Source organism: Lithobates pipiens, unplaced genomic scaffold, assembly GCF_037356315.1.
Source record: "Lithobates pipiens isolate NorthernLeopardFrog02 unplaced genomic scaffold, aLitPip1_a1.2 Scaffold_8, whole genome shotgun sequence".
NCBI lineage: Eukaryota > Metazoa > Chordata > Amphibia > Anura > Ranidae > Lithobates > Lithobates pipiens.
This window is the reverse complement of record NW_027507903.1, coordinates 627,557,887-627,629,975: the sequence shown is the minus strand read 5'-3', so window position 1 is coordinate 627,629,975 and position 72,089 is coordinate 627,557,887. Positions and strand designations below refer to the sequence as shown.

The 72,089-nt window shown below is 44.1% G+C and overlaps 1 protein-coding gene across 1 annotated transcript; it reads left to right on the top strand.

The window, feature by feature from the left end:
- The first annotated feature begins 15,292 nt into the window (after positions 1-15,292).
- LOC143963997 (olfactory receptor 5P52-like) lies at positions 15,293-31,375 on the top strand. Its single transcript, XM_077473721.1, has 2 exons — positions 15,293-15,423; positions 29,584-31,375. Exons 1-2 carry the CDS (start codon positions 15,352-15,354, stop codon positions 30,505-30,507), a joined length of 996 nt encoding a protein of 331 aa, XP_077329847.1. The 5' UTR covers positions 15,293-15,351; the 3' UTR covers positions 30,508-31,375.
- The last annotated feature ends 40,714 nt before the right edge of the window (positions 31,376-72,089 follow it).

The following is a 72,089-nucleotide window of genomic DNA, read 5'->3' as shown; positions in this document are numbered from 1 at the left end:
CACATTTGTAGGCCTGGGCCAAGAAGTAACGGCTTCCAATTACTTAGGATCTGTTGCTACTCCCTCTTCAGACACAATGGATTTACAATCAGATTTACAAAAGTTTTGCGCCATGAGTTGCGGCGCATGCCTACGCGCAATGGCCGTTTTCATATTCACAAAGCATTTGCGCCTGTAACACAGAGCAATTCCCCATTTACTATAAACATGCCGGCCCACGGGTGGCTGCGATCGGTGCACAGCTATAGACCTGGTGCACGGCACGTTCAATTCAGAATTAAAAGAAGCTGAAAGTGCCAATATTATAGGGGTGATGTGAGGAAGTATAGATATAACTGTCCAAGTAACAAATATGCCCAAAATAAAACTGAAAAGTAACTTTCTCTGAGCAAGCTTGCCGCTCCTGCAAATACACTCGTAACTGCGCTAGGTCAATTTATGCACTGCGCATGTGCAAGCGGCATTTGCGCCCGTTCAAGTGCTCTGGTTCACTGCGTCGGCAAAATCTTAGTAAATGTCAAGCTGCATAGGTTAATTTGCATAAGTGGAACAGGCGCACCTCTCAATTCGACTTTTTTTTTGCGCTGGTTTACTTCTATGTTTTTTTTTTAAGGCTATTTGCACCAGGTCATGTTAGCATTAAGAAAAAAGAAAAAAAATAAGAAAAAAAATGTGTGGGGGTCCCCCTCAAAATCTATACCAGGCCCTTCAGGTCTAGCATGGATTTTAAGGGGAACCCCGTGCCAAAATAAAAATGGCGTGGGGTCTCCCTCAAAATACATACCAGACCCTTATCTGAGCACGCAACCTGGCAGGTGGCAGGAAAAGAGGGGGGATGAGAGAGCGCCCCCCCTCCTGAACCGTACCAGGCTACATGCCCCCCAAAGCACCTTGTCCCCATGTTGATGAGGACAAGGCTCTCATCCCCACAACCCTGGCCGGTGGTTGTGGCGGTCTGCGGTCGGGGGGCTTATCAGAATCTGGAATCCCCCTTTAACAAGGGGACCCCCAGATCCTGGCCTCCCCCCGTGTGAAATGGTAAGGGGGTACAAAAGTACCCCTACCATTTCACCAAAAAAATGACAAAAGTGTTAAAAATGACAAGAGACAGTTTTTGACAATTCCTTTATTAAAGACTTCTTCTTTCATCTTCATTCTTCTAGTCTTCTTCCTTCTTCTTTCCTTAATCCTTCGGTTTCTTCCTCATCTTCTTCTTCCTCCATCTTCTTCTTCCTCCCATCCTCTGCTTCTTGCTCCGGTGTTCTTGCCCAGCATCTTCCTCCACGGCGTCTCTTCTTCGTTCTCGAGCCGCTCCGCGTAATGGGAGGCTCCCGCTTTATAACGCTTCTCTTCTTCTGACAGTTCTGATATAATGGAATCGTGAATTGGAGGGGGCGGGGTCACTGGGGGCCCCCGCCATCCGTTATATAAGACCTGTCAGAAGAAGAGAAGCGTCACACATCGGGAGCCTCCCATTGCGCGGAGCGGCCTGAGAACGAAGAAGAGACGCCGTGACCCCCACACCATTTTTTTGGGCGCGGGGTTCCCCTTAATATCCATACCAGACCTGAAGGGTCGGTGCACTCAAGTCGTGTCCAAGTTGCCTCCCAAAGTCGTGCTGGAAGTCGTGTTGCCCCTGTGTGAATGGACTGTTAATGATACAGCGTGCGCTATTATCTATTGCGCCGGCATATTATGTGTTGCGCTTATGCGTGCACCGGTTCATACGCTCACTTAATAATTTATCTGGCACACAAATTGAGGTATGAACCTGCGCAGCGCATTCATCTTAGTAAATCAGCCCCAATGTGTCCTAGGTAGTTCACTGGAAGTTGGTAAAATTGGCATTTTTCCATGAAGAGCTTCAGGCTTCATCATGAAACCTCTTCAGGACTTTCTCCAGGTGCTCTTCGTGCTCTTCTAACGTTCTCCCAAACACTATTATATCCTCCAGGTATACCAGCACTTCAGTCAGGTTCATGTCGCCCACTGTCTTCTCCATTAGTCTCTGGAAGGTTGCCGGAGCTCCAGACAGGCCTTGTGGCATCCTGTTGAATTTGAAGAAACCCACAGGAATGATAAAAGTGGTCTTCTCCCTATCTTCAGGACACATGGGGATCTGGTACCCACTTTTTAGGTCCAGCACACTGAACCATTTCTCCCCCAACAGGCACTGCAGGGCATCTTCTATTAGAGGTGTGGTGTACTGATCAGGAATGGTCCTCCAGTTCAGTGTCCTATAATAAATTCACACCTGTAGGGACCTGTTCTTCTTCCTTACTATCACTATTGGAGAGGCATCGGGACTCTCTAATAATGCCCGTCCTTTTGAGTTCAGCCAGCTGTTCCCTCAAGTCTTCGAGATCCCTCAGTGGGATTCGTCTGACTCTCTCCTGAAAGGGCTTGTCTTCTTCCAGATGAATCCGGTAGGTCGCACCCTTTACTAGCCCCACATCAAACTCACTTGTAGAGAAAGTTGACTTCCATCTCAGGAGTTGGGCTTTAGCTCTCTCCATCCAGGCAGGGGTAAGAGGTGTGTTCTTCAGGAGAATTTTTCTTGGGGAGTCTCTCTGGCTTGTTCTCCCACGGAGCCACACGGCGAGACTGGATTTGCTGGGCTGGCCTGTCCCAACAATCTTCTGGATGGCACCCTCACTGGCACAGCTGCTGTTTTGCGGACACTGACTGAAATCTTGCCGTGATTCCTCTTCAATGCCTTGGTTGGCAATACTTCAGGGATAAGTTCTAACCCCCTGTGTTCTTCCTGGTTTGAAGTGTCAAAAACAATGAAAGGGCCCAGTCTTTTCCAGTTTAACGTGATGAAAGCTCTCTGGCAGACTACTTCACCTGGCTGAACCTGTCTCTCTTTCCTGTCTAGAAGCCAGATTTTTCCCACTCCCTCTTCTAGGGCCTTCTCTTCATGTTTTAGGTCACGTTATACCTGGGCTAGCATTGGGTGTATTTTTGTGAGGAGAGTCCTTTCCTGCTGTACAAGTGATGCAAGTAGTCTTCTCACCAAGTCAGTGTTTGTTCCAATAATGAGGGAACTTTTGTCAGCTCCTGGAGGGTGATGGCACACCATGGTCAAGGCGTCAAAGGTTTCTGCCTTCCCTGCTGTACTCTGGTCAAAAGTGAGCTTGAACGGCAGGTAACCATCATATGGGAAGTTCTGGGTCCCTAACCCCCATATCTCCAGCTCCTCCAGCGTCCGTAACAGCAGGTGCTTGAGATGCTTGTCATAGAAGTCCCTGTAGAGCAATGTCATCTGTGCTCCAGTGTCCAGCAGGGCTTTGGTGTATATTCCCTCTATCTGGATGGGGACAATTGGAGAGGGCCCCACTAACTTGGGAGGAAGTCCATGGGAAGTGGAACTTTTGGTCTGCTTAGTGGCTTGTACCTTTACAGTTGGCTTTTGTAGCCTCTCCTTCTTCCATCTTGACTTGACTGCAGTCTCAGGGGTCTGGTGCATACGGGTTGGCTTGGAGTTTTATTCTATAACTGGGCACCCAGTTGACTCCTTCACTGGGGCCCTTTGAAGTTTAAAGCTGGCTTTTGGGCTTTTGTCCCCTTTCTTTGGCTTGGGCACACTCGCCTGAGATATCCAACTCCTCCACAGTTGAAACAGGTCATGGGTTCTTCTACCACTGCTGGGAGATTTGTCAGTTCTTTGGGTGCTTGAACTCCCCTATTGGGGAGGTGGTGTTCCAGGCAGTCAACAGAGCCATCATTTCCATCAACTGTGCCACCTGTGTGTGAAGAAGTTCTATTTGAGGGTCGCCACTGGTGGCACCAGCTGCCCTGATTTCAACCACTGATTTTGGCCCTTGGATTTTTTCCTCTTTCCGCTCAAGAATGGCCTCCTCTTCCTGCACAGTCCAGATCAGATCTGGGTACTTTAGAATGCCACCATCTTTATGGACCCTTAATTGGAGCATGATGGGATCTAATGGTTGGGCACCCTTCAGGACTTACTTTGCCCTTGTTTCATCCACTTCCCTGGGATCTAGTCCTTTCTTCAACAAGATCTGATGCAGGACTTTGTCCAACCCTCCTATGTAATCTGACAGCTTTTCTCCCGCTTGTTGATAGGTGTGCTCCAATTGGTAAATTAGGTCGGAGACCTTCTCTGTCCATCCGAACACATCCTGTAGGATATCTAAGTAGTCCTGAGTCACGCAGTTCTGCTTGTTGAGCTTGAGATTTCGGATAGCTTCTAAAGCAGACCCTCTTAGGCTCTCTGCAATCCTTGTTTTTTGTGTTTGTCAGTCATCCAGGGCTTGTGTGGTCTGCTCCAACCATTCCTTAAAGTTACTTTCCTCCGGGGGTATGGGTTGCCTTCCTGAGAAAACACTGAGTTTCTAGTAGGAATTTCCCTTCTGACACTTTGCCACAAAGTCTCCTAGGGCTGTTAGAAACTCTAGCTCCGGATCTTTGGAACTTCGTACATCCCTTTTCGCAGACGACATCCTCATTTTCACATCAAGCCCTGCTACTGACATCTTACACATTAAAAATATATTCGATAACTTCAGGGTATGTTCAGGACTCCACATCAATTATTCCAAAAGCAAAATCCTCCATATTGGTACCCACCCCTCACCCCCTTGGATGCATCACTCTCTCTTCCAGGTGGCTCTGGCACATATCACCTACTTGGGAATAAAGATAGGGAAACTGCCCTCCTCACTTTTCCACCTTAACTTCCCCCCTCTTTTCACTAAACTTAATCAGGAGTTGTCAAACTGTCACTCATGGGAAGGTGTCACCTTGTTAAAATGATTAGCTTTGCCAGACTGCTGTACCCTCTGCAAACTATTCCTTTATTGCTAAAACATAAAGATGTTTCGGCCCTTTACTCGCAAATCTACAAATTCCTATGGCAAGGCAAAAAGCCCCGTATAGCATTACAGAAATCGCACCTTCCTATGAGTGAAGGGGGTATTAGCTTACCTCATATTAGAATGTATAACCTTGCTTGTCTGCTAAGGACCAGTCTGGATTGGATAACTCAACAATCACGTCACTCGAACTTTTCTATGGAATCTGTCATGGCCCACCCTTATTCTTTAGTGGCCCTCCTCCACTGCAAATGGAAAGCTGTCCCTCCCCCGCTTCAACACAATCTTCTGCTGCGGGACACGGCACTAGCCCGGAGAGAGGTCAGAAAAATCCTCAAGCTCCCGACTTTCATCTCGTCTCATCTGCCGATCCAAGGAAATCATGCATTCCTTCCTGGTCTCCACTACAAATCCTACGAAATATGGGAGCAACGTGGCCTCTCCAAATTTTCCACACTTTGCAATTCCTCATCTGGGAAACCGCTACCCTTCTCGACCGTATCATCCTTGTTCTCCCTACCTACCTCTCACGCTTTCTACTATAAACAATGCATCAGCTTTCTCTCCAGCAATGTAAAGCGGAATCTCTGAGATTCAAATCAAGCTTCCTGGACCGTCTGCTTCAAATTGGCCAATACTCCATTTCGGATATATACAAACCTCTCCTATGGGATTCCTCTCCACCGCTCTTGTCATTGTCTGTAGCCAACTGGCATAAAGACTTCCCAGACCCTGACCTAGTCGAAAAACTCCTCCATGGCCTCCGGGAGGTTCTCCGCCTAACACCAAAGGAAACTTGGAGAGAAACTCAGCTAAAAATAGCTCACCGGGCGTATGTCCCGTTCCTCTCCCCCAAATCCAACAAAGATGGAGCCCTCTGCCCTCTATGCTTGGCCCCCAGACCCTTTCTATCACACCATTTTTGGTCATGCTCCTTCATCTCCTCATTCTGGGACCAGGTTATAACCTTCATTTTAGAGATCATCTTATTGAAATTACCCAAGGACCCCCTCCTACTGATTTTTGGCTACTTGGACCCCATTCTGCTACCCTGGTCTCTATCTTCCAAGGCCTCTACCCCTACAAGACTGGCCGTCCATCCTTCCTCCAGAGACTGGATCCTGACTTGCCTACTCGTCGCTAGACGACTTATCCTCAGGAACTGGATTTCTCCTCAAAGCCCATCCATCTCCCAGCTCAAGCAAGAAACTCTTACCCTCCTATACAGAGAACGTCTCCTCACAGACTTCAAGGATCCCAAATCTAGATCTCGTTTTCTTCTCCGATGGCAAGCTTTAATTTCCTCAGCCCTCTCTTCGGATGACCAACAGGCCATACATACTCTCTCCTTCTCCTTTGATGAGCCGATCCCAGAGCAATAGCAACCCTACATCTCACCCTCTACCCATCATCGTCTCTGGTTGTTTCAATACCCATCACATATCCTCGGGACTACCTCATCAGGTCTCATTCACTTGGCAGCCCACAACCCCCCCCCCCCCCCCTTCCTTCCCTGTCTTTCCAGTTATAACCTCTTCCATCATATCAACAGTACGCAGATCCATCCAGTTTCCTTGTATTATTTATTTGTCTAGCTACTGTATTCTAGTATTTGTTTTTTCCACAAGAAAATTATCATAGTCTCACTAAATGAGACCTCTTATGCTACACAGGCTGTTCATTCTCCCACGTTGTTAGTTGTTCTGGCTTGTATACCTGTCATGCTAATTGTTATTATGTGCTCTGTTCAGATGATACCCGTTGTTCTTTCCTTTGTCTCATTTATTCCATTGCCGTACTTCCCGGAAAATGACTGATGATAACCTGTACAAATGTCTTTTGGTTAATTCTTCAATAAAAACATGTTGAAAAAAAAAAGAAAATCTAGCTCAATCGTGGTAGGGTGTGACCGGGAGGGAACTTTTGCTTTGATTGACTTCTCCTGGTTGGAGCTGACAGGACCTTCACCTTGCCTCTGGGTGTGTCAGGCAGAATTTGGTTCTGTCAGACAGTTTCACGCTGGTACCTTGGAAGTTCTTAGGCCGCGTACACACGGGCGGACTGTTCGCCCAACTTTGTCCGCTGAACAGTGTTTGGGCGGACAGTCCGCTCGTGTGTGGGCTTTCAGCGGACAGTTTCAGCGGACAGTTTGACGGACAAGGTTTTTCGGAATTTCCGAAAAACTGTCCGCTGAAACCTTGTTTCAGCGAACAGTCCGCTCGTGTGTAGGCTTGTTCGTCAAACAAAGTTGCGCGCATGCTCAGAAAGGATTTTCACGCCGAAAGCTATAATGCAGTGTATAGGACACTGTGAGGGGGTTCATGCTGGCACTAAGGGGGTGGGCTTGTTTTCAGAGTGACAGGATCCCGGATGACGCCCCCATGTGTAGCACTGACCTCCGAAGCAGCAGCTGATTTTATTGGGCTTACCATTACCTTCTTCGCCTGGTACGCGTCTAGGGGTTTCCAGAGGTAGATGACCCAAGAACTGCAGAGACTGAGGACAGATCCACTTAAAGGGATTTTTATTTGCGAAAATTAGTTAACAACACAGTCTCTCAATGTAGGGTTAGAGGGTTTAGGTAGAAAAGTACAGGTACGCTTATCTATAAATTCAATAGGAAAAGTCTCTCACCAGTAGAAAATCCAGAGAACAGCCATTCACAACTGGATCCTCACCATTATTGGATAGTCCTTCTCTCCCCAGGCCCAGCAGCCAACAAGGTGCTTAAATCAAGAACAAGTCTCTGCCACAGACTTTGATGAAGAACACTTGAGTAAAACTGAAAACTTGTAGAGCCCTCGTATGGTACCAGTATCTTGCAGCCGGTCCGGCGATACCACACGAGATTGGATTCACTTGGATCCTTCAACTTGTCCAGGCTCTTGTTGAGAAGCCAACCCTTGCGTGGCCCTCTCCCAAAGAGATCTCCCCTGGATAACTTCACAGTTGCTGGGCCTCTCCACCAACCGAGGCGGCACCGGACCACCTCCGTATCCTTCCCTCAGTTTCCTTGCCTTGGGATATCCAGCCCTCGAGACGTGTGATCGGGTGGATCCACACCCCAGGCCATGGGAGTCCTGGGGGCTGGTCGGGAGGACCAGGACCAAGCAGTCAGAATATACTTCTGGACCGGAATCTTGGTATAGTAACTTTGGTCCGGCAATTGCAGCTTGCTTCTGCATCAGCCAGCTCCGTCACTCCGTCCCATTTCGACAGGTAGACCTGGTCTTCCGATGCTCAAACAAGTGTCTCTGGATCCTCTCAATCTGATCTCTGAGTTGCTGGCACTTCTGGTCACTCACACAACCGAGCAGGGTTGTGCTCCGCACAGGCAATAGGTCACTTCCTCAGGGAGGCTTCTGCACAAGTCCTCACAGGCAGGCCATGCGTTCCCAAGAGACCTAAAATGGCCGTTCAGGGTTCTTTTATCTCCTACCCAGCATGCAATGCAAGGGAGGGTGTCCATGGGTAGGTCACTCAGCATCCTGGGTAAAGGGGTCAACTCTCCAATGTAAATAACAGTCACTTTCTGTAAATAGTTCAATGCTTGAAAGCCAAATATCATTTAAGTTCACTTCCAGTATTTGGCCACTAGGTGGCGGCAAACACTAAGCTATAGAACCATCCATATACTTTCATTATAATGTTAATACACATCAGAAGACAAGGATATCAGCGCTACACATTAAAACCGCAAGCAGTTATAAATTACTTTTTTTCCGTTAGAAATATCATTTCGTGCAGAGACTGTTCTAAACACGGGAAACATGTGTCGCTTCACAGGCATACTATAGACACCCCCAGGCACGATATTTAAAGGAATATTTCACTTTTTTTTCACTTTAAGCGTCATTAAAATCAGTGCTCCCAAAAAACTTTAGTTTTTAAAACTTTTTTTTGCAATGATACATGTCCCCTGGGGCAGGAGCTGGGTCCCCAAATCCTTTTTTAGGACAATAACTTGCATATTAGCCTTTAAAATTAGCACTTTTGATTTTGAACGTTCAAGTCCCATAGACTTTAATGGGGTTCTAAAGTTTGCGCAAATTTCTAAAGTTCTAAAGTTTACGCGAACCGAACCAGGAGGTGTTCGGCTCATCCCTAGTGACCAGTATGAGAGAGTGAGAGTGATAACACCAAATGTAACACACCTGCTCCCCATTTACACCTGAGACCTTGTAACTAGTGATGGACGAACTTCCGACGGGACGTTTCGCGAACGCGGACCGCAAACGCGGCCGATAGTTCGCGAACCGTAATGTTCGCGGTGGGCCCCATTGACTTCAATGGGAGGCGAACTTTGCAAACCTACAGGTCAAATTTGCAGCCACAAAATAATTACTAGCTGTGCAAACATAGTCCCACCACATGGCCAATGACATAACACATGTATGAGGTGAATCTGGGATCGACAACTACAAGCATTCTTTTTTTATATGTGAAATTGTTGTGACAATTCAGGACTGTGGAGCGCATGAAGGCAATGGAGGAGAGGGAAGGTCAGGGTAGGCAAAGAAGAGGGTGCAGGAGATGATCACCAGCAGCGTGACATACAGCAATGACACCTGCACCGTGATAGAGTGATCTGACACCAGCACCGTGATAGAGAGCACTGACATCAGCAGCGTGACATAAAGCACTCACACCAGCACCGTGATATACAGCACTGACACCAGCACCGTGATATACAGCACTGACACCAGCACCGTGATATACAGCACTGACATCAGCAGTGTGACATACAGCAATGACACCTGCACCGTGATAGAGTGATCTGACACCAGCAGCGTGATAGAGAGCACTGACATCAGCAGCGTGACATAAAGCACTCACACCAGCACCGTGATATACAGCACTGACACCTGCACCGTAAGCAGCCCCAGGAGGAAGTCAGCATAGCACAGGGATGGTGGGAGCCCCTCATGATGAGCATAGCACAGGGATAGTGGGAGCCCCTCATAATATGCACAGCAGAGATACAGGCCCAGGAGGAAGTCAGCACAGCACAGGGATGGTGGGAGCCCCTCATAATAAGCAGCCCCAGGAGGATGTCAGCATAGCACAGGGATGGTGGGAGCCCCTCATAATAAGCAGCCCCAGGAGGAAGTCAGCACAGCACAGGGATGGTGAGAGCCCCTCATAATGAGCATAGCACAGGGATGGTGGGAGCCCCTCATAATATGCACAGCAGAGGTACAGCCCCAGGAGGAAGTCAGCACAGCACAGGGATGGTGGGAGCCCCTCATAATATGCACAGCAGAGGTACAGCCCCAGGAGGAAGTCAGCACAGCACAGGGATGGTGGGAGCCCTCATAATAAGCAGCCTCAGGAGGAAGTCAGCATAGCACAGGGATGGTGGGAGCCCCTCATAATGAGCATAGCACAGGGATGGTGGGAGCCCCTCATAATAAGCAGCCCCAGGAGGAAGTCAGCACAGCACAGGGATGGTGGGAGCCCCTCATAATATGCACAGCAGAGGTACAGCCCCAGGAGGAAGTCAGCACAGCACAGGGATGGTGAACTTTACAAACCTACAGGTCATATTTGCAGCCACAAAATAATTACTAGCTGTGCACACATAGTCCCACCACATGGCCAATGACATAACACATGTATGAGGTGAATCGGGGATCGACAACTACAAGCATTCTTTTTTTATATGTGAAATTCTGACAATTCAGGACTCTTGAGACAATGGAGGCGAGGGAAGGTCAGGGTAGGCAAAGAAGAGGGTGCAGGAGATGATCACCAGCACCAGCACCGTGATATACAGCACTGACACCTGCACCGTGATAGAGTGCACTGATACCTGCACCGTCCGTGATAGAGTGCATTGACACCAGCACCGAGATAGAGAGCACTAACAGCAGCACTGATACCAGCAACTTGCTGCTGGGCCCCAAAAATATGACACCGCTCAACCTCCAAACAGGAGGGTACGGGCATATAGTACGGTGTACTTTTTAGGTTGTGATTAGCAGACTGTACCTCACTCAACCCTATATACTGTAGTACACTATACCTTACCGGTCCTTATAAGGACCTTTGTGGAACTAGTAGGTTGTGATTAGCAAACTGTACCTCAGTCCCTATACTGATAAAGGACTGCTGCAGAATTGGGCAGCAGTCAGCAGTAGTGCACCTCAACCCTATATATTGTGGACCTATACCAGTCCTTAAGGAATAGCAGACTGTACCTCACTCAACCCTATGTACTGTAGTACCCTATACCTTACCAGTCCTTATAAGGACCTTTGTGGAACTAGTAGGTTGTGAATGATTAGCAGACTGTACCGCTGTCCCTATACTGATAAAGAACTACTGCAGCAGAAGGGCAGCAGTCAAGTATAATATTCTTTCTATATTTGGAAGAAAGAATTTTATACGTGTACAAGCCTATTACCATACCAGTCCTGAAAAGAACCTTTGTGGACCTAATAGTAACAGCTACTGATTAAACTGACTGTCCCTCACTGCCTCATACACAGCTTCCTGCCTGTCCCTATTTAAACTGACAAAACACAGGCTGCTGGAACAATAACTTGATAAGCTCTTTTGTGGACCTAATAGTAACAGCTAATGATTAAACTGACTGTCCCTGCAGCACACAGCATCCTGTCCCTCTCTCTACACTGACAAGAGACAGGCTGCTGCAACAATCAGTAGCACAGCAGTGCCTCAAACCTATATCCTGAACTACACCTAACACCTATACCAGTCCTTAAAAGAACTTTTGTTGACCAAATAGCTAGCGATTTGGGTCACTGCAGTCTCTCCCTGCTCCACACAGCAACCTCTCCCTATAGTGACAGAAGAAAGAATGTAAAATGGCCGCCGGATCGGGTCTATTTATAAGTTAGGGGGAATGTCCAAGTGTCCATGTGCCGTAATGTCTCAATTGGCTGTCCTGTACCCCATGATGGATGTGTCATCATAGGTCAAAGTTCTTTTACACAGTAAACACGGAAGTCCGCCGGGGCGAACGGCGGCAATAGTCCGCCGATCGGGCGGACCGCGAACAGCCGAAATTTGCCGCGAAACGACCGCCGAGCGAACCGTTCGGCCATCCCTACTTGTAACACTAATGAGTCACATGATACCGGGGAGGGAAAATGTCTAATTGGGCCCAATTTGGACATTTCCACTTAGCAAATGTTGCCAGCAGTTTAGATATTAATGGCTGTGTGTTGAGTTATTATGAGGGGACAGCAAATTCACACTGTTATACAAGCTGTACACTCACTACTGTACATTGTATCAATGTGTAATTTCTTCAGTGTTGTCACATTAAAAGATATATGTATATGTAGATAGATAGATAGATAGATAGATAGATAGATAGATAGATAGATAGATAGATAGATAGATAGATAGATAGATAGATAGATAGTGTTTAGGGGTTCTACGTATTTTTGTAACAAAAAAGTAGATTTTTACATGTAGGATGTAAGTGTCAAAATTGGCCCGATACAAAGTGGTTAATACAACAACATACCAAATAAAAGTTTTGTTCACCATATGGCCAACATGTTGTGGACACCTGACCCTCACATATACCTGTATGACCAAAACAATATTGACATCTCTCCACATGTGTAGGACACTTTTAATTCTACAGCAAACAAAGACATTTTAGACCACTGGTAACTTCTATTCTTGTGGCAATTTTGGGACCTTTTCTGTTCTAATACAACTTTTTCCCTGTTCACAAAGTCAGCTTTATAAGGACATGGTTGATTTGTTGGTATGGAGCAACTCAGGTGGCTTATGTAGCTTCAACCCAAAAGAACAACTTTGGTGTGGATTGGGATGCCAATCGTGAGCCACATGATCCCCTCCAACAAAAGTACCTGATCTTAAAATTGTATTTTTGGTCATATGGGCACAAATTCCAATAGACACACTCTAAAATCTTGAGGGAATATATTAAATGCGAGTGGAGGCTGTTACGTTTACAAAGTAGGGCCAAATCCAAATTAGTGCTAATGGTGTCCAACAAGCTTATATAGGTGTGATATCCACAACAAGTAGGTCATGTAGAGTTCATTTCCATTAGGAAAATCATCATTGAAGAGGTGATTTTGTTTTTCTGAAAAAAGCTCTCTCTCTAGCTAAACCAGTGCGGTTGTTGTGATGTCAGCACTGCCTGGACTAAAGAAGGGTATTAAAGTGACACAGTGACTGTTTACCTCTACAGAAGTCAACTTCCTGTATGAGTACCAAGACTGCATGAAATAGTAGATTATAGACTACAAGGGAAAATTGAACAAGAATGAACTCGACCAGGTGTTCCTTACCACCAAGCCTTGGTGTGCTGCCAGACTCAAGTCTTCCTCCCTTTGGATGTCCAGCCAGCTAAAGATCCCCTAACCTCCCTGTCAGCTACTATAGTGCCCCTGAAACTCCCATAGTGGCCTATAGTGCCCCTCAACCTTCTATAGTGCTCAGGTCCCCTTGAGATGCCCCAACACCCACTGTTCTCCTCAACAATCCACAGTACCATCCAGCAACCTTTAGTACCCCCTAGCCTTCTGCAGGGTCTTCAGTCTCCCCATAGTGCCCCCATCCTCCAACAGTGTACCTCCAGCCCCTGCAGGCTACATTCTACCACAGTGCCCCTGCAAAGCCCCTAGCCTCCTGGAGAGACCCCATCCCCCACACTTTCTTCCAGTTCTTTCCAGAAACCACATTCCCTAAAGAGCCACTATGTTTTCTACAGAGTCTACAGAGTCCCCTACCTCCCTACAGAACCCTAATCTCCCAACAGTGACACCCAGCCCATCCACAGTATTCCAATATTTCAATACATATTTTGTATTCCCATACTTCTATTAGAAAACGTGTTTTTCTTTTTTTACTATTGGGGTATAGTATGTTTTGGTAGAATATACCAGACCACAATCTCAATAAGATTGAGAACTACTGCACTAGAGGACCTCTCCTTTGGGAAGGGAAATCTAAATTATATCATATTGCATGGATAGAGTTCATCTTTAAAGGAGTTGTAAAGTCAGAAGGTTTTTTTATCATTCTATGCCCCCTCCCCCCCCCAGCACCCCCTAATACTTTCCTGAGCCCCTCTCTGTCCAGCGATGTCCATGAATCTCTCAGTTGTCTGGGACTCTCCCTCCTGATTGGCTGAGACACAGAAGCTGTGCCATTGGCTCCCACTGCTGTCAATTAAAGTTAGCCATTAAGGAGAGAGAGGGAGCTGGGCTGAACCGCGGCTCCATGTCTGAATGGACACCATGTCTGAATGGGCCAGCATTTTTCTGCTCCCCACATTGCAAATATTTTGTTTTTATGTATCGCATGATTTTTATTGACTACTAGTCCTGTTTTAATTTGAATATTTTCAATAAACCATCATTGGTTGTATTTCACCATGTGAGGCGTTTTTTATGCTTTGTCCCCCATATGGTGAATCCTTATGAGATTTCTGACATCAAGTCCTACAGCGATTCACGGTTCGGAAACTTCACCCACCTTTTCCATCTGGAAATCGCAAGGAATCCCGAGGGGAAAACATAATTTGGCCGGTATGTTGGGGTGTGTGACTGGAGCCCCCTCATAAGCTCGTATGACACACTACTATAAGGTGGATGTGTCCAACCCATCTGGTAAGAGTACCTACCTTATTTAATCTGCTTATAATCCACTCTCAAGAGGTTCTGAGGTCTGAGAAGGTTGTGAGTTATTCTGCCATGAATGCCAACTTCAAAAAGTCCCAGAGTCACCACTTTGAGATCCACAGAGATTATTTTTTTTTTCATTACCACCTGTTTGTTTTCTTTAAATGCATATTTAGGTGCCTTTAAGCGCTGCACTTATTTATATATGGATAGAGTTCATCCTTAAAGGAGTTGTAAAGTCAGAAGGTTTTTTATCATTCTATGCCCCCCTCCCAGCACCCCCTAATACTTTCCTGAGCCCCTCTCTGTCCAGCGATGTCCAAGAATCTCTCAGTCATCTGGGACTCTCCCTCCTGATTGCCTGAGACACAGAAGCTGTGCCATTGGCTCCCGCTGCTGTCAATTAAAGTTAGCCATTAAGGAGAGAGAGGGAGCTGGGCTGAACCGTGGCTCCATGTCTGAATGGACACAAGGAGCTGCAGCTCAGCTCCAGTGCCCCCATAGCAAGCTGGTTACTGTGGGGGCACTCAGGACGGAGGGGCCAGGAGCACCGAAAAGGGACTCCCAGAAGAGGAGGATCCGGGCTACTCAATGCAATACCAACTGCATAAAGCAGGTAGGTATAACATTTTTGTTATTTTTATTTTTTTAAACGAGACTTTACAATCCCTTTTAAGTATTAGTTTATTTAATAATGTGTGTCAAGAGAGATGCAATTCCTGAAAGAATTCCCTACACTTTAATTAGCAATGTAGAAAACAGCACACCAGAGCAGCAAATGTATAAAAAGGCTTCAAATCGACACATTAAATCACTCAACCTATTGATTTTATGGTATATCATTTTTTACTTGTATACATATTTTGACTGATCTGACAATGCTTGTCTGGGATAATCAAAGTAAGCTATTACATCCAGACATCATATCTGAACAGATACGTGGAATTGAGGTATGCAACAATTGTTTAGAGATATGTAAAAAAAAATAGAGCTATTGGCATAGACATAGCATAATATATATTTCACAACCTCTCTCTCACCATCCAATTTCCCAGGCCATTCCTTACCATTTTTCTGCAATTTCCATCTCAGCTGTTCCATTAATTCAGAAATTAAGCAAATTATAATATTATTCTTCACATTTTGCTCCAGTAATATGATTACCTACAACTGTTTCTAAGCAAGAACACGTCTGTGTAATTTTCCTGTCTATTTACTGCATTTTCTTTCATATTTTCTTACTACGGTAAAACCTTGGTTTGAGAGTAACTTGGTTTGAGAGGGTTTTGCAAGACCAGCTAATTTTTTTTTTAATACATTTTGACTTTATATACAAGCAATGTCTTGATATACAAGCAGCGTCATGACATATCATAAATGGAAAATTGCGTCACCGGCGCAAATATTAATCAAAGATAATGATAATAAAATTGAAATATTCACACACGTGGGCATGTTGGTCCCACTTTCGCACCACAACCAAATTTAAACTACTAACAAACCAATCCCTGATGAACCAAACACCCTAAATCATTTGCATGCCTTAACGACCCTGTTCGCTAGTCATGAAGCTTGAGAGGATGACCCTCCCTCCCCTACACAAGGGGAGATTGAGGGAGGACCGTACACGACCTTATAAGCCAACACCCTAACCAACCCAGCCCTAGTGCCTTAACCGTTCCCACAATAGCGGAGACTGCGAGGCAACTTAATATTCCCTTTCCCTTCCCTTGGTCCCATCCCGCACTCCCCCTCCCCCCACTACCCCATCCCCCCCATTCCTTACCCCTCCTTTGCCCTTTTCTTTTTTTCTCCTCTTCTCTTTTTTTCCCCTTCTTTTCACCTCCCCCTCTTGGGTTTACAACCCAATCCTCTTGATATATCCACTAAGATTCCAGCTCACCCATTATTGAGTTATCACCGACTTCGACCCTGTAGTTGTTAAAAGGACCTACTCACTCAGAGCTGGAAATTTTCCCACGAACAAGCAAACACCCGATTTCAGAGACGCAAAACACGCAAGTCGATATTAGCTCCAAGTAGAAGATCTGACAAGGGGTTAAACACGACCATTTAGCGAAATAACCATGACCGAACCTCATGTCTTCCTCATACCACACTCTGTTTAAACTGTAACATTTTCACTGCAACTACTGTTACCAATTATTGCTGTTCACCACTGTTGTTTAAAACCTTACATTGGATATTACTGCTGTTGGCATTGAGTTATAAATACAATGTAAACCAGATTTTTACTTTTCAATAAAAATTTATGGAACAAAAATTTTTTTAATATGATCTGCTGCAGCTTAAAAAGTCCTATACCATAGATTAAGGAAACATTGTATATATGAAATGTAACTGCGCTGATCCAAAAGTGCTAGTGTAATATTACCACTAAAATGGTGTCTGTACCGTGTATGCAAACCTTAAAACCAAAAAAACTATAAAACTATGAAGTGCAACGTGCCAAAAGATAAACATATAATACAACTTATCAAGTGCAAAATATCAAAACCCCAAAACATAAGTGTTTTGCAATAGTCCCCAAAGCTCACTTCTGTTTATCTTGTAAATTCCATGTGCATATTGTGCACTGATTCACATCCATGCTACAAATAAAATACAACTACATAAAAATATAATATCGTTAAACGTATCACTGGTAGCAGTACTCAGACAGGAAGTTCCGGTTGAGAGGGTTGCTGGTTGTACTGTCATCCTGTCCTACTGTCTGAAGACGTACAGTTGGAGTCACGGAAATACGGCATCTAGTGTGAACATCAGGCTGTTGTGAGTGCACATTTTATATATTCTGGATGTTATTTTATTGGTTAAAATAAATGTAATATAAGCATGTTGCACAATGATGTATGTTTACTTCCTATGAGATACCAAGGCTGGCATAGAGATATGATGAGGAGTAACTGGTGGCAACCTAGTTGGAGGAACGCCAGGAAAGTGGAGTGATTATCCCAATATAAATCTAGGTTCTGGTGAGTGCCCATTTCAGAAGGTGGTGGTGGCCCACGCATTGGTGAAAAGTTCTTTTTTATAGAGCATTAATATGAATCAGTGCACAATAGGCACATGGAATTTCCAAGATAAACAGAAGTGAACTTTGGGGACTATTGCAAAAAACACTTATGTTTTGGGGTTTTGATATTTTGCACTTGATAAGTTGTATTATATGTTTATCTTTTGGCACGTTGCACTTTATAGTTTTATAGTTTTTTAGATTTAAGGTTTGCATACAGGGTACAGACACCGTTTTAGTGGTAATATTGCACTAGCATTTTTAGATCAGTGCAGTTACATTTCATATATACAGTGTCTTGATATACAAGCAGCTCCATGTAACAACTGAGTATAAAACAGAACAGAGGCAACTTTAAGTAGCAATATGGTTATATTTAATGAAGGACAACATTTGTCAACCAACATGGTTGATGATTAAAACAGGCACATCTAAGTATGCAGGCATCCGGGGTAAAGCTGTCCACATAGACTGTCCTCACTGCCATTGACGTTGTCCCTTCCATGCTGTGCTCCACGAGCGGTTCAATTGCTCTACTCCAGGGTAATCTATATACAGGAAAACTATAGGAAAAAAATATACATATTATAGAGCAGGGATATGCAATTAGCGGTCATCCAGCTGTTGCAGAACTACAAATCCCATGATGCATAGCGAGACTCTGATGGCCACACGCATGACACCCAGAGACAGAGGCATGATGGGACTTGAAGTTTTGCAACAGCTGGAGGTCCGCTAATTGCATATCCCTGTTATAGAGTAATGGAGGCTTATACCCCTGTAATTTTTTTTGCCACCTGTGTACCTTTGAGGAAATTTACCTTCACCTCCTATCCCAAAGCCAAACAGGAAACGAGAGGAAATCCCTGAAAATTAAGGGAATTCCTTGAGTCCCTCAGATCACCAAAACTAGTGTCCCCATGGAAAGATCCCCTCCCCACTACTTTTCTGGGGACAACCTAAAATTTGGGATTTTCTTTCATTTTCACTTTCAATGATAATGGTAAACAGGACAAATTGAGAGGATCAGAGGGTGAATCTCCTTAAAGGGGGGGGGGGGGGGGGGCAGAGGTAGCAATACAATACAAACCTAACAGGTGTTCGAATCCCTCTTCACTCTATCCACAACTGAAAAAAAGGTGCGTCTAATTATACTTTAATGCCGTTGTCAGGTCACCTTGAGGCGAGGTGACAGATGCACACCATAGGGATCAGGAGTGCACCGCAAGGTTGTGGACCCTAAGGCTGACTGCTGCGGATGGGAGATAGGTCCCACCGGGGGTTAGAGCATAAGATTCCCTGGGGCGCAGAGTCTAAGAGCCAGAAGGTGTTCACCAGAGCCTCTAGTGGTGAGGATGGACTGGGCTGCAACTGGCTCCAGGTCACGACCCCCAGGGTCCCCCAGCTCGCACCCACAGTAGGCAACAGGAGGATAGGGATAGTGAGGGATAAAGCCAAGGTCGGGGCCACAAGCAGACAGGAATAGTTAGGGACACACCAATAGGTCAGGATCACAGGCAAACAAGGATAGTCAAGGACACGCCAAAGTCAGTAATGGAACAACAGACGAGCACACGGCAGGTAAGAGGAAGCTAAACACACAAAGGAATACACAATGGTTGATCAGCAGGGTTGGCCTGCAGTGCACAGGTTAATATAGAGTTCTGTGATAGGAGCTAGGGTGGAGTCATGCCAGAGGATGGATTACAAAAGCAGTCAGGTGAGGGTCAGCTGGTCTCTAGAGATGAACACATGGAAAACAGGTAAGCAGACAAACTCTATTACATAACCATGACAACCGTGTACACACGGCCGGACTTTTCCACAGCAAAGGTCAGATGGAACAAATCCATCTGACAATTTGACCATGTGAGGGCTTCATCGGACCTTTGCTGTCAAAAAATCAGACGGACTTTAGATTTAGAAGATGTTTCAAATCTTTCCGATGGACTCGAGTCCGGTCGAAAAATCCATTCGTCTGTATGCTAGTCCGACGGACGAAAAACCGTCGCATGGGCAGCTATTGGCTACTGGCTATGAACTTCCTTATTCTAGTCCGCTCATCACAGGTGTTCCAATCCCTCTCCACTCTATCCACAACTAAAAAAAGGTTTGCAACTGAGTATAAATGAGAAGAGAGGCACCTCTAAGTGTAGCAATATGGTTATATTAATGTAATCAATATGGTTGATGATTAAAACAGGCCCATCTAAGTATGAAATTATCTGGGGTAAAGCTGTCCACATAGACCATCCTCACTGCCATTGACATCACCCCTTCCACACTGCGCTCCACGAGTGGTTCAATCGCTCTACTTAAGGGTAGTCTTCCCGGTCACGATTGCAGACTGACAGCGGTGAGAACCGGCGATGTAAGGGACGGTCTATATGGAACCAAGTCAAAATGTAATGTTACATTTTCACAGATGTAAGGAATAATGGCTAAAAGGGTACCGTGAGGATAGGTTTTTCCCCAGTTCTTTTTAATATTTTTATTAGGGCCTCTTCATATATTTAAATCAATATTAAACCCAAAACCAAAAATGTATTATGTTGCACCTTACCAATCAGATGTGGTGCATGCATTAGTTGTCTTTTTTCTTAAAGTAGAACTATAGGAAAAAATATAATTTTTTTTTGGATAGAGTAATGGAGGGTTATACCCCTGTATTTTTTTTGACACCTGTGTTCCTTTGAGGACATTTACCTTCACCTCCTATCCCAAATCCAAACAGGAAGTGAGAGGAAATCCCTGCAAATTAAGGGAATTCCTTGGATCCCCCAGATCACCAAACCTAGTGTCCCCATGGAAAGATCCCCCCCACTACTTTTCTGAGGACAACCCAAAATGTGGGATTTTCTTTTATTTTCACTTTCAATGATGATGGTAAACAGGACAAACTGAGAGGGTCAGAGGGTGAATCTCCTTAATGGGGTGGCAGAGGTAGCAATACAAACCTGATAGGTGTTCCAATCCCTCTCCACTCTATCCAAAACAAAACAAAAAAGTTTTGCATCTAATTATACTTTAAGGCTTTTTTTCCTCTCTGTTTTCACCTGGTGATCCTGCCAGTAATGCACCTCCTGTATTAGTGAGGAGCAACTCTGGAGGAATGAGAACAGGAGGCACGTCAGACAGTAGCATTGTCAATCTTGGGAGGGGGGTAGTGTTAAATGTATTATTAGGTTCAGATACACTGACAAATTGAAGACAATCTCCAGCTCACACTTTACAATCAGTTACAGCCAGTGGCGTAGCGTGGGGGGTGCGAGGGGGGGATCATGGCCCCAGGTATAACATTTGGGTGGGACAAAATCCCATGCTAGTAGTCTGGCTCCGTAGTCCTCCGTAGCCCTAATTGTGATTTCCTGTGTCCCCTGTGATTGCCATGTTTAACGTCAGCTGGGTGGCTGGCACCCTGTGATTGGGCAAATAGGGTCATGTGAGGTGGGAGGGCTGGCCTGTCCTTGATTCTCCTGGAGTCCCACCTCTGCCATCTTCTTCTCCTCCTGACCACCGGATCTGGGACTCGCATCATTCCCCATTGGTTTTGGCAGGCAGCCAGTGAGTCTGGCAGTGTGGCAGACAAAGGTCAGATCAATGGTGGGGAAAAAAAAGCAGATGAGATGAGAGCGCAGCCGCTACTGCAACTAGTCATCCTCTGCAAGGCAAATCCAGCACTTCTCTCCTCACAAGAAGTGCATACACACTTTCCTGGCCTCCTATTGATGTGAGACTCAGGACACTGAGCTGCTTCCAGTCCAATGAGTCCATGCAGCATACTGCTGAGAGCTCCTCTGCTGTTCCATGGACATGTGTGCTGCTTTACCCAACATTTAATGAAATAGATATCTCTGGGTCACTCACTGTGGTATGTGACAGCATGTATAGCACAGTCACATAGGGCAAACTACACTCACACAGTCTACACTACACACATACACAGAGCATAACCCTCTTCCCCACTTATCCCAAACATCGCTAAGCGATTTTTCGTGGGCAGTTTGTCAGCACTTTATTTCTATTGTTACATTGTAGTAATTAATAAAATAGTACAACTCACCATAATGCAGAATTAGTGGGAGCCTTGAGTGTGTTACTTGCCACGTTACCTGCCACCAGATGCGGAATGTCACTTGCCATGTCACCTGCCACGTTGCCTCTCACCAGATGCGGAATGTCACTTGCCATGTTGCCTGCCACAAGATGTGGAATGTCACTTGCCACGTCACCTGCCACGTTGCCTATCACCAGATGTGGAATGTCACTTGCCACGTCACCTGTCATGTTGCCTCTCACCAGATGTGGCATGTCACTTGCCACAAGATGTGGAATGTCACTTGCCACGTCACCTGTCATGTTGCCTCTCACCAGATGTGGCATGTCACTTGCCACATCACCTGCCACGTTGCCTGTCACCAGATGCGGAATGTCACTTGCCATGTCACCTGCCACATTGCCTGTCATAGATGCGGAATGTCACTTGCCATGTCACCTGCCACGTTGCCTCTCACCAGATGCGGAATTTCACTTGCCATGTTGCCTGCCCCAAGATGCGGAATGCCACTTGCCACGTCACCTGTCATGTTGCCTGTCACCAGATGTGGACTGTCACTTGCCACACTGCCTGCCACTGCATTAGTGGTAGCACTGGTCCATCTAGCACAGAAGGGCGCCAAGTGAAGGCAGGAGCGCAGTGAGAGATGATGTCATCTCTCAGGGCGGCACAGTGGTGTAGTGGTTAGCACTCTCACCTAGCAGTAAAAAGGGTCGCTGGTTCAAATCCCAACCACAACACTACCTGCCTGGAGTTTGCATGTTCTCCCTTTGCCTGCGTGGGTTTCCTCCGGGTACTCCGGTTTCCTCCCACACTCCAAAGACATGCAGGTAGGTTAATTGGCTTCTGTCCAAAATTGGCCCTAGTATATGAATGGGGACCTTAGATTGTGGGCTCCTTGAGGGTAGGGACCGATGTGAGTGTGCAATGTACAGGGATAGGGTTGGACACTCACTCAGGTTGAACTGGATAGACTGGTGTCTTTATTCAACCTTACTAACTATGAAACTATGAAACTATGAATCTGCTCCCTGCTGCACTTCCGACATTGAGGCTGATAGGACGGGAGAGCAGCGATGCGGGGAGTCAGAGATAGATGATGTCATCTCTCTGCTCCCAGCCACACTTCCAACATTGAGGCTGACAGGGTGGAAGATCAGCGATGCGGGGGGTCGGAGAGAGATGATGTCACCTCTCTGCTCCCCACCGCACTTCCGACATTGAGGCTGACCGGGTGGAAGAGCAGCGATGCGGGGGACGGAGAAAGATGATGTCACCTGCTATGTTGCCTGCTCACTCGTTATCTCTTCCACCCAGTGCTTATATACTGGCCACCCGGCTGTCTCATACCGCCCGCCCGTGCCTGTGGCCCCACTGAAGAAAGGCCACAGCCCAGTAGTGGGCCGCGGCCCTGGGCTTGACGACCCCTGCCCTATACCCTCCCTTAGCACTAATGCCCCCCCACTCCACTTAACATTGCACTCCTACTGTAAGTTATAGTTGCTTTTCTGTAGCAGCCCCTCTCTGATACTATGTAGGTGGCGAAGAGAAGACTTGGGAGTGGGAGGAGAGTTTTGTACTGGAAGGGGGGGTTGTAAACTGTCCTGTGAGATATGCATTCCTGAACTCTGTTCTCTCTGCATAGCATACTCCTGAACTCTGCACTCTATACGTAGTACAATCTTGATCTTTGCATTTTGTATATAGCACACTCCTGATCTTTGCATTCTGTATTAAGGACGAGCTCCAGTGTGTTTGCATACTCCACGTGCAGAGCCTGCCAGGAAGTCGGCGTAGCGCTGCGCTAATCACGGGCTGTGAGACATTTCCCCGATGCGTGGCTGCAGAGATCGGGCAATGTCTCACTGCCTGTGATTAGCGCAGCGATGAGCCGACTTCCTGGCGGGCTCTGCACATGGAGTATGCGAACACGCCGGAGCTCATCCTTATTCTATATGTAGCAAACTAGTGAACTCTGCATTCTGTGCAGTATGCACATGTAGCACTGACCCCCGAAGGAGCTGCTGGTTTTATTGGGCTTACCTTCTTGTCTGCTTCTCCGTCTAGGGATTCCCATGGTAGATGGCCCAAAGAAATGTAGAAACTGACACTGAATCTTCTTTTGGGTTATTTATTTGAAACAGAAACAGAGTCTCTCAGTTTAGGGTAGAGGGTTAGGAGTAAGTTCAGGTACTTTAGACTGCAAAAAATGGAAAGTCTCTTATAGGAAAATCCAGAGAATAGCAACCGTTTTACAACTGGATTTTACAAACCCCGGATAGACCTCCTCTCACTAGGCCTTGCAGCCGGTAGGGTGTTAGGTAAAGTCTCTGCCACAGACTTGAGCATAGGATATTTGGCAAAGTCTCTGCCACAGACTTGAGCGTAGGATATTTGACAAAGTTTCTGCCACAGACTTGAGCATAACTGAGGGACATAAACAAATGTAAAAAGCTATCATATGGTACCAGTATCTCTCAGTCGAACCGGCAATACTGTATGAGTGTAGAACCAGGTAGTGTCCTTCAACTAAGCCTCCAGGCTTCTTCAGAGAATCCAGCCTTGTGCATGGTCTTCTCCTGAAGAGTCCTCCCCTGGGGTTTTTCCAGTTGCTGGGCCTCTCCCTTCAGATGAGACGGCACCGGACCACCTTTGGATCAATAGGCCCCAAAATCTATTCAGGCCTGTCCCTGTAGTTGCATTGCCTCGGGCCTGCCAGCCCAGAGACTTGAAATGTATGGTTCCACACCCAGGCCAGGAGGGCCATGGGGCTGGGTCAGGAGGACCACCGGAACTGAACAGGCAGAAAATAATCTCTGGAACTGGAACCCCGGAGCACGTGATGTCGGTACCACAGACAAATAAATACCACCTCCCAGAATGCACAGCAGGAGAACACTCCCACTGGGCTGGTTCCCAAAGGACAGTGACATTCAATACACCCAGCTAAACTGCGTTCTTACTCTTGCCAGTGGTGGCAGCAACACTTGCGGCCAAGGAGAACCCAGTGCAACCCAGCTGGACTGGTACTGAAACCAGAAATTTAGAAAATTAGCCCCAAAACCCAACTGTGGTTTCAGGAAAATTAACTTTGAAAAAACACATAGCACCTGCTTGTCAGGAGCCAGAGCTACATACTCCCCCCTCCCATTTAGACGATGTCCTCATCATCTGGGAAGAAAAAAACAAAAGAAAACAAAGACTTTCAGTCCTGAAAGTCGAGTACCTGAACTTAAAATTTGGAATGGGGAATGGAAAGGAAAAACAAAAAAAAACAACATGGAACATACATTATGTTAATGTCAGGAACCATGAAACAGACAGAGACGGAAGTACAATCAAATCACACTTGTTTATTAATAAAAATAGAAAGGTAAATAGAAAAAAGCATAGCCAGAGTCCAGTAGCCAGATCGGGTAGTCAGCCAGTCCAAAGTTCATAAACCAAATCGGGTAATCAGCCAGTCCAGACGTCAGGGGTCCAAGGAGAGCAACTGCAAGCAGGATAGAAGCCAGGAGGGATGTCAGCAAGCCAGTCTTGAAACAAACAGCAGGAGATGGTTCCTAGTGATGTGACCAACGCGAAGGCAAAGGAAAGAGTGAGATGGAAAGCTTTAAATAGGCAGTTTAGACGAGGATCATCGGGAACAGCTGGTAACTATGGAAAGAGAAGAGAGTTGGCAATTAGCCAACAGCTGAGCGGCCAGCCCAGATGAGGAAGGGCTAAGCCAGCCCTGACAGTTAAGCAGTTGACATAAAACAAGTCACATTATGCACAACCCCAATGCCTGACTATCTACACCACCCACTCTCCGGCAGCTTGATAGTTGATCATGGTGATCCCTGAAAAGAATAAAAAGAATACACAAGAAGAACAACAATAAGAAAAACACATACTATGTGTACAATCCTAGGAGGCAAAATCCCATTCTTAGCAGAAAATTAGGCTCTCTCTCCAGTGCTATTAACCTACATGTCTGCGTGCAATAGTCCAAATGTTTGTGCAGACTCCCACCACCTAGTGGCAAAAGCAGCAAAAAAGTCCTTTCCTGCAAGTGCTATGGCCGGTAGTTGACCTTGACATGGAGCTCTCTTCTCGGCAAACCTAATACTTGCTAACTAACTCCACAGTCCTTGTACTTTAATTTTATTTTTTAAACAGAGGGAAACAGCCTCCATAATTGCTTCACCAATAAAAACGAGGATCAGGCAAATTTTGTGTTTTCCCTTTAGCATCCACCGTGGTGCTGAAATATACTACATTGTCCTTTCCCGGCCAGCAAATTACAACTTTATCGGAGTATATGTGTCTCCCAAAGCTCCAGTGCTGAAGACACCCAGTGAAGCGTTCGTACATAGTAGGGGAATATCCTTGTTTCCTAAAGGGCTTAGGCACTTTCAGGTAGTCCCACATATCACTGGCATACCAATGCTCTCGGTTTTTCTAATTTCTTGCATAATTTCCTTGGGAACATAAGGGAACTCCAAACTGTATTCTGTAGCCACCCGCTTGTTCAGCAGCCGCTGGGACCGTGCGAGCCTAGGCAAAGCTCGGGCACTTCCATCCCCGGGAGGCACACAAGAGTTTGGTGATTTACCTACCATGGCAAAAGACATTGTCTTAGATTCGGGCAAACTAACATTTTTAGGCAAAGTCAGGTCAATAGTTGTAGGGGTTCTCACCCGAGGCGATGCACTCCCCAAATTTAGGGATAACCAGCCAGAAACATTGAAGGTTACGGCCACATCATCTGCATTGGCCCACAACATCTCTTGGGACAAAGTCTTGAACAACTTGTCATCCCCTGACAAATCAGACAGGGAATCTATCTCTGAGTCCCACAACTCCTCTGCTGGCAAATAGTTACGTACAGTCCCACTCAATACTATTTCCCCAGATTTCTCACCCATATCTGCAGCGGATTCTCTGCAAGTGATCTTCTTTCCCCGATACGATCCAGGACAGTTCTGGGATGGGCCTCTACTGTGGCCACAGGAGGCCTTGATGTAGTCTACTTTCTTCAAAGCAGGCACAGTGGTTGTAGTGATGATGGACGAAGCAGTGTCCATGACGTCCGGAGTGGATCCTCCAGTAATGGTGGTGACAGCTTCTCCCTCCGGGGCACTGATTGTAGTAGTCAGCGTACAAGTTGTAGGCCTCGCCACAGGAGCATGTACAACAGACTCCTCGGTGGCAACGCCCATGGACCAGTCCATGCGGTATGCCCGAGGCGGCACAGTGGGTATCTCCACTTTAAACAGATACTCTCCACACTGTAGGCATCGGACAAACGGCTGGAGACTTGCGGCCAGTCCCTTGCACTCATACAAAATGCCCGTGTGGTCTCAGGCGAATTCCTGTATCTGTGAGTAAAGTCCCAGGCAGTCTCACACTTGTGGGATTTCCCACCGAAGGCATCCTGGGTCCCATGATGGACGGTGTTGCTGGAATCCGGAACATTTTCTTTTCTTTAGCAAAGAAAACAACCTCTTTCCTCTTTCTCCTACGACACACTCACGAGGTGCCTCATGCAGGGAAAAGAAACAGGCAAGACTCCTCCCACTGGTTCCTCTGCCACAGACTTGAGCGTAGGATATTTGACAATGTCTCTGCCACAGACTTGAGCGTAGGATATTAGACAAAGTCTCTGCCACACACTTGAGCGTAGGATATTTGACAACGTTTCTGCCATAGACTTGAGCATAACTGAGGGATGTAGACAAATTTAAAAACCTATCATACGGTACCAGTATCTCTCAGCCGATCCGACTGTACCGTATGAGTGTAGATCCAGGTAGTGTCCTTCAACTAAGCCTCCAGGCTGCTTCAGAGAAGCCAGCCTTGCGCACAGCCTTCTCCTGAAGAGTCCTCCCCTGGGGTTTTTCCAGTTGCTGGGCCTCTCCCTTCAGATGAGACAGCACCGGACCACCTTTGGATCAATAGGCCCCAAAATCCATTCAGGCCTGTCCCTGCAGTTGCGTTGCCTCAGGCCCACCAGCCCCGAGACTTGAAATGCATGGTTCCCCACCCCAGGCCAGGAGGGCCATGGTGCTGGGTCAGGAGGACCATCGGAACCGAACAGGCAGAAAATAATCTCTGGAACTGGAACCCCCGAAGCACGTGAAGTCGGTACCTTAAATACCACCTCCCAGAATGCACAGCAGGAGAACACACCCACTTGGCTGGTTCCGAAAGGACAGTGGCATTCTATACACCCAGCTAAACTGCATTCTTACTCTTGACGGCGATGACAGCGACACCTGCGGCCAAGGAGAACCCAGTGCAACCCAGCTGGACTGGTACTGAAACCAGAAATTTAGAAAATTAGCCCCAAAAACCAACTGTGGTTTCAGGAAAATTAACTTTGAAAAAATACATAGCGCCTGCTCGTCAGGAGCCAGCGCTACACACAAATGTTATTTAACAATTCCCCATTAAGACTGTCCCACTGTTAAGCGATGATGGCATGGTTAAGTTCCTTCACCTATTATCTGAGAAATAGCCCTGCCTATAGTATGACTGCAGTCTTTCACTGTCTCTTGTACCATGTCTGCAGTCTCCGACCATCTCATGTATCATGTCTGCAGTCCCTGACTATCTCCTGTACCATGTCTGCAGTCTCCGACCATCTCATGTATCATGTCTGCAGTCTCCGACTTTCTCCTGTAATATGTCTGCAGCCTCTGACTGTCTCTGGTAGTATGTCTAGCACTAAATATTATGCACAACCCCTAAGTCAGGGTTATTATTGGCTGCCTGCTCTGCTGTATATAAGTGCTCCTCCTTATATACAACCTTAGCATCTGATTGGCTACCCACAGCCTTTTAATATTGGTTGAAAATGAGAAGATATCTCATTGACTACTGTAGTCAAAGAGATATCTCAGATCTAACCAATAATAAGCAGAGCAGTCCCTGGTTAGGGGGCGCAAATGACTTGCCTTGCCCCGGGTGCTGACAACCCACGCTACGCCACTGGTTAAAGCAAACAGTGTTTTTCCTTTTGGGATAAAAGTTTTGCATGAATAAATAAAAGCTGATCATTTTAATCACCCCTGCTAGTGTTAAGTGGTTTGTCTCATTCATGTAAACTGATACATTAAGCAGACGAGTGGTGGTCCTATTCCCCATCTGCCTGGCAGATCGGATCAGATGGCATCGGATGGACATGGCTGTCCATTTCCACCCGAAGCCACCCGTTCCCATCCAATTGCCCCATAGGGGAGAGTGGGACTGTGTCTGCTCTGCATAGCAAAGTGGATATGGACCTGTCATCTGCCTGCTCGGGGGGGGGGGGGGGGGATCAGCAGAGAAGTTCCCTGCTGAGCAAGCGGATTCTGCTTCACCGAGGCGCCCGTGTCAAAGGGGCCTTAAGACCCCTTTCACACAGAGGCATGCTTTGCAGGCGCTATAGCGTTAAAAATAGTGCCTGCAAAGCGCCTTGAAACAGTAGCCTTGAAAGGGGTCTTAAGGCCCCATGTGAAAGGGCCTCAAGACCCTTTTCACACTGAGGAGCGCTCTGCAGGCACTATATTCATTTTTTTTTTTTGTGGTTGAACTTGATGGACATGTGTCTTTTTTCAACCTGACTAACTATGTAACTATGTAACTATGTAACTATAGCATTAAAAATATTGCCTCCAAAGCACCTTGAAACAGTGGCTCCATTCACTCCACCGCTTTACCGCTGGTGCCCGGGGCGGCTCAGTGTGAAAGGGGTCTTAAGATCTGTTGAACAGGAACCGGTGGCCGGTCCCTTCTAAACCTGCTGAATTTCTATCCATCTTTGGCCAGCCTATGGCACGCTCTATTTATCTTTTTCTTATAACATGGAACTTTGTAGAATTGGTAAAACTTAACTGGATAGTAACACGTTGTAAAAGGATGTTGATGAAATGGGCTGTTGGATGGATAAGATAGCCAGACCAAAAACAGTTTGAGTTGAGGGAGGTTCCCCATGACATGTGTATGTCTTGTTTGATCAAATGATTATGCATTTTTATGTTCTCTTACTAGGTGATTGATCACAATAATTTAACCTATGTTGTACTGATAGGATTTCCACATCTTAAATGCACCAAAATTCTGTTTTTCATGGTCCTACTTTTCATATATTGCATTACTATCTCTGGAAATATTATTATTGTGATTTTATTTCTTCTGAGTAAAACACTTCAGTCTCCCATGTACTTCTTCATCACCCAACTATCATTGCTTGATATCATTCTGATTACAGATATTCTTCCCAACCTTCTTTATATCATCTTACATGATGGATGTTCCATGTCTCTTGCCAAATGTATCATCCAGTTCTCCTTCTTTGCCCATGCTGAGGTCTCAGAATGTTTTCTCCTGACCGTGATGTCTTATGACCGCTATTTGGCCATCTGTAAGCCCTTATATTACAACTCCATAATGAACCAATCTATTTGCATTAAAATGGTGCTTACCATTTGGTTACTAGGATTCAAAATGGCGTTGGTTGATTCAATGTCTTTGTGTAGTCTTTCCTATTGTGGACAAAACATCATTGATCACTTTTTTTGTGACTTTGAACCCATACTACAGCTTTCCTGCTCTGATACTTCATGGATCTATATTCAGACCTTTGTAATAGGTTTCTTCTGCGTCGTAGCACCTTTTATAATAATTGCTGTATCGTATATCTATATTGTTTTAACCATCCTCAAAATTAAAACAATTACAGGAAGACAAAAAGCCTTCACCACCTGCAGCTCTCACTTGACCACAGTGTGCATTTTTTATGGGACACTGATTGCTGTGTATTTTTTTCCAACAAAGGGACAGCTAAATATTCTGAGCAAGGTCCTCTCTCTGTTTTACACTATAATCACTCCATTGCTTAATCCCATCATATACACATTTAGGAACAAAGATTTTAAAACTGCTACTGAGAAAATAAAATCATATTTTAAATAAAATCTTCCATCTATTCTAAAGAAAAAAATGCAAATATAAAAGATGAGTAAAAAAAAAAAAAAAAAAGAATAATAATAATAATAAAATGTTTTTATTATGCTGGATCCCAATTTGCCATATCTATGTAAAATTGCAAAAATATTGCTTTGGACAGGGTGGCTCATTGATCACAGGCAATAATAGAATCGGTGGGTGTAACCCTTCCATATGCAGGCCATAATTTGAGGACTGCTATTCAACACAAATTTAAAACCACATTTGAATGGTCTGGATTCAGATTTCAAGACCATTAGCTTTGCGGTTTTAAGTTTGTGTTGAATAGCAGTCCTCAAATTATGGCCTGCAAGCTGGTTAGAGCTCACCACTTTCTGTCACTGGGCCTCTGAACTGAGAAGACCTCTGTATCTTTTGGTGTTCTGATTGCCCATGGGAGGTGGTCAGTGTATGCACTGTGGAAGCAGGTTTCAGCATCCAGCAATGTATTTTAGGTAAACGCCAAGCCAAGAGGTCTTCTACCTGATGGAATTTCAATCAAATCTATGGCCACCTTTACTGTATGTATGTTAAATTAGTAAGGCTTTGCGCATCATCTCTCCTCCCAGAATGTAGCTGGGAGCAAAGCCCAAGACTGCAGTCTGGTTCAAGTTTTTTGTTGCCTTGTTAAATAAAATGCTTTATGGACTATATTGCTTCAGCTTGTATCCTTGTTAAGAACCCGATAACATCTAGGTTGACATACCATTCCATATCTAGCAACACACACAGGTCTTAGCCCTTGTACACACGGTCGGACATTCCGATGGAAAATGTCTGATTGGACCGTGTTGTTGGATAATCCGACAGTGTGTGGGCTCCATCGGACTGTTTCCATCGGAAAATATCCAACGGACCGGAGGGGGCGTGGCCAGCGCATGAGCTGAATGGAAGCTCTGTGAGAGAGCTCCGTGACACGAACGGGCATATTAGCGACAATTCACAGCGAATATCGGTAAAAAAGATACGAACAGACGACGGAAGAGTTCCTGAATCCGAAGGTGATGTCAAAAAAGCGGAAAGACGAACGGAAAATGAAAAAACTAACGACATTCTCCTCTCAGTCAGCGGGAGGGAGAAAAAAAGATGGCACAGATCCTCTCACAGCTGCTGTACCAGCAACAGCCTCCTCAGGGAGAGCGCAATACACTGACAGGCCTGATGCTGCTCTAGAAGAATCACCTCAGAAAACACATCTGGAATCTCCTCATGAGGAAGATTACCTCAGCCCTACATGTCCAAGCCCGGCTAAAACTCGTATCAAACTGGATTTCACAGGCCAGGAGGTAAGCTATAAAATACCTCATATTAGTCAAGATAACACAGTCATAACTCCTATAGCTTCACCTATAGCCGCATTCCCCACTAATAACCAGCCTATTCTGGACACCCAATTAAAAGAAATGCTATTAACTTTACATACTTCGCTTCATATGGATATTTTACAACTCACAAATCAATTCTCCAAAGCAGTGAACTCCTTAGGTCAGGGGTCTCAAACTGGTGGCCCTCCAGCTGTTGCAAAACTACAAGTCCCATGAGGCATTGCAGGGCTGATAGTTACAAGCATGACTCCCACAGGCAGAGGCATTATGGGATTTGTAGTTTGGCAACAGCTGGAGGGCCACCAGTTTGAGACCCCTGCCTTAGGTGAAAGAGTACACACTATTGAGAACTCTATGGGAGACATGACCAATACTATTAATGATTTAATAGATGCTCATGAAGAAAATAAAGCTGAAAAAGAGTGGCTTAAATTTAAAATCGCAGATTTAGAAGACCGCTCAAGGAAGAACAATCTCAAAATCAGGGGTATCCCTGAAAATATACAGCAGTCTGATCTTAAAAAATATGCCACTGACTTATTCTCCAACTTGCTGCCAGCTATACCAGCCTTAGAGCTCACAATTGATCGTATCCATCGGATCCCGAAACTGTCATTTCTCCCTCCACAGATACCACGTGATGTACTACTTAGAGTACACTTCTACCATGTTAAAGAACAAATCCTATATAAAGTGCGACATCTAGGACAACTTCCACAACCATATAATACAATCCAGATTTATGCTGACTTGTCTAAACATACTCTAGATATGAGAAGACAACTTTCCACGATTACAAAAGCTCTGCGTAATCATAAAATTGAATACCGTTGGAAACAACCATCTAAACTACTGATACAGAAGAACGACACCTACCATACAATCACTTCTGTGGAACAAGGCATTAAGTTACTTCACGCATGGGGTATTATCCCCGAACCAACTCCACCTATCGGAGCTAAGAAGAATCCGGAGAAACTTACGCCACAATGGCATTAGCTTTCATTGACTAGATCCAGTCAAAATACAATCCTATCTATAGGAAACCGATCTATCAGCTTGCCCGCCATGCCGTGCGATACTAAATCTTTGGAACAGCTGACCTTTGAAATAATTCCCCATTCTAATGTTGCAGTATACATTGAAATGTTTACCACTGCAAGTTAAGTTTAATGTTTGGTTATATTTTTGTTTGTGCTTTTACTTTTATTTTTTTCTTCACAGTATCCTATACACAACTCATAGCAATCAAAGGGACAGGTATGTTGTGAACCTACAAAATTTGAATCAAAACTTTTCAGTCACTAAATTTTTGGACATTCATAGTCATTTCAGACTACAGATTGTTCACATGGAAGTAGAATTTAAAGCTATTATCAGGCTAGTATGTACTTACTTTTTCCATCTTATTAATATCCTTTTATGAGTATAAAGTTAATATCTTTAAATACTAATGGTCTTAACCATCCAGCAAAAAGAGCGTCGATGTGGCAAATGGCTAACACCCAGCGATGTCAAATATTGTGTATACAAGAAACCCATTTCAAAACAGGCGCGATTCCCAATTGCACCCATAAGAACTTTCCTCACATATTTACAGCATCAGGCCAACAGAAAAAAAGAGGAGTACTTATTGCCATACATCATTCAGTTAATTTTCAATTGCATGAATCTATTGTAGATACCAATGGACGATACCTCATATTAATATGTACCATTGATAATACACTTACTACATTGGTAAATGTGTATGCGCCTAATAAAAGGCAATCCCATTTTCTGAATGGCCTGATGAGAAAAATAGGTAAATGCCGAAAAGGTGCCTTAATAATTTGTGGAGACTTCAACACAATACATGAACAAGAACTAGACACTTCTAATCCCAAAACCAGAACCAACTGTGCACTTAAAATTTTTTTGAATAACAGCGATCTCTATGATGTATGGAGATGCCATCATCCTGGAGATCGTGAATACACATATCATTCCCTGGTACATAATACCTATACTGGTATCGATTATATTTTTACAGATAAGTGGTTATTGCAGCGGGTGAGGGAGTCTGACATTGCACCCATAACTTGGACTGATCATGCCCCAATTAGTATGACTATTCTACCTAAACACTCTCAAACGACCCATTTTCTATGGAGAACAAATGCATATCTTATCAAAATGCCTACCTATGCTACAGCTATACAAAACCAGATAACTGAATTCTTTAAATATAATGTGGGATCGGTGTCAGACTCCGCCACCCTATGGGGTGCTCATAAAGCATTTAGTAGGGGAATCCTAATGCAACTGAATGCTCAATTCAGGAACAATAAAACGAAACTCATTGAGAAACTTACTGCTGACATTTAAACATTAGATTCCCAAAACCAATCTCACCCATCACAACAACTGAAAACTAAACTACAAATATTACGACAGGAACTCAGAACGACTTTATTGGATACATTTGAAAAACATACTAGAAAACTTAAAGGTAAATATTACCATACTAGCAACAAAGCAGGATAAAACATGGCACTTCGGATCAAAGGCAGATATTCCAAATCAAACATTCCATATCTCTACCACCCTATTACTAGAGAAAAATTGCAAGACCCCCAAGACATAGCGAATGCATTTAGCTGTTATTATAGCTCCCTTTACAATCTTAAAGATGATTCTCAAACTCCCACACCTACCCCAAAGATAATAAGTGATTTCTTAGATACTATTAGTCTCCCATCATTAACTACTGATCAAATCTCTGATCTTAACGTCCCATTTTCAGTGGAAGAAATTGCTAGAACTATAGACTCCCTGCCCAACAATAAATCTCCGGGCCCAGACGGAATGATAGGAGAATACTATAAATTACTTCGAGATATACTGGCTCCCCACTTATGCTCACTTTTTAACGAAGCGGCATCCAAATCAGAATTTCCGGCTGAGATGCTTCAGGCCTTGATCATAACACTGCCGAAACCAGGCAAAGATCCCAATGCTCCCCAAAATTTCAGACCGATTTCATTATTGAACATTGACATCAAAATATACGCCAAAGCAATAGCGAATCGACTGATGAACTACATACCAGACCTCATTCACAAAGATCAATCTGGCTTTACTAAAGGTCGACAATCTTCAGATGCAACAAGACGTCTGATTGATATTATACACTTCACTGAGAGACATCAAACGCCTTCTCTGCTCCTTTCTTTGGAAGGAGAGAAGGCGTTTGATAGGGTCCATTGGGGCTATTTACAGTCAGTGCTTTTAAAATTCGGCTTTCATGGGGGCGTGGCCGGCGCGTGACTGAGATGGCTGCGTGAGGAGATTGCTCTCCGTCTGAACGGCTTCTGAAGCGGCATTTCAGCGACCCCAATCCGTTCTTTTTGCTTCTGACAATTTGGGGGAACGCCCGCACTACCTCCCGGAGATGTCGCTCAAACGAAAGGACAGTCGGCTTCCCCGAAAACTGACGGCGTATATGTATCAGCCGTCCGCGCGGAAGAACCAAGATGGCGCCGAACCGAATCTACAATCTCCACAGGCTGAGGCCGCATCCCGTTCGAATGAAGGAGGCGCTTATCACATCGCTTCGGAACCCATGGTAAGCAAACCGGGACACTCTCTTTCTCCCCCGGGAACTCCCACAGCCCAGCTAAGGCCAAAATGCGCCTGGATGACACGGAACAGGCCCAGGGCAGGGTTCAGATCAGTGGGATGCCTCAGGCCTACCCTCAGATGCACCACCAGCCTGACGCCATAGCAGCATTTCCTACTACTGGACAGGCTGTAATAGACTCTACCTTAAAAGACATGCTCATGTCTCTGAGGAGCTCTTTGCAATCTGACATGCTCTCCCTCATGCATAGTTTTGGCCATAAGTTAGGAGCAATGGATGACAGAATCACACATGTGGAGGCTACTGTAAGTGACATTACGGGCACAGTGAACGATGTTATTGACACTCAGGAAGCACAATCTCAGGAAATTGCTTGGATAAAAGACAAAATGGCGGATTTAGAGGACAGAGCCAGACGTAATAACTTTAAAATTAGAGGGATCCCAGAATCTGTCCAAAATACTGAGCTACCTGCCTTTGCCAAAGGTCTTATCAAAACGGTGCTTCCTGAGGCAAAAAATATTGAGCTGGTCATAGATCGCATTCACAGACTACCTAAACCTGCGTTCTTACCAGATGCAATACCTAGAGATGTCATATTGAGGGTGCACTTCTATCACATCAAGGAACAGTTTATGCACAAAATGAGGGGAATGGAATCATTACCAGACCCGTACTCCCGTCTCCAAATTTATGCTGATCTTTCACAGCACACCCTAAGCAGACGGAGACAATTAAACACAATAACTAAAGCTCTCCGTAATCATCAGCTTCAATACCCATGGATAGCACCTGCTAAACTATCCATTCATCGTGAAGGGAGAAAACACGTAGTAACGTCTCTGCAACAAGGTTTGCACCTACTACACAGATGGGACATCATCCCTGCTCCCCCAGATGCAGCACCCATGGACCAAAGTAACACAGGCTCTCTTTCAACCCAACCTCTGCCCCCAAGGAGCCAGAAAAATGCCTCCCACTAGTTATGTGGTTTGGGGCCAGGATTCACAATTGCCGTTTGGCGTTGCCATCTATTCACACCCGGTCTTAAGACTCGTTACCCCTATTTAGTGTTTCTACGCGCGGAGGCGCTGAGGTAACTCCTCACTCGAAACACTTGTTACAGTTTACGGTCATCTACCAAGCAGCATTCCGAATCATATTATTCCACTGCTATTGTTATTTCTTGGACCGCTGAGTTTCGTTTGTACCTTTTTGTACTTTTTAATTTTTGGTTTTTGTTCTTTCCCTACGCTCTTACCCTCCCCCTCTTTCCTACTTCCCCTCCTGCATCTCTGCCTCACACAGCGCTTTGAGAGCCTCGACCTACTTGCCTAACAACTGAACCATATCTCATCGCTCACTGAAGTCCCAGTCTCCTCTAGCCCTACGCTCTCTCAAGTAATATCTTTCTCCTCTTTTTGACGCACCTGCTCTACATATGCCTATCACCATTGTCACAATTAATGCGAAGGGACTAAATCACCCTGCGAAGAGAAGATCCTTGTGGGCACTAGCCAAGCATACCAAATGTGAAATTCTATGTGCACAGGAAACACATTTCCAACAGAGTAATCCCCCTACATGCACCAACAGAGACTTCAACACTATTTTCACAGCCAATGCAATTAAAAAAAAGAAAGGGGTGCTTATTGCTATTAAAAATTCTTTAGCGTTTCAACTGGTTCAATGCACCAAGGACCCTGAAGGCCAGTATATTATTCTATCCTGTATCATCAATGGGGCTCCTTATACTTTTGTCAATGTCTACGCGCCCAATACTCATCAATCTCGTTTCTTACGAAAACTACATAAAAAAGTAGAAACAGAAAAACAAGGCACTACAATATGGTGTGGAGACTTTAACAGCACCCCTGATCCTGATCTAGATTCGTCCTTCCAGCCCAGGAGAAGCAGGCTGGCACTGAATCCTCTACTGAATAAGCTACGTCTTCTGGACGTTTGGAGATGTCAACATGCAGACGAAAGGGACTATACGTACTTCTCCCCAGGTCATAACTCTTACTCCCGCATCGACCTCTTTTTGACAGATTCCAGGACCCTTCAAACCGTATCCTCCTCCAACATACACCTGATCACATGGTCCGATCATTCCCCTGTCAGCATTACCGTGGAAGACCATATCAGGCATTCTCCAGCGTACCTCTGGAGAATGAATACAAGAATTCTACAATCTGAACCCTATGCGCAAACACTGAAAAACGAATTAGAAGCATTCTTTGTCCACAACAAAGACTCTGTTGCAGATCCCCATATTCTATGGGCCTCGCATAAAGCATATATGCGGGGACTCTTTATACAACTTGGAGCTAGAGATAACAGGCGAAGGAGGCAGCAGATGGACGCACTTCTCATGCGCATTCAAAATACTGATCTGCTCAATAAATCCCATCCCACCCAAGCACTCAAATCAGAATTAATTTCATTACGATTGGAACTTAGGGCTCTTCTTTTAGAAAAACATGACCATATACAGCGAAAACACAAAATGAATTTTTACGCTGCAGGTAATAAATCTGGCAAATTACTCTCCCACCAGATTAAAGGACCTCTCACTAGACGTCCCATTCCTTATATCCATCATCCTGACTCTAACTCTAAATTACAAAACCCACAAGATATCGCTAATGCCTTTAGCGCTTATTATGGCAAACTATATAATTTGAAGAACGCTCCTGATCTAGCCCAACCCACCCCCGCACAGATACAAACATTCTTAGATTCTGTGAAACTCCCTAGCCTAACTTCACAACAACTGGAGGAATTAAACATCCCTTTCACACAAAAAGAAATTCAATCTGCCATATTAACGTTACCCAATGGTAAAACGCCCGGCCCTGACGGTTTTGTGGGAGAATATTATAAGCAATTCAGCTCCATTCTCACTGAGCACATGACACCGCTGTTCAACTCTGCTGCCTCCTCTGCCTCTTTTCCTCAAGAGATGCTTAGAGCATTAATAGTGACTATACCGAAGCCAGGGAAGGAACCAAACTTAACTCAAAACTTCCGCCCTATTTCATTATTGAATCACGATGTGAAACTTTATGCTAAAGTTATAGCAAAACGATTGATCGACGTCTTGCCAATGTTGATTCATCCTGACCAGTCTGGATTTATTAAGGGGCGCCAAACCTCAGATGCTACACGACAGATGATCAAACTTATCCATCACGCGGTGGCCCATCGAACGCCTTCTCTGCTTCTGTCATTGGATGCGGAGAAGGCGTTCGATAGGGTCCACTGGCATTACTTAAAATTGACCCTAGAGAAATTTGGATTTCAGAACCATATTCTCTCAGCCATCCTAGCCCTTTATTCTACTCCCTCGGCCCAAGTTTACTGCTCGTCCATGTTATCTACGCCATTTCAAATTTTCAACGGCACTCGCCAAGGCTGCCCCTTGTCGCCCCTGATCTTTGACCTACTGATCGAACCCCTGGCTGCTAAAATTAGGTCCCACCCCACCATTTTTGGTATCAACATTGGCAACACAGATCACAAAATCAGCCTCTTTGCTGATGATGTTATTTTCTCTTTGACACATCCTACAGTTTCCCTGGCCTCGGTACAACAAACACTTGATGAATTCAGTCTTGTTTCTTATTACAAAGTGAACATTTCTAAATCCTATGTCCTCCCCCTGTTCATACCGGAATGCCAATCTCTGTTCCTGAAGAACCAGTATCAATATACGTGGTCTACAGACTCTCTGAGTTACTTAGGTATCACTCTTACTTCTCACCCTAAAAATCTATTCAAAACCAACTTCATCCCTTTTCTTAATAAACTATCACTAGAACTAGATAAAATGTCTAGACTGATGCTCACAAGTTCGGGTAGACTAGCAGCGTTTAAAATGATTCATCTTCCTCAACTCTTGTATTTATTTAGAGCACTCCCGATCCCCATACCTTCATCCTTCCACACGCAAATTCAATCACTCCTCAGAAGATTTGTGTGGCAAGGAAAAAGGGTTAGAATAGCACACCACTCCCTAATAAAACACAAACAGGTAGGAGGCATGGGATATATTAATATTAGAGACTATTACAATGCAGCTATACTGGCTCAAATTAGAGCCTGGTTCAATCCTGATCCTTCCAATCAGTGGAGTTCCATAGAATCCAGCCAAGTACCTGGTAGCAATCTGGGATTGTGGCTCCTCTCAGCGCCTAAATTAAAGGGAAATTGTACTCACCTTTCCCCATCTATAGTAGCATCAGTGTTAGCATTCAAATACTTGATTACCCACACAAAATCAAACATCACCAACTGTAAAATTCCCCTTCCAATAGATATTATTGGACTACTGATCTCCGATCTGCATCTCCATTCTTGGAAAACCAATGGGATTACACATGTAGCAGACCTTTATGATTCTGGACTCCTCAAATCCTTTACGTCTCTCCAACAGGAATTTAATCTTTCCCCTCGCGATTACTTTAAATACTTTCAAATCACTCACTGCCTATTACAAAATCCCCATCTACATGTGAGTATTCCAAAAACAACTTGGCAATACATATCGGGTAAGGTTGTTACAACTAAGGGTATCTCTTTGTTCTATACCACACTTAATGATAAAATGATCTTCGCTAAACTACCCCCTCTGGTGAAATGGGAACTTGAAACTGGAATTTCTTACTCACCACAACAATGGTCGCTCGCCATAAAAGCTGTCTATTCTGCGACCAAGTCGGCCAATCTTTGGGAACTCACGTATAAAATTAATCTCAGATGGTACCTTACCCCAAACCTTCTACATAAATATTTTGAGAACGCAAATTCTGCCTGCTGGGGGTGCTGTGGCCTCCCAGGAACCCTCTATCATACCTTCTGGTCCTGCCCTAAACTGGTTCCCTTTTGGGCAGCCATTTTCAATCTTATATCGGCAGTCACCCACATTGTTACCCCACTTGATCCAGCTCTAGCTTTATTCAACATTGGCTTAGCATTGGCTTAGCAGCAAAATTTACTTCGACCCGAAATTGGAAATCCCTTGACGCACCTTCCTGTGCTGAAGTTGTGAGAACAACACACCTACACGGAATGTATGAACGCATGTACGCCACTGCTGAGGGCCACCTACCCAAAACCATAAAACTGTGGGAAGCTTGGTTACAATGGTTTGACAAATCCCATCCCCTACTCATCTAATACTCCTACTCCAGTATGGGCTCACTTAATTGCTCTCTTACTACTTTATCTTTCACCTCCCCAAACCCTTCCTCCTTTCTATCCACCCTCTCCCCCCCTCTCCCCCCCCCCAAATTGTTTTTGTTTTTGTTTATGCTTTAGGACTTCTCACCTGCTACCATACTCATACTCTAATACGCTCACCACTTACCCGGTTCCAGGTATTCATATGATAACTATTGTTTGCTCTTGCATTTGCTGCATCCCAACTACGTTGAACATTATACATGTTTTTGTTTTTGTTTGTCTTTTTCTTTCAAGTTGGTCACATTTGACCCATAATGCTTGTCTGCATTCTCGGGGAAAACCTTCATATTGTGTTTTCATTATTATGATGCTCTGAAGCTGATCCTTGCTCCGGTACACAGCAAGATCCCATTTGGGGTGTCTGGTGGGAGGATATTCCCTGAGTATTGATATTCATTCATTCTTCTTTTTGTCATAATTGTACATTACAAACAACCCTGTATTATTTTGTACAGTTTCTGGACACACGGTGTATTACTTTACTACTGACTGTACTATTGATATCTCGCTTATCTTTTCTTTTGTTCCTTTGTTTCTTGTACTACTACAACTTTTAATAAAAACTATTGAACGTAAAATTCGGCTTTCATGGAAATATTTTATCGGCAATTTTTACACTGTATAAGGGCCCCATCAGCAAGAGTATACACAAATGATATGATGTCTAGGCCCTTTGGCATCTCGAATGGAACACGACAAGGTTGCCCCTTATCTCCTTTAATATTTAATTTAGCCATCGAACCTTTAGCAGAACGTATACGATCTGACACAAAACTATCTGGTATAAAAATTGGGCAAATAGATAATAAAATAAGTCTGTTCGCAGATGACATAGTGCTTATAGTGTCTGATCCTATTTCATCTCTCCCGAATCTCCAAAATATACTAACGACATTTGGAGCAGCATCATATTAGAAAATCAATGAAACTAAGTCCAATATTTTAGACCTAGGATTAGATAACACAACCAGGCAGTAAGTCTAATAAATACCCCTACCACTGGAAAGACGAGGGGATTTCTTACTTAGGAATCACTCTCACTAACAAAACAAAACAGTTATTTAAAACAAACTTTTTACCATTTAAGAAACATTTTGAAACAGATCTGACAACACTTAGTAAATTCGAATTTACATGGGCTGGTCGCCTGGCAGCTTTCAAAATGATGACCTTACCAAAATTATTATATCAACTCAGGTCCCTTCCAATATGAATCCCTAAATACTACTTTAAATCCTTACAAAGCAGTTTGGGAAAATATCTATGGAATGGCAAAAAATCCCGTTGCGCATACCATATACTAATTAAACATAGAAATATAGGTGGTGCGACCGTACCTGATCTACAGGATTATTATGACGCAACTCTTTTGACCCAATTGCAAGAATGGTTCTTGCCTACTCCTAAAACTTTATGGGGACAAATTGAGAAAGACATCACACGACAGCCTAATATGCAATTCTGGTTACTTAGTAGGAAAATTAAGTCCACAATTACAGCTCAATACCCACCAACGGTGAAAGCGACGCTACACTCTTGGCAGAGAATCATCACATACAAATGGGATAAAACTCCAATCACGGTGTTAAACCCTCCTCTAACAATTATACCAACATTAATTCCTGGCGTACAAATACACGACTGGAATTTGGGTGGGGATATCAAACTTGGTTCCTTCTTCCAACAGGGCTCATTAAAGTCTTTTTCTCAGTTAAGTAATGAATTACAGCTTCCGAATTCTGAGCGATCTACATATATTCAAATAGAAAAGTGTCTGCTACACAATCCACAACTCAGAGCTTCAATCCCGGTTAAAATATGGTCTTTCCTCAATAACCATGCCACCTCACAGAAAGGAGTAGCTACAATATACCCAATTCTAGGGGAAAAAAACATACCCAGCAAACTACCTTCCTTCCTTAAATGGGAACAAGATTTGGGGCAAGACTTTTCAATTAAACAATGGATGGCTTCCCTACGAAGCATATATAGGGCCACTGCATGTGTTACACTATGGGAACTGGCACAAAAAATTGTTCAAAGACAATACCTGACTCCACATATCCTAGCAAAATTCAAGGGGAACTCGTCACCTAATTGCTGGAGAAATTGTACCCAATTGGGGACCCTATTTCATATTATGTGGGACTGCCCAAGCTTACATAACTACTGGCAGGCAATCTCCCATTTACTCACTTCCGTAACAGGTATTGTCCTTCAACTTTCACCAGAACTAGCCATTCTGAATATGAATTTACATACGATTCCCAAACAATATCGTAAAGTAGTAACACATATACTTATAGATAGAATTAACCCAACTCCACCACTCCTACGAATTGTTATTTCCTAATGACAAATCGCTATATATTAAGGAACAACAACTATGGGAACCTTGGAGTACATGGTACAAAAATTATACTTCCACAATTTAGATAATGCTGATTCTTTAATCATATAGAAGAAAGAACTCCTGTGCGTTTTAATATATTTTTTTGGATGGCTTTAAAAATAATTTCATAACAAAGTGACAAATATATCACATGTTTGTTTATCTGAATTGAGCTGCGGAGTAAGAATAGATCTTTATTTTCCTTCATAAAAGATAACTACTGTGTTTGAATTTCCTTTAGGATGTTGGACTAGGTACTCCAAGACACAGATAGATCCCTGTGAGGGGTGTCTTGGGGTCCAGAAGTGGCCATTATCCATATCGCTATTTATAAATCTTACAATAATTATATTACGGACTTTATTATACAAATTCTAAGAGACTTACTCTTGTTCGAGTCCCTTTATGACTATGAATATTAGATACTTGGGAATACTACTTTATTCTTTATTGTGGATTATTTGTTTATATGCTATATTGTGCTGAGAAAACCCTGTCACTACATTATACTGTGTTATGTTACTTTTATTACTATATATTATTTGTTTTTGTTTTGTAACCCTTGTTGTAACTAACTCTGCTAAAAATCTCAATAAAAACATTTGAAAAGAATATTCAACGGACCAAGTTTGAGAGCTTGGCTATAAAACTTTCTGACAACATGATCCAATCGGACTTTGTCTGATCATGTGTAGAGAATTCCGATCGGACACGCATGCTCAGATCAAATTCCTAGACCAAAGCTATTGGCTACTAGCCTGAACGTAGTCCCGTCCTAACAAAATAACGTCATCACGTTCTGAACGATTGGATTTTCCGACAACTTTGTCCGACCGTGTGTATGCAACACAATTTCCGGACAAAATCCGTCAGACAAAATCCGACGGATTTTGTTGTCGGAATGTCCGACCGTGTGTACAAGGGCTTACAGATCTGGCCACCACTAATGTCCGGGAACCAATTAGTGTGGTATCTGATCATGTGATCAACATATCAGCTATGACATGCTGATGACATAAGGCTTGGTCATAACCTCTCAGAGCTCCAGCTATTAAATAGACATGTGCAGAGTGAAATATTTTGTTTCGGAATTTCGTTTTCGTTTTCGTCCGAAAAATAAATTTATTTAGTTACTCCCGAAATTCGTTTTTATTTAGTTTTTCGTTCAAAAATTGCATTCATCTGAAAATCCACATGAATTACGGTCGAATCTGTCTTTGAAGGCTTATGGTGTGTGTCGAATGTATAAAGAAGATTCAACGGAGCTGCTAAACTCTATATAGTCTATAGGCGGAGCATTTGACACCGGAAATGTATGATTGCCGCGTCGTACAGTTTTGATGCTCCGTCGAATATTATTATAAACGTGTGTTTTTCATTGCTTTGTCGAATCTCCGTCGTTCATGTTGAATGAATGGTCTAAGTCTCACAGTGTCAGAGGTAAGGTTAAGCACATTCGACCACAGGTTCAATAGACAGAGATTGTTATTGTCAAAGTCACGTCGAATCTCCTATTCTATATCGAACTGTTGTAACAACGAAAACGAAAATAAAGCATTTATTTATGTCGGATCTTTCGTTTTTCGGATTCTGCACGTTCGTTATCGTTTGTCAAAACCAAAACGAAAATACCTGAAATTCAGACGAAAATGCATTCAGACGAAAACGAATGCACATGTCTACTATGAAGCAACTTTTTCTAGATGTACATTAACCACTTTGCCTCGCACACCTTTTCACCCCCTATGAACTGGAGCAATTTTTACAATTCTGCCATGGACCCATTTGTTTGGCGATAACTTGGTCATTACGTAAGATAACAAGCTAAACTATGCTTTCTTTTTCATGATATTTTATTGCAACATTGTTATTTTGTGCAATCCTTAGATAAAATCTAACAAGAATAACAAAACACGTTTTTCTTTTTTTTTTCTTTTTTTTGTAGTGTTAAGTTAAAAATAAATAGAGTTACTGCAGATAAAACATACAGGTTATTCTGTAATTTGTCTGCTTTAAAATGACACTAGAAATATGATTCTGGTAAAAAGCGTTACAAAGTTATTTGCCGATTAAATAAAGTTTTTATTTTCTTTCAATTTTGAAATTTTTTATGTACCCATATACATTATATTACCAAAAGTATTGTGACGCCTGCCTTTACACGCACATTAACTTTAATGGCATCCCAGTCTTAGTCCGTAGGGTTCAATATTGAGTTGGCCTACCCTTTGCAGCTATAACGGCTTCAGCTCTTATGGGAAGGCTGTCCACAAGGTTTAGGAGTGTGTCTATGGGAATATTTGACCATTCTTCCAGAAGCACATTTGTAAGGTCAGGCACTGATTTTGGATGAGAAGGCCTGGCTTGCAGTCTCCTTTCTAATTCATCCCAAAGATATTCTATCGGGTTGAGGTCAGGACTATGTGCAGTCCACAGGCAAGTATCTCCGCCCCAAACTCGCTCACCCATGTCTTTATGGACCTTGTTTGTGCACTTGTGCTCGAAACTGTTCACACAAAGTTGGGATCATGAAATTGTCCAAAATGTCTTGGTATGCTGAGGCCTTAAGAGTTCCCTTCACTGGAACAAAGGGGCCAAGCCCAAACCCTGAAAAAAAAAGCACACCATAATCCCCCCTCCACCAAATAATATGGACCAGTGCACAAAGCAAGGTCATAAAGACATGGATGAGAAAGTCTGGGGTGGAGGAACTTGACTGGCCTGCACAGAGTCCTGACCTCAACCCAATAGAACATCTTTTGGGATGAATTTAAGTGGAGACTGCAAAACAGGCCTTTTTGTCCACATCCGTGTCTGACCTCACAAATGTGCTTCTGGAAGAATGGTCAAGCATTCCCAAAGACACACTCCTAAACCTTGTGGACAGCCTTCCCAGAAGAGTTGGAACTGTTATAACTGCAAAGGTTGGACAAAGTTAATGTGCATGTAAAGGCCAGTGTCACAATACTTTTGGTAATATAGTGCATATGGTTACATAAAGTGCAACACTGAAAGAAAATAAAAACTTTATTTAATCAGTAAATAACTTTGTAACGCTTTTACCAGAATCATAATTCTAGTATTCATAATTCAGCCTTCCCAGAAGAGTTGGAACTGTTATAGCTGAAAAGGGTGGGCCAACTCAATGTTGAACCCTACGGACTAAGACTGGGATGCCATTAAAGTTCATGTACATGTAAAGGTAGGCAGGTGCCCCAATACTTTTGGTAATATAGTGTATAAGTGTAAAAATATTAATAAACAACAACAAAAAAAAAGTTTCAAAACGAATGGTTTGTAAATTAGAAAATTTAAAAATAACAAAAGAGAAATCAGCAGGAAAATTATAATTAAATGGAGAGAATAAGTTACAACTAAAGCCCCGTACACACGAGAGGACTTATGTCCGACAGACTTCCAAAGGAGTTCCGTCGGAGTTCTGCTGGAATTCCGACGGAGTTCTGACAGACTTTTCGGCCGAACGGACTTGGCCACACACGATCACACTAAACTCCGACGGATTCGAACGTGATGACGTACGACCCGACTCGAATAAGGAAGTTCATAGCCAGTAGCCAATAGCTGCCCTAGCGTCGGTTTTAGTCCGTCGGAGTAGCATACACACGAGCGGATTTTTCGAAGGGGACCGGGTCCGGCGGAGTTCCGTCGGGAAAATTTGAAGCATGTTCCATATTCTAAAGTCCTTCGGACTTTGGTGAGTCAAAAGTCCGTTGCAGCCCACACACGATCGGATAGTCTGACGGACTCAGTCCTTCGGACTTTGGATGTTGAAAAGTCCGCTCGTGTGTACGCGGCATTAGGATTAATAAGGGGTTAAACAGAAGAAAATTTTATGAAAACATTTTTTTTTTTTTACTTGCCAGGCTTTAACTGACATAATCTACAGATTGACATCCATCCTTTTGGTCTGCAGATGAATAAACAGAATGATACAAAAGTAACAATATGTTACATTGTATTTTTCTTATCGGAGCAAGTGTTATATATAAAGACTGCTTGATTGCTTTTTTTTTTTTTTTTGACAGCTGAAGCTGTCAACCTTCTCTGAGTGCACAGCAATGCCGACTTTAATTAATCAATTGTTGTTTCACTGGGAGCGGGAGCCCTGGCACATCCTGTGTACACTGATGACATTTATTGGGTGTGTTACAGTCTGCAACTAAATAATAAAGAAAAATAAACATATTTTTTTTAAAAACATTTCTCTATTTTGCAACCTATAATTAAAGCTAAACTCCAACTTTGCTATCACTTGTCCAAGATAATGAAGTATTATCTTGCATTTTTCATCAGGTGTAAGCCCTTGTACACACAGTCGGACCTTCTGACGGAAAATGTCCGATCGGACCGTGTTGTCGGATAATCCGACCGTGTGTGAGCTTTATCTGACTTTTTCCGTCGGAATGTCCGACCACTAAAGTTTGAGAGCTGGATATAAAAATTTTCCCACAACATGATCCGATCGGACTTTGTCCGATCATTTGTAGAGAATTCCGATCAGACAAAGTGCCACGCATGCTCAGATCAAATTACGAGACCAAAGCTATTGGCTACTAGCCTGAACGTAGTCCCTTCGTAACTAAATAACGTCATCATGTTCCGAGCGATCGGATTTTCCGACAACTTTGTCCGACCGTGTGTATGCAACACCAGTTTTGGACAAAATCTGTCGGACAAAATCCAACGGATTTTGTTGTTGGAATGTCGGACCGTGTGTACAAGGGCTAAGAGAGACTAGTTCTCCTTGTACATTATAAAGGTTGGCATAGAATTCACAAAAGACTTGTGTAATAAGAGGATTAGCATGTACCAAGTAGGCAGCAGGGGTTTTAACCTTGGAAATAAAGAAGGCCGATTTCTTCTCCTGTAAGCTAGAATCTTGCCCTGTTTGTGACTCATCTGAGAAACCAATTAAAAACCATTCTTATGGGGGGGCGTGGCCTGCAGCGGAGCCGGATGGTCGCATAGATCCAGAGCTCCGGCGCTTCAGGGATTCAGCGGCTAACAGCGGACCATCCGAGCACCGATTTCACTCGGAAAACCGGCGATCTAGCAGGGGCAACAGTCGGGATCATGCCTAGCAAACGGCGGAACTCCAGACACCCTCACCGGTTAACGGACTTCTTCCACACAAAAGGCATGGAGGGTAAGCAAGATGGCGCCGAGGCCTACTCCGGCCCTGCAGCCTCAGCAGCACGACATCACGCTAACACAGGGAATCCTGCTAAACTGACCCCCTCACCCGATCTCCGGCCCTCACCCCCGCCTTCCCCAGCTACCAGGAGCCCAGTTAAGTCCAAACCCAGGCTGGATGGCAACGGATTACATACCAAGGACAGCCCAGGCCCCGACTCCGGAGATGACACAAGGGACATGCCGGAATCGATCGAATCCTTCCCTACGCTAAATCAGCCAGTGCTGGACACTGTATTAAAAGACATGCTGCTGTCCCTCAGAAGCACCATACAATCGGATATGGCGTCCTGCATGCATAAGTTTAACCGGGACATTCATGATCTGAGTGACAGGGTGGATCACATTGAGGTGAAAATGGGTGAATATGCTGATACAATTAATGACTTGGTAGATGTCTATGAGGAAAAAGAAAGCGACACTGCATGGGTTAAGGCGAAATTGGCCGATTTGGAAGACAGGTCTAGGAGAAACAATCTGAAAATAAGGGGTGTCCCCGAATCAGTGCAACAATCTGACCTGAACTCCTACGCTACAACGCTCTTTAAAACCCTCATTCCTGAGCTCACGGATCTTGATGTTACCATAGATAGAATACACCGGCTACCCAAACCTTCCCACTTGTCGGAGCAAATACCACGGGATGTCCTCCTACGCCTACACTTTTTTCATGTTAAAGAAAACCTCATGTTATTCATGAGAAAGCGGGAGGTCGTTCCTTCACAGTATCAAAACCTGCAGTTCTTTGCAGATCTGTCCCAATACACCCTGCAGAAAAGGAGGAACCTGAACACAGTTACAAAAGCTCTCCAAACCACAAAGTCGCATACAAATGGGGCCATCCTACGAAACTTGTAGTGACATGGGACAATCGCACGTATGCGATCTCCTCCTTAGAGGAAGGTATTGCTCTCCTGCGAGAATGGGATACTCTTCCTGAGGAGGTGACCACCTCCCCTCCCACCAGCACCCCCAGACCAGTTGACAGGGTCTGGAAAGAGGTCACCGGCAAAAATGCACGTTCTCATACATGAGCTTATCGGTTGGTCCTGAGACACTTTATATCCCTGGAGTGTAGGGCCGTGACCTATTTGGTCGGACTAAACCCCCACAAATAACAGCAGTTATCCGCTGACTGCGGGTGACTTGTTAGTTACTTAAAGGAGCACCCTGTTGGTGCTCAGCGGTACTGAACTATGTTTTTCTCTTATTTTTCTTACATGTTTTCTTCTTTTCTTTTTCATAATTTGTTCTGTTTCTACTCCACGAGACATCTAACGGCCAGAGAAGCGAAACTCTTTGAGAACCTTCTGGAAGATAAGCTGTCGGGCGGCTCGGACTACTGGTACACCACTTCTCTAAATCCTCCAAGAGGACCCTATGTTTCAATAGTCGGCAATGTGAGTACACCTTTTTTCTTACTGGCTGTGGCACTTTCTTCATTAATGCACCCCTTTTACCCCTCGGTCGTCTGCTTCACCACCTCAGACCCGTACCACTGCTACATCTTAGCACGTAGTCCCCATAGAATATGGCATTGAAGATCCTCACCATCAATGCTAGAGGCCTTATGCATCCCGTAAAACGAAAATCCTTCTGGCGGGAAGCTCTACTCCACAACAGTGACATTGTCTGCGCGCAGGAGACGCACTTCAACTCCTCAGCTCCCCCCAAATGCTCGCATGGCAACTACCCCTATGTTTTCACAGCCAATGCTGACTCCAAATCTAGAGGTGTTCTCATAGCCATTAGGGATACAGTGGAGTTTAAGCTGCATCTAGAGGTTAAAGACCCTAAAGGCAGATTTTTGATCCTGGTTTGTGAAGTAAATTCCTCCACCTACACGATTGCCACAGTATATTCCCCCAACGTGCACCAAGTTCATTTCTTCAACAAGCTTACTAGGAAAATCCGGAAGATCCAAAAGGGTTTATTAGTGATTTGCGGAGACTTTAACGCCACTCCAGACCCGAAGTGCGATTCCACCTCGACTTCCCATCGGAAGGCGGCTACACTACTTCCCTCTATTCACAACAACAATCTGTATGATGCCTGGCGCTGCTTCCATGCGACTGAACGAGATTTTACTTTTTTTTCTTCACCCCATCGGGTCTACATGCGTATAGACTTGTTTTTGGTTGACCAAAGAGTATTATTATTGTCGAAAGATGTCTCCATTGGCACCATTTCTTGGGCAGACCATGCCCCGGTGGTGTTGTCTATTGCCGATCCAACAGCGGCGCAGAGGAGCCCACTATGGAAACTTAATTCTTATCTTCTCCAACAGAAGGATTCTAGAGACACTGTACACACCCGCCTTCGGGAATTCTTTGATAATAATGATGGTACTGTGGGAGATAATTGTATGTTATGGAATGCCCATAAGGCGTATATGCGGGGAATTCTGATACAGCTGGGAGCGAGGGCAAAGAGGCAGAGGCTGCGGCGCCTTAACGAGCTAAATACAGCAATTGCTGACATTGAGACACAAAACAAGACCCACACCACTCTACCCTTATCTAAAAAACTGACCCAACTCAGACATGACCTTAAACTCCTGCTTCTGGAAGACTTCGAAAAAACTTCCAAACGAGTGAAGAATTACTATGTACATGGCAGCAAAGCAGACAAACTCCTAGCGCGTAACTTGAGGGGTGACAGACACAAATCTAAGATTCCTTACATGATCCACCCCGTGACTAAGCAAAAAGTATATCACCCCCAACAAATAGCTGATGCATTTAGCTCTTACTATGAATCTTTATATAACCTTAAAAAAGATCCCTTGATGCCCCAACCACAACTAGGTGCGATTGATGACTTTCTGTCCTCCATCTCCATCCCCAGCCTGACGGCCAGCCAACTACAATCCCTAAATGAACCATTTACTGATATTGACGTCCATAAAGCCATTGCCTCCTTACCTCTAAATAAATCCCCAGGTTCGGATGGATTTGGGGGGGAATATTATAAAGAATTTGCCCCAGTACTGATCCCTTATCTAGTAAAAGTTTTCAATGATGCGGCTACCTCTGCCTCTTTCCCTTCTGAAATGTTAGCAGCCATAATTGTTACTATACCCAAGCCAGGGAAGACTCCCGATACCCCCTCTAATTTTAGGCCGATATCGCTCCTAAATACTGACGTTAAATTGTACGCCAAGTTGATTGCTCAGCGTCTAGTCACACTACTCCCTGCACGTGTTCATCCGGATCAAACGGGGTTTACCCTGGGCAGACAGACGTCGGATGCCACCCGCAGAATGATTAATATTATTCACATGGCCGAGAAACAGCAAAGGCCTTCTCTGCTTCTGACTCTGGACGCAGAGAAGGCCTTCGATCGCATACACTGGCTCTATATGACAAGAGTCCTGGAAGCCTTTGGTTTTACCGGCAATATACTCTCGGCTATTCTAGCTCTGTACTCAAACCCCTCGGCCAGGGTGAGCGCATCCGGATTCCTGTCCACCGCTTTCACGATTTCTAATGGCACGAGACAGGGGTGCCCATTATCCCCGTTAATATTTAACCTCTTAATGGAACCACTAGCTATATATATTAGAAACCACCCTACAATCAGGGGCTTTCCAGTCGGCGCAGACAGCCATGTTATCAGTTTATTTGCTGACGACATAATTCTGATCGTGACTGAGGTGGAGTCTTCCCTGGCTGCAATTTCTGATACCTTGACCTTATTCAACCGAATATCTTATTATAAGGTTAATGAAAATAAGTCCCACATTCTTGGTCTAGGTATTGACCCTGTCGTCCAGGCCCGCCTGGAAGACACCTATCCTTATTCTTGGAACGCCAATGGGATACAATATCTAGGCATTACATTAACGGCTAGGACGGCACAGTTAGTTGAGGCAAACTACACAACATTTTTTCAACATTTGGAACACAAACTGCATTCTTTATCTAGAGTGGAACTAACGTGGTCCGGTCGTCTGGCGGCACTTAAAATGACAATCCTCCCCCAATTCATATATCTATTTCGCACTCTCCCTATTCCAACCCCTAACACATACTTTACTAAAGCTCAAGCTATGCTGAATAATTTTCTATGGCAGGGGAAAAAAGCCAGATGCGCATTTCACAAACTTATTAAGTCTAGATTGGTAGGAGGAATAGGGCATATTGCATTAAAAGACTACTATCTGGCGGCGTGCTTGGCACAAATCAGACAGTGGTTTCAGAGCGGGGCCAAGGCTAGATGGATTGAATTGGAAAGCCACCTATGTCCTTATAAGAATCCACTAGATCTACTCTTGGCAGCTAGATTTATGTCCACTCTACCCCCTAACATTTCTCCACCTATGGTGGCAGCCATAGAGGCTTGGAGAATCCTACTTCACACTCCACTGGCCGATGCTCCTTCCAAATCCATTCCACTAACCCTTCCTTGTCTTCAACTCCTGATCCCGAACCTGAATATCAAACACTGGCTGGCCAAAGGTGTCACTGCAGTTAGTGCTTTACAAATAGGACCGGGCACAAAAACCTTTAGATCATTACAATTGGAGTTCGGATTACAACCGGGCGACATTTTCACCTATAATCAAATCTCCCACTTACTCTCGACCCTCCCTAACACGTCCATCGTTTTACCGTGGAGGGCTCATCTTTACTTCACAAACCCTACCACGTCCATTAGAGGAATCTCGTTAATGTATAGCCTTCTACAACAGAAAACAACATTTAGTAAAACCCCCTCCATGCGGTCGTGGGAATTGGACTTGTCCGAATCCTACACCGTTGAGCAATGGCGTATTGCCATCTCTTCTACCTACAAGACCACAAGAAGCGCCAACTTGTGGGAGCTATACCAGAAGTTGCTGCTGCGGTGGTACCTAACACCCTCGAGGATAGCCTGCTATACCCCTCAAGCCTCACCAATGTGCTGGAGAAACTGCGGATACAGAGGCACACTCTTTCATATTTTCCGGGAGTGCCCGGTAATCCAGCCTCTATGGACTGACGTATTTAACGTAGTATCCATAATTTCTAATACCCTTGTGAATCCATGCCCAGGTCTAGCTATACTGTCTCTAGGCATTGAAATACTACCTCCTAGTTTAAGGAAAATTGTAACCCATTTTCTCCTGAGTATGCGCCTGGAGCTGGCCAGAGGGTGGAGGTCGATGACAGTACCTTCGCTCTTCGGGGTTCTCCAGACAGCTCACTTACATATTTCCTATGAGCTAATGTTCGCCTCCTCCCTAGGCAAATATAGTCAGGCTTACACAGAATGGGAACCATGGCTGAACTGGTATAAAGGGCATACAGTGTAACTGAACACAACTAGCATCCTGAGAGGGAATAACTTCACAACTCGAATCAAGGGGAGGTGCGACCAACTGGCTTGGGTGCAGCTAGATCCCGGAAGGGGCACCCGGGCTGGAGAGGCGTACGACCCCTGTTTAATGTTTTCCCTCTCCTCTGGGAAGATTTTCCCCATATTCATCCCTTAAATACATATCTTGTCGATGAGCTCACAAAGTGCTCCACTAAATTGTATCTTTCAGTCTGTAATACAATTATTTGCTTTGGCTTATCTTTGTCTACGCTAGAGCTGCATTTGCTTAGACAGATCTTAGACAGTAAATAGTGCAATGCTGAACTTTACGTATTTGTTTGTTTAATGTGCTATCTCCATACTGTTTCTATATCTACTTGACACTATAGTTTGATTGTACATTTGTTGTTGTACATCCTTGCTGTAATTCTTGTGGAAATTTATAATAAAAATTTATTGTTAAAAAAAAAATTCTTAGGATCCAGTTCGAACAATGATCTTCTACATCGAGGCTATCAAATCTACCTTGTGAAGGGAAAGTTTATGTGCTCTGTCAAGATCAGCCACTTGTTGCAGTAATTCCGCAAGCCTCTGACCATGTTCCTTTTTCCTTCTGGTACCTAGTTCAATTTGTTTCGCATGGTGGCTTTATGCGCCCCCTCAAACAATGGTGACAACTCTGATGAGGCATTATCTGCAAAATAATGAGTTAAAGAGGTTGACAACTGAGCCAGGTCAACAGGATCAGAAAGGATAAAGTCATTTCATTTCTAGTTGTTTTGACATTGAGGTAAGGTAGGCAGGGACTTACGGATTTAAACAGGGACATGATCGAAGAGGAAAGCAACACCTACTGAAGCCAAGCACAGGAAAGGTAGGTAGACATGGTCTTAAAAATAGCATCTATTCTAGAGTAAGAGTCATGTGTCTTAAGCCCTGTACAGACGGTTGGAAATTCCGAGGGAAAAGGTCCGATCGGATTATTTTGTCGGAAAATCCGATTGTGTGTGGGCTCTATTGGACTTTTACCGTCGGAAATTCTGACGGAATAAATTTGAGAGCAGGATCTCAAATTTTCCAACAAAACAATCTGGAATTTCCGACCGTCTGTACAGGGCATAAGACATATGACTCTTACTCTAGAATAGATGCTATTTTTAAGACCATTTCTACCTGCCTTTCCTGTGCTTGGCTTCAGTAGGTGTTTCTTTCCTCTCAGATCATGTCCCTGTTTAAATCCGTATGTCCCTGCCTACCTTCGTTTGTAGAGATTTCTGATCGGACAAAGTGCCACGCATGCTCAGATCAAATTATGAGACCAAATCTATTGGCTACTAGCCTCAATGTAGTCCCATCGTTCCGAACGAACATCATCACGTTCCGAACGATCGGATTTTCTGACAACTTTGTCCGACCGTTTGTATGCAACACCAGTTTAGGACAAAATCCGTCTGAAAAAATGAGACGGATTTTGTGGTCGGAATGTCCGACTGTGTGTACAAGGCATTAGCGTAGTAAGAATAGTCACATGATTTAGGGTGTAGAATCCTTCAGACATCAATTAGCTGGGCATTATGAAGACATTTCTTAACATATGATAGCCATTTACAGGATATAGAGGAATGATTCTGTGAAGGCATGTTCACATCTCCTGCAAAAATAACTAATCCAGAGGCAAATTCTTTCAGTTTGGTTAGGATTTGAGAAAAATATGAAGGTTGGGGGGGAGCATGTGCGGATGCCTAGGAGAACGGTAATGCCGGCTTAGAGCTCCGCTCCTGTGACAAACGCGCCGGAGGACTACAGGTCGCAGGAGTCCCTAATTCTTCACAAAACGAGAGAAAAACCTACTACTAAGACTCAGGAACATATACGTATGGTTTTAAAGGGTACAAAAGCTAAATTTAAAAGCGGAATAAGCAAAGAGAAATTACCTCAGCCGTCTTCCAAGATGGCGGCAGCAGTCTCCTCACAGCCTCATTCTTTACAGCTGGCTAAACCTCCTAAATCCAATATAAACACCACAGAAAATACTGAGGACTCTGATTGTGGTGCTTCGGTATTAGAATCAGAGTTTCAATCTGTCATATTTAAAAAATTTGAGCATATTTTACAGAAGGCTTTGAAACGGACATCAGATCATATCACTGACAAACTGACAAGAGAAATTAGAGAGCTGGGTCAGAGAACAGCTGAATTAGAGATACTAGTGGATGATATTGAAAGTAAAACTCAGCACTACATTTCTGAATTTAATAGTCTCAAAGAAGAGAATGTCATATTTCAGTCACGTTTAGAGGACCAAGAGAATAGCGACAGAAGGGCCAACTTGAGGATCAGGGGAATTCCAGAGTCTGTCATGGATGTAAATGCCACTATGATTGCTTTATTTCAGGAATTGCACCCTGGTATCTGTCACGACCGTCCTGGCGTTCCGATCGCACATGGGAGATCTGTCCGCAGAGGCCTGTTGTTGAGAACCCGTTGTTTCCCTTTAGCGCGTGTTAACGCGAACGGACGCACGCGGGTGCGCGCTGGCATGATCGGGCGCACGCGGGTGCGCGATGTAGCGAACGAGCGCACGCGGGTGCGCGGGGTCACGAACGGGCGCACGGCCACTCGCGGGGGCACGCAGACTCGTCGTGCGACCGCTTTGGCACCCTAAAGGTTTCTTAAGGACTCTGCCTCCGTTTCCCTCTTGCTGTCCAGTCTACAGCGTATTCGGAGATTCTGTTACCTGTTACCTGTTGCCTTGATTCCTGTGACCCGGCTTGTTCTTGACCACGTTTGTTTACTGCCTGCCACCGACTACCTGCCTGTCTGACCACGTCTCTGCCTCTACCCTTGTACCGTTGTTGACCGCCTGCTGCCGACCCGGCCTGTACCCGACTCTGCTGTTACCTACCGATCCGTTCGGATCTCCAGTGCCTGCTGTCTCCGCTGACGGCCTCCTGCTGTTCCTGCCTTGATCTGCCTGAGCCTGCCGTCCACCGCTGACGATCGTCTGCCTTGCCAGTCCTCCTGCCTGTGCCTGCTGTCACCTGCCGACTGCTGTCTGTGTTGCTGTTGGTTATCCGGACCTGCCTTCACTTGCCAGGCACTTGTGCCCCCTGAACTTTTGAATCTCTGTTACCACCTCCAGGGGTTCTCGAGCCAGGGGCTACGAGAGGCCGCTCCCTGCATTCCGGGTTCGCCTACCAGGTATGTGACAGTATCCCTGTGGAGAGATTAGAAATGGACAGAGTGCATAGAGCGTTAGCGCCACGTAAACCTAACGGCCCTCCCAGGGACATAATTGCCAAGATGCACTATTTTCGTACAAAAGAACAATTGTTGGCAGCAGCGAGAGAAAAGGGTTCCCTAATGTTCCAAGGGCAAGTATACCAACTCTTCTCAGATTTATCTCCTATTACAGTGGCTAAAAGACGTGCTTTTAAACCACAGCTACAAATACTTCAACAGCAACTGATCACTTATCATTGGGGGGTTTCCTTTCTCTCTCAAATTCACACATCTGGAAACCAGATATGTATGTCGCTCTTCAGAGGACTTACATTCAGCCTTGATCGAATTAGGTCTTGCAGATCAAACCACAATTAAAGACCAATCCCGCAGAGGATCAGCCTCCAGGTCCCCTCAACAAAACACTGCAACCAGCTCTAAGTCATCTACTCCTTCTCGCCATAATCAGCATACACGTGGACGATTTGAACATCAGCCTCCTAATACTGAAGACTCTATGGACTGAGTTCAACCACTTGAGACCCGCGCTATAGCCGAATGATGGCTACAGCGCGGATCTCCTTTTCCGGGACTACGTCTATAGACGTAGTCCCGTGCATGAGCGGCCTGCGTGCCCCCTGAGGGGCGCGCGCGGCGCGCTCTGTGATCGGCGAGTCTATGAGACTCGCCTGATCACCGATCAGAGCAAGGGGTCGATCCCGACCCCTTATCACGTGATCAGCTGTCAGCCAATGACAGCTGATCATGTGATATAATGGAGCCGGTAATCGGCTATTATTCCTATTAAAAAAAAGAGCCGATCACCGGCGGCCGTGATCGGGACATCAGTCCCGATCACGGCCAGCCCTGCCAGTGCCCACCTGCCCCCTCATCAATAAAGATGATTAAAAAATAAGTGCCCCCCGTCAGTGCCACCCAGCAGTGCCCATAGTGCCACCCAGCAGTGCCCACAGTGCCACCCAGCAGTGCGCCCAGCAGTGCCCACAGTGCCACCCAGCAGTGCCCACAATCTGCCTCAACAAAGGTGCTGCACCCCAGTGCCACATATCCATGCCCATCAGTGTTATCTACCAGTGCCCATCAGTGCCCAGCAGTGCCGCCCATCAGTGCCCAGCAGTGCCACCTATCAGAGCCACCTATCAGTGCCACCTATCAGTGCCCATCAGTCCCATCTATCAGTGGTACCTATCAGTGCCCCTTAGTGCCACCCATCCGTGCCACCCATCTGTGCCACCCATCCGTGCCATCTTATCTGTGCCCATCTTTGCCCATCAGTGCCGCCTTATCTGTGCCCATCGGTGCCACCTTATCTGTGCCTATTAGTGCCGCCTTAACTATGCCTATCAGTGCCCAACAGTGCAGCCTATCAGTGCCCACCAATGCGGCCTATCAGTGCCCACCAGTGCAGCCTATCAGTGCCGCCTCATCAGCGCACTTCAATGAAGGAGAAAAATGACCTGTTTGCTAAATTTTATAACAAACTATTAAACATGATTTTTTTTTTTTTTGCATCTTTTTTTGTTTGTTTAGCAAAAAATAAAACTCCCAGCTGTAATTAAATAGCACCAAAAGAAAGCTCTATTTATGGGAAAAAAATAATAAAAATTTCATTTGGGTACAGTGTTGTATGCCCGCGCAATTGTCATTCAAAATGCATCAGCGCGGAAAGCTGAAAATTGGTCTGGGACTGAGGGGGGTTTAAGTACCCAGTAAGCAAGTGGTTAAAATATATATATTTTTTTCTCCTCTTTGCCCTTGTACACATGGTCGGAAGTTCCGACGGAATGTGTCCGATCGGACCGTTTTGTCGGATATTCCGACTGTGTGTGGTCTCCATCGGACTGTTTCCGTCTGAGTATCTGACAGACCAAGTTTTCCAACTTGTTGGTAAAATTTTCAGACAAAATGCTCCGATCGGACATACTCCGATCATGTGTAAAGAATTCAGATTGGACAAAGTGCTACGCATGCTCAGATCAAATTCCTACATCAAAGCTATTGGCTACTAGCCTGAACGTAGTCCCGTTGTAACGAAATAACGTCATCACGTTCTGAACGATCGGATTTTCCAACAACTTTGTCTGACCGTGTGTATGCAACAGTTTCAGACAAAATCTGTCGCACAAAATCCGACACATTTCCTCTTTTTCAGAACTGCAGGATTCCACTTTTTCTGAAACAACTTAATTTTTAAAATACTAATTTTTGCAACTTTATGGCCCTATGGCTTACAATTCTTTGCTGGCCCTCTTCTATATAAAACTTTTATTTATTTATTTATTTATTTATTTTTACTGCTTATTTACTTAAATCCCCCCCCCCCCCTTTTTTTATTGTTTTTATTTGTCTCCCTCTCTCATATCAGTCAAAGATACTTATGTGGTAATTTCCTAAGGTTATGGTCTTGATAGTTTTCCAACACCCCCCCCCCCTTTTTTTGGGGGATAATACATATACAGTTATTATTATGATATTATGGATGCTTTTTGTATAGTTCCTGTGGTTCTCCGGCGAGGTTCGTCACTTTAGGAACTACTTGCTGCCCTTTTGCCATCCTCAGACCCTTGCTTTTATTATGCGAGACTCTGATGATGGCTTTGGAGCCCCTGCGAGTCCTTTGTTCACTCCCAGGAGTTGCTCTCATACCCTAGTGATTTCTTATCGCATTAACTCACAGTTTTTTCATATTAGGGTTATTCTACCAAGCTATGTTCTTTTTTATTCTATTCTTTCTTCTCTTCTTTTTTCTCTCGAGGTGGTGACCTGTATTCTAAGTTCAAGTCGTTGTTCTTATTATGAGCTAGTTTAATTAGACTTTTTATGGCCCCCATAAATATTTTATCTCTTAATGTACAAGGATTTAATATCCCACACAAACGAACAAAAGCAATGAGATCTTTCTCGGCCAAGAAGGTACATATAATCTGTTTGCAGGAAACCCATTTTATTGACAAAGCTGCCCCTAAATTTCTTTCCTCCTTATACCCGCAATTTTTTACCACTTCTACCACGGTTGAACAACGCGGAACTCTTATTGGATTTCACCGTTCCATGCAATTCACCCTCTTAACACAACTAAATGATCCCGAAGGTAGATATATACTCCATACTGGATATATAGCAGATATAGCTATTACAATTGTTCATATTATGCTCCAAATAAAAAAACAGAATCTTTTTTATCCCATCTTTTTCAAGTGGTTGAGACACATAAATTTGGTACTGTAGTCCTATGTGGTGACTCGAATACGATGATATTTTCTTTCCTAGATAAGTCTCCCTCAGCCCCTATCACTAGCTCTAATAAGCTTAATCTTCAACATTTACTTGCCAAACATAATCTGGTTGATACATGGCGTGAAACCAATCCGACTAGTAGACATTTTACATATTACTCAAACCCACATAAATCTTTCTCCCGTATAGATAATATTCTGGTCCCTTCTAGTATGCTGCCTGAAATTATCCAGTTCACATGGTCAGACCATTGTGCCGTATTCACAACTATTGCTTCTATAATATCCAGATCACATGATACCACCTGGTGCATAAACGACTCTACATTAGCTAACCCTCTACATCGACAGACGATAGAAAAAGAGATTAATGACCATCTTTCATTTAATGATACTGGTGACACTTCCGATTTGACTTTGTGGGAAGCCCATAAAACCGTTGTTTGGGGTAAGTTGATACAAATAGCTACAAAGCTTAAAAAAGAATGTAAACTCATGTTTACAAAGCTGGAAACTAACTTCACTTCCTGTTATGATATGTTTCAATCTTCCCCGAATGCCATTAATAATGCTAAATTAGATAAAGCCTGTTTAGATTTAGATCTATTTTTAACAGATTCAACAGATAGACTCCTCCATAAACGCCAACATACACAATACCTCAAAGCTAATAAACCAGACTCCCTTATGGCTAGAAGTTTAAGATCAATAAATCAAATCAGATCCTCCATAAGATTGAAAACGTCCTGTGATTCATATACCAGTAATCCAGTCAAAATTTTAGAGGTGTTTCGTTCCAAATTAGCTAAAATTTACTCCCCTGCTACTGATTTCAATTAGGCCAGTGCCGACAGGCTATTTTCTAATATTAATCTCCCTACTCTTTATATTGAACAAAGAGATAGACTAGAAAGCCCTATTACTACTAATGAAGTTCAGACTGCTATAAAGGGACTACAATTACATAAAAGGCCTGGCCCCGATGGCTACTCGGCATCGTATTATAAAAACTTTGAGCATATTTTAACACCAGTCTTAGCCAGAGCCGTCAACTCCCTTCTGTCAGGTCATTTATTTCAGCCTGAGTCATTATCTTCTATTATAGTTATGTTACCTAAACCACTATCAGATTTAACTATCTGGTCTAATTATCGTCCAATTTCTCTCCTTAACTTAGACATTAAAATACTTGCGTCTCGCTTGAATAATTTTATAGGTCACCTAATTCATCAAGACCAAACGGGCTTTATACCCAAGAGACAGGCAGGAGACAATATTAGAAGAACACTATTACTTATTCAAGCCACTAAAAACAGATGTATCCCAACTTGCCTTCTATCTTTGGATATCAGTAAGGCTTTTGACTCAGTCACCTGGCCTTATATGCAATTTACTCTCAAAAAATTGGGTTTTGGTAATCATTTCCTGACTTGGATCTCTTCCCTCTATAACAATCCCAGGGCGTATATTACATATGCAGGTTATAAATCAGCAATAATAGACATCAGAAGAGGCACAAGACAGGGGTGTCCCTTATCCCCACTACTGCCCTACTTATGGAACCTTTGGCACAAGTAATTAGATCCAACCCAGATATCAAAGGTATTGAACTAGGTGGGAATCACCATAAACTGTGTCTTCATGCAGATGACATACTTATTTATCTATCTCATCCCCACATTTCTGCCACAATTCTTCTGCGAATATTGGATACATTTTCACATATTTCCGGTCTCTTTGTAAACCCCACCAAATCAAATGCATTGAATATTTCTATAAAACACTCTGACCTATTACAGGCTCAATCCTCTCTACCCAGGACTGGTGCAAGTATTTTTGACACCCTAGGCGAAACTTCATTTTGTCGCCCCTGTTGGCTCCACCCCTGACCCTACCCCCTTTGCCCTACCCATGTGATAGGAGGTGGCGCTTTACAGGAAGCATTGGCTCTGCTTCCTCTAGCACTGGCTCCAGTGCTGCACTGCGCCTCTAATTACACTACTGGTTGAATAGAGCAGCTGCCTGAGAGTTGGCTACATGCTGCAGCCTGCAGAGCAAGCAGATGCGGAGGGAAACCAGTGGGCAGGCGCCCCTAGGCAGCAGTGCACCCTAGTTTGCCTAGTGGTAGCACCGGCCCTGTCTCTACCTTTCAATTGGGTTGATCGCCAATTACCATATTTAGGTGTACACCTTACATCCTCACTTTATGATCTTTTTACAGCTAATTATTTACCCCTGCTGAAGCAAGTTACAGGCTTATTAAAGCAATGGTCCGCACTACCACTATCATGGATTGGTCGGATTAACGCAATAAAAATGTCAATACTGCCTACGTTTTTATATTTATATAGGGTACTTCCCATTTCCATACCTTCATATTTTTTATGACTCACACAGCGTAGAATTATGTATTTTATCTGGAAGAATATTAAACCCTGTATACCTAAATCCACTTTATATCTTAGTAAAACTAGTGGAGGCTTGGGGCTACCTAACTTCGCTTCTTACTACTTTGCAGCTCAACTATCGATACTCCCTAAATATCATTCAACAGAAGACATACCTTTATGGGTATCTATTGAAGCCATTGATTGTGACCCCATATCAGTGGCCAATCTGCTATGGATTCAGCCAAAAGACAGATTGCATCTGACTAATCCTATCACAAAACATTAATTGGTTATCTGGGATAGATTTGGTAGTTCATGTAAATTACAATCAGTACATAATCCACTTCTTTCCTTTCTAGGGAATCCAGCTTTTTATCCTGCATGGACATTTCCCGAAATCTTTTTCAGCATGGTCTTCTACTAATCTGACTAGATTCTATAAGCTATTATCCTCAAATACTTTTCAAACATTCCCTATGCTATGTACGAACTACAGGCTCTCAAACAATGATATATTTCGATATATACAAATTAAGAATTTCTATATGCCTCTTATTGGGTCAGGTTTAGCACTTAGTCAGATGTCTAAATTTGAACATATTTGTATAAGTGACTCACATGTTAAAGGTTTAATTTCATATGTGTACCAAACCCTTATTACTACCCCCAATGAGGTACTTCCATCATATTCTGTTAAATGGGCACAGGATTTTGGTTGAATATTTAACAACAATGACTGGTCCAACATTTGGTTAGCTACTAAATCATCAACTGTTATGCTTTGGAAACTAACTTTAAAGTTCTGGCACAATGGTACCTAGTACCAGCAAGGATTGCAAAATTTTCTCCATCTTACCCTAATCATTGTTTTAGAGGTTGCTCCTCTCCTGGTATTTTGGAATAACATATTTGCAATGGCCTCTAAAGCTTTAGATATCTATATTGCCCCAGACCCAGCTATTGCACTTTTAAATCTCAAACCAGATTCACTCACACGGAAACAATTCAAACCACTTGTTTATATTAATACGGCAGCTAAACAAACCATAGCTAAGGCATGGAAAATCAAAAATTTTATTGTGGCGGAAGCCAAACACAGACTGAACAAAGCTCTCATTTTCGATAAAATGACAGCTATTGAAAACAATAATATTAGTAAATTTCACATGATTTGGCAACCATGGGTTAAACATTTATTTCCTTCTGATTTTGACCAGTCATTGCTGTTCCCACAATAAAATCCTTGTGTATCGCTGTTGTGCTATTGATTCATGTCATGTACCAGGTCACTACCTCAAGAGTTTTCATCTCATCCCTTTTCTTCTCTCTTTTCCTCCTTTTCTATCCCTCTTCTTCTTTTTTTTTTATTTTTTTTATTTATGTTTTATCTTTCAAAAGTTGGTTTATTTATCATCAACATAGAGAATCGATCTCTCTTTTAGAGGATCTATTCTTCAAAACTTTCTTTAAATACTGGTTGTGCTGAGCTAAGGTTAACCAGGAAAATAGTTTTACTTTTTAATTATACCTGCTCCCACCTGTTCACAGCTTGAACCCATTTGGGGTGGACAGGTGGTCTGGAGGCATATTTCATTAATTCTATCATATAGTTCATTCCTAATTTAGTTCAGTACTTATAATATTATAGTATACAATCTCTATGTTACTTATACTTTCACTTATAACATACCTAATCTATGTAATCAATACCCGATTATAACTATATTGTTCATTTACGATACTCATGATATGATGATGCTCGTTATGATCTGTAAACTTCCCTTTTTTTTTTCTTGAAATTCAATAAAAAGATTTAACAAGGAGAAAAATATGAAGGTTGATTTTGATTAAGACATTAAACATTTACCAGAGTATAACAAGTGTTACCAATGGTTCCTTGAAGGAACAAACATCTCCTGTGATCATCAGCAATATTTTATTTAGTGTAAAGGAAATGCTCCTGTGAAATCCAATGGTCACTCCCTTAGCATTGTTGGTACCTGAAAGGCCATAAAACCTGGTTGGGTAAAAGGAGTTAAGTCTAGTCAAGGTAGAATGAGTTAAATGAGTTTCCTGTAGTAACACAATAGAACAGGCAGAACGTTTCAACTCTCTGAGAATTCGGTGATGCTTGCTTGAAGTATTTAAGCCCCTATTTAAGCCCCGTGCTCTGATGGGACCTACTGCCCAGGGCTGAAGCATGCCTACCCATGAAAAGAAAACACAGAAAAGAATAATTACCTTCAGACTCTCTCTCTTTACTTGAAACTCCATAAAACACTAAGAACAGAGAAGTCAGAAAGGAGTAGTGGGGGACCGGACACGGTGTGTCCATTACCAAATCCCATTACTTGGTGTATCATTCCTGGACGAGGACACCATATTGAAGGATGGAGGAATAGAAGGACAAAGGCCTGGTGTGGATGCTGGTTATTAACAGATTTGAGGTGAGAGTTCTGTGATCTCATTTCCTACTGGATATCCAGTATAGAAGAAAGTTGAGTCTATGATATACCGCATTTATCGGCATATAACACGCACTTCTTTCCCCTTAAAATCAGGGGAAAATCGTTGGTGCGTGTTATACGCCGATCCCCTACTGATTGTAAACCTTTGGGCAGCTTTCGACCACTTTCGGACGTTCTCGTGGCTTTTGGCCGCCGAGAACGTCCGAAAGCGACTGAAAGCAGGATATTCGGCTCTGTATCTCGGCGGCGCCATTTTTAAATGGCAAAGCTAAAAATGACACTGACAAGGCTGCAGGTGGACACTGATAAGGCTGCATTGATGGGCATTTAAATGTAAGTTTTTTTTTCCTTAAAGCTTTTTCCTTAAAATTCCCTCCTAAACTTGGGGTGCATGTTATACGCCGGCGTGTGTTATACACTGATAAATACGGTAACATAATTGAGAAGTGGACTTTCCTTTGATACATGAGCATATATATATTTTTATTTTTATGTTTATTGATTTTTTTATATAATATTTTTTTTGGATCTTATTATCATCTGATACCCACCATTCATCTCTTCTTTTTGAACATTTTTCTTGGACTATAATATAGATGTCTAAACACTATTTAGGTTGATTGCTAATGTGTCAATGCGCAAGATCATTTTATTTAATTTAAGCCCCTAAAATTAAAATAAATTAACTGTAAGGTCACCATGGGGTAGAAGTAGACTCTTCAGGCCATTGTAGACACATGCATCTGAAGAAAAATCAAAAAAGGAAAAAAAAAAGCAAAGAAAAAAAGGGGGGGGCAGGAAAAGAGAGGGGAATAATCTTAGGAAAACACAAAACTGTGGCAAAAAGGAATATATGTAGCATAGCTACACCACACAGGACACAGCAGTGCACCCAAAGGGAAAGAGGTTGCCTAGAAACCCCAATACACAGCAAAAAAAAAAAACTTTGCAAAAGTAGCACAAAGGGTCCCAGGCCCACTGGCCCCAACAGGGGTGGGGGCGTCTCTGAAATTAGAAACGCAGAGATCATACAGCATAGGGCATAGAGGCCCCATCCAAGGATCAGTAGCATTATACAAGGCATGGGAACAATATAAACTACCAAGAGAATGATAATTCACAGAACCATATAACGGTCAACATGGCTGTAATGAAGACTTCAATCAATTTTTACCCTAAACATGTAACAGCACACATATTAGGCACAAAACAAGCAAGTCAGAGGTGCTGCAAAGAGGCCTTTAGAGTATCTACTGTGCATGGTGGGACATATTCCGTAACGGAAGTAAAAATGAAAAAACAAAGTAACCAAAATGAAAAGAAATATGAGCAAGATATTAGAAAACTAAAAATCCTCCTCCCTTAGCGCTCACGGTAAAGTATAAATTGTAGCAGCTGCTATATTAATCAAAAATCTAAAGTATGGAGCCCAAGACAGTCACCAATGGTGTGTTGTTTTTTTATAACCTAAACATCCAACCAACAGTTTAGTTTTATAATATGATACAGAATCAACCTACACCAAGTAAGAAACCTTCTAATATATATAATACATTTTAACCCGAAAGCATAAATAATATCACATATGCCAGAAACAAAAAAAGTCCATCAATGTTTCAATAGTAGTTCATATTCCATATAAAGTGCTGTAAGTGAAAAAGTGGCAAGTGTTGCTAGCAGATCATTCAGATTCACAGTAGTCCACCACCATCCCTATAGGTTATGCACTTACCAGAAAACCCTTGTTTGAAAGCACATCTTATATCATCAGATGACCGATCGTATCATCAGCTCTCACATATGACGAGGCATCGGATATATCTCGTCGGCCATATATTAATAGTTTTCCCAAAAGGTGATATGCACATGTAAAGGAATGAAGAAACTACATAGTGTAATTCCGTTCGTATCAAAAGATTTATTTATATTAAAAACACTCATAAAAATGCAAACTCACAAAATCAACCTTTTGAATCGTGCATAAAATTCAAACTTATATTCCGATCGGTCTGGTCTAACCTTACACCGCCGTCCGTGATGTTCCCGGGAAGGGTAGACCATCAAACAGTCGTTCAATCAGGTAAGCCGTGTGACTACGTCTGACGCGTTTCAGTCATCACTTTCGTCAGAGGGCATGGCCACGCAGCGCAGCAACCTTCCTAAATATGTTAAACAAACAGAAAGTATCCTGACACAGTAATCACATGATGTCGTACGACACTTCCTGTCCATCCCAAAGTGTCAGCAATGTATGTAACCGTTCGGATGTCAAACATGCTTATACACTACAATTATTACATAGAAATATCCGAAAATAAATGCATGAAAACATTTTTTCGAACCTCTCAACTACAACAATAATTAACCTATTGAGGTCAATCACTTAAGTTAAATAATACTTTAAATCAACTTAAATAGCTATATCAAAAAATACCTTGATACAAATTGCATGGTTAAAAGCCGAAGTTGAGATAATTAAATATAGACATTCCTAATCTCTTATAAATCTAATAAAGGTAAAGTAAATATCTTCTGTTTGTATTTAATTAGACTAACATATAGTCACTCTCTATAGTGTTTTACTTAAAACCAAAATGAACTGCTCTATCAACACATGCGATTCATATTCTTGTGCACGTGGATAAATGACTAGAGATACATATATCCATAATCACAGCTAAAAATTCAATCAAATCAAATACATTAACTGTATTGAACCTTTGAGCACTGTGAAATAACTTGAAACACAACAAAAACAAATAATAACCAGAAAAAAGAAGAAGAATATTATTAATATTATTAATATGTACAAAAATTTAAAAATCGCTATTAAAACAATTTAAATCTAGTTCAACATTCATCCCTTTGGGGTGTAAAGTATCAGCTAAAAATATCCATTTAGTTTCACATTTAGATATTTCACAAACTTTATTACACCCTTGCCAGTCAGGATGTAACTTTTCTATTCCCCAAAACTTAAGGCCTGAGGGATCTCTGTTGTGTTTTAATCTGAAATGCATGGACACACTATGTTCCTTATACCCAATTTTAATATTATTAATATGTTCTGAAATTCTTTTCATTAAGGTCCTTTTTGTACGTCCTATATAGAGCATATTACATGGGCAAAGGAGACCATACACAACATGCGTGGTCCTACATGATATACAATCTTTAATTATAAAAATTTTATGATTGGAAGGAGACTGGAATTCTGTAAGTCCACGTAGTCTTGTGTAAACCTGCCGACAGGAAATACATCTACAACAGGCAAAAAAACCGGAGTACTCATTAAACATAATCGGTCTCACTGGTGGATCTATAATTTTCTTAATAATTGCATCACCGGGGGGCGTGGCCTAGGTGGTCATGTGAGCGGACGTGCAGCTCTGACATCTCCTGCTACAATCCTGCTCCATCCTTGGTTGATCCCCCACTTTCTGCTGAACGAAAGACACCGCCTGTACTGGAGGACTCCCCCGCTTCCCTGGATGGTGATATCGGCGGATGGGCAAACGCAGAAGGTAGCCGCCGGGCGAGAATGTATGTGCACACACGCTTGGGCCAAGATGGCCGTCGGACCACCGCCTCAGTGCCCTGTGATTCTCCGGCCTCCACGCCGGATCTCTTTGGGGAAGCCTCACCGCCGTCCTCCCCGGGACAGCCTGACTCTCCGATCCTGTTGTCGCAGATCTCAACGGGGGGAGGAGGCAGAGGAGAGCGAACGGGGGCCTACGCTGGCTGAGGTGCTGCAGACCATTAAGGTAAACCATGCTGCTCTTATGGGGACAGTGGCTGAAATCAAAAGTGACTTTACAATACTGAGGCAGGATGTTCAGAAATTATGTGGAAGGGTGGATGAGACTGAAAAACGTATTAGTGACTTAGAAGACTCAGTTAACCCCTTATTGCCTAAACTCAATACTGTGGGGGGTAAAATAGCCTCCCTAGAGGACAAGATGGACGACCTCGAGAACCGCCTCAGACGTAACAACCTGATGCTGGTGGGCCTTCCTGAGCGGGTGGAGAGGTCTGACCCAGTGGCCTTTTTGGAAAGTTGGTTGGAGCAGGAGTTTGGCCGTGACATACTGTCCCCTTGCTTTGTGATAGAACGGGCTCACAGAGTCCCGGGCAGACCTCTCTCTGCAGGCAATCTGCCACGCACCATGGTCATCAGGTTGCTGAACTACAGGGACGCTATATTGCGGGCGGCCAGAACAAAAGGCAGTTTGAAGATTAACAATGCTACAGTGTCACTGTACCCAGATTATTCGGTGGCAGTTCGCAACCAAAGAGCACAATTCCAGTCTGTTAAACAAAAGTTGAGAGAACATGCAGTAAAGTATTCTATGATATTCCCGGCTACCCTCCACATCGTTCATCAAGAGAAAGTTCTTTTCTTCCAGTCACCCAAGAATGTCATCGCATGGTGGGAGTCCCTACCCCAACCCCCTCGTGACCCTGCCTGAAGGATGTTGGACCGGACGGTTGACGTCCTTGCTTTCTTTTGCCCCCCTCATCTCTCCCCATTTTTGTATCCACCTCTGGTCAGAGCGGTGGGTCTCTGCTACTCTTGTTGAAACTTAAAGGGATCTACAATGTTTATTTTTGTTGCAGGACACACTTACTCCCCCATTTTGTGGCTGAGTATTTGGGAGCTGCTCTAGGAGAACGATGTTGAGCCACTCAGTGGTGAAGTTGACTTTTTGCGGTTAACCACATGGATATCAGGCCATGCGCCCCATGCATGGCCCTAGTTTTGGGTACAAGCCCGCTCCATTTCCGTGGGAGCAGGGCAGGGTTGTTGCTGCTTATTGGCAGCTCTTTATTTGTTGTCTATTGTATGGATGTGGCATGTGAGGTGGATGGATGGATGTGTGTGTGTCACTTTGTCCCACTGGAGGTGCTGTGGCTCTGGCTGCTTGGCGGGGGACTGTCCTGGGGCTCCTGGACAGGCTGTGCGTGCTTTATCCCGCTTGTGTGATATCACCGACCCCCCCATGGCTGAGGTAAACATATGCTCATGGAATGTGCGGGGGCTGAATTCCAAATGTAAACGTGCATTGGTGTTTGAGCAGATCAAACAACTGCACCCGCATATTCTCTGCCTACAGGAGACTCACCTGGTGGGCTCAAAAATCCTTGCATTAAAAAAGTGTTGGGTGGCTCATAATTTTCACTCCACATACTCTAATTATGCTCGTGGGGTGGCCATCCTAATTCGTAAAGGGCTTCATTTTGAGTGCCACCAGGTGGTCTCGGACCCCAGGGGTCAGTTTTTGGTGTTACATGCTACGGTGCAAAGAACACCTGTTATCCTGGTCACGGTCTATGTTCCTCCGCCAGCCACGGTATTCTCAGACCTGAGTGTTAAGTTATCACTTTTACCGGTTTGCCCTACATTAATTGTAGGGGATTTTAACTCAGTACTACAGCCAGCTTTGGATAGACTGAGGCCGCGTACACACGGGCGGACTGTCTGCCGAAACTAAGTTCGTCAAACAGTCCGCTCAAACTTTTGAATGAACGAACTTGCCCACACACGGCACTTTTTGAGCGGACTAAGTTCGTCGTACTAAGTCCGCGCAACTTTTGAAATGAACGGACTCGCCCACACAAGAGGAGGACAGTCCGCTCATTTCGAGCGCGTGTCAAGGTAGGCGGGGCCCGCGAAGGAGACGTTGCGGGCTCCGCCGCCTGGAATGGACTTAAAGGGGAACTCCAACGCCGAAAAAAAATCGGCGTGGGGGTTCCCCCAAAGTCCACAACAGACCCTTGTCCGAGCACGCTACCCTGCCGGCCAGGAAAGGAGGGCGAGCGAGCGCGCCCCCCCTCCTGAGCCGTACCAGGCCGCGTGCCCTCAACATGGGGGGTGCCTTGGGGAAGGGGGGGCCGCGCGGCCCCCCCACCCCAAAGCACCTTGTCCCCATGTTGATGAGGACAAGGGCCTCTTCCCGACAACCCTGGCCGTTGGTTGTCGGGGTCTGCGGGCGGGGAGCTTATCGGAATCCGGGAGCCCCCTTTAATAAGGGGGCCCCCGGATACCGGCCCCCCACCCTATGTGAATGAGTATGGGGTACAATGTACCCCTACCCATTCACCTGTAAAATAAAAGTACCCAAAAAAAACCACAACACACGAGATAACATATTTTATTGCACAGCTCCGGGGGTCTTCCGTCTTCGGGGGTCTTCTCGCCGGACTCCTCCGCTATCTTCTTGTAGCTCTTTTGCTAGCGGAGGAGTCCGGCTTTCTTCCTCCCCACCGCCGGCCTCTTCTCCCGACTTCGGGGGTCTTGTCCCCCTCTTCGGTTCTTCTGCCGGGCCACCGCCTGCAAAAGAGCTATAAGAAGGCGCGGTGGCCCGGCAGAAGAACCGAAGAGGGGGACAAGACCCCCGAAGTCGGGAGAAGAGGCCGGCGGCGGGGAGGAAGAAAGCCGGACTCCTCCGCTAGCAAAAGAGCTACAAGAAGATAGCGGAGGAGTCCGGCGAGAAGACCCCCGAAGACGGAAGATCTCAAACAGTGTCGGATCACTCACTACTACAGGTTACTCTTACCCTGGGACACTGTCCTTCGTTTCGGGTGTGGAAACTTAGTCCCTTGTGGGTGTCCACACTGGGGATACAGGAGGCCATCCCATCGGATATGGCAGACTATTGGTCCACTAACATTGACACAACAGCAGCGGGCCCCACGTGGGACGCCTTTAAGGTAGTCTTGCGTGGGTCGTACATATCCTGTATTAAGCATCATAGACGGGCCGGGAGGGCCCAACAAACGGAACTTGAGTGTTCCCTCGAGGAGGCTAGACGTAGGCACATGCTAAACCCGACAGAGACTACCCGTGGTGAGCTGACTAATGCCCATAAGATGTTACAGTTACATCTTGTAGACACGACTAAAATACAACAACTGCATCTGACAGCAAAACTACACTAATACGGGGGGAAGAACGTGAGGCTGCTAGCCTTTCTTGCCCATACGGACTATTTGGATAGTTCCATCTCTGCCATACAACTGGCAGATGGCTCCACTACCGAGGATCCTGTAGCTATAAATCAGGAATTTACCTCATACTACGGTAGACTATATGACGATCCGGCTCCCCCTC

What these genes read in the sequence shown, in the direction of transcription:
- LOC143963997 (XM_077473721.1), top strand. Translation starts at nt 15,352, where the DNA reads ATGCTTGTCTGGGATAATCAAAGTAAGCTATTACATCCAGACATCATA. An exon ending in AACAGATACGTGGAATTGAG is followed by an intron (nt 15,424 to 29,583) that starts GTATGCAACAAT and finishes TTCTCTTACTAG; the next exon opens with GTGATTGATCACAATAATTT.